The following is a 72,089-nucleotide window of genomic DNA, read 5'->3' as shown; positions in this document are numbered from 1 at the left end:
GATATCGTTCAATTCCACCACTGACTGTATAACATCACGGATTGTTGAAGCTGTCTTTATATGCAGCGATGTAATAGTACGGTAGTTCCTATCCATGCACTTGTCAATGAGAAATCAGTAGCGTTATACAGTATATCAGCTTGGGGAAGAAACAAATGATATCCACCCAGCCCCATTTTTTTTTTTTCTCAGAAGTTTCCTTCCTGTTCTGTTTTAGTAGTAGAATTGGATGTGAGAAGCACTAGCTTTGCTTGTATAATGGTAGTAGTGATAATAATGTTAGCGTATAAAGAAGCATTACTTCAGCTGCTTTGAGAGTAGTAGCATTGGTCATTTTGGTTGCCGTATTAGCATCAAATATACAGTACTACAGCTGCACTTCCGATCATCCTTTTCAAAAACATACGAGATAGAGAAGTTTCAAATTTTCGTCATTTGAAATCGGAAACTCAGGGTTTCCGAAGCTAGGGTAATAATGCAAGCATATTCAGATTGTGAATAATTCTCATTGTTGCTATGAGGCAAAAACTTCAGTTTGGCAAGCAGGAAAGGAACGCATTAAAGGAAACCAAAAAAACCCAAAGAGATATTGTGGTTCAGTGAGAGCAGAAACATTCGTAGAACGCTTCAGTGAAAGTTTGAAGAAAATTGGACAATTAATGCAAAAGTTATGATTTTTTTTTAAGTTTTGGTGTCGGGACCGCTGGATGAGGAGAATACTAGAGGTTATGACATCATGTGAGGACAAACAATATAACGAAAATATAAAGGGAATTCCACGAAAGAGTGTTTTTTTGCTTACGAAAATTATACATCCCATCAATTTGATACTGACACAATTATGTTAACGGTAGCAATTATTCCCCCCTGCTCTCTGAAAGCGGTTTTAATAGTCAAGTGCTCTTTCATTTCGCTTAAAAAAAGTGAATTTTTGAATACCAAAAACTTGAAAAATTCTCAACTTTTGTCCGATTTTTCCTCAAACAGTCACTGATGTGTTCTACTAATGTTGCTGCTTTCACTCAATTCACATTTCTCTTTGGGTATTCCCTTATGGAACAAAACACAGTGTTACCACAGTGTGTTCACATAGTTGACTATGTGTAAACAATGTGTTAACCATGTGGTCACAGTGTTGTCACAGTGTGGAATTTGAGATCACATAGTGTACCACATAATTGGCATACCGAACACAGAGTGGCACACATATACCACAGTGTGGTATAGTGTTACGACAGTGTGTTCACATAGTTGACTATGTGTAAACAATGTGCTAACCGTGTGGTCACAGTGTTGTCACGGTATGAGATTTGAGATCACATTGTGTACTACATTATTGGCATACTAAAACACAGAGTGACACACATATGCCACAGTGTGGTATATATCGAACTATGTGTAAACCCTGTGTTCATAATGCTACCACAGTCTGGTATTTCAGTTTAAGTGTTTTTACCACATAATCCCCACATAGATCACATACTGAACACATTGTGAATCATGTTTGACACAGTGTGGTATATTTTGAACTATGTGTAAACCCTGTGTTGATAGTGTTGTCACACTGTGGGATTTCAGATCCTTCATTTACCACATAATCCACACAGACTTGGCATACCGGACACTGTGACTTGTGCTTACCACAGTGTGGTATATATTGAACTATGTGTAAACCCTGTGCTCGGTGTTTGTCACTTTGTGGGTTTCAGATCATTCACCTGCATCATCTCCACGTACCTGGCATACTGAACACACAGTGTGGTTTATTTATGTGTACTCCTGTGTCCATAATGTTTGTTACACAGTTGGATTTCATATCATTGATTTAACACTATAATATCCACATACTAGATGTTAAGGAAAAAAAACCCTACATTTTTTTTTATTTTGAATAACTAAAAAAAATAATGAAAATTAACTTTCCTCAAATTTACACAGAAGGTAGCCGCTGAATAACGTACAATTTTGTTTGTGTAATGTTTTCGAAAATATTGCAGGGAAACAGCATACAAACAAAAATTGTATGCCTGTATTAGCTACCTAATGTGTAAAATTTGTGGAAAAGTTTATATTTTTCATGGGTTTTTCAGTTATTCACAATCAAAAAGCTCAAAACTATTTTTTTTTAAACATCTAGTACTTTGACACACAATGACTCATGTTTTACCGCATATTGGTGTATATTAAACTTTTGCTTTAGTATTGTCAGTAGGGGATTTTCAGATCTCGTACTACCACATCGCATGTTTAATCCTTGTAAATCCAGGCTATTTCTGGTTTTTGTTGGGGAGCATTTTTACCAGTCTGGTGAAAGGATTCAAGTATTGTAGTCCCATTAATACATGTACATGTATGTATCAAAATTAAAAAGAATATACCTCATCACTACATGTACTCCCCAGAGATTTTGATCAAGTTTTGTAAAGCCACTTAGCTGGTTTGATTATCCAATAAAGTAATAAAACCAATAACTTAAAAGCTGGACAATATACAAACACCATTTAAGTACACGGTAGTTTGCAAATTGTTATATACTTATTCATTTTCCTAATTTCAGTTGAAACCTTTCAAATTTTCAAATACTGGCATGGAAACAAACAGATTCATTTAATGTGAGAATATGACCTATACATATCATTTATCCAACCTTCAGATGAATAAAATCATGCACTTAGTGTTTGTGTTAATACTGTTTTACGGATGCATAACATCAAACACTAGAAAATGATATAACACTAGGAGTATCTGTAGTTGTGGAAAGAGAACAAAAAAGTGACATGTTTATAACTTCCCAGTTTTCTCTCATAAATCACATGCTTTTCTAAGATTTTCACCAGGGAGGTATTGCATACAATTTATTGGTCACATATTTCACTACTCTGATGTGTACAGCATCAGCATGGCTCTCCCTGTCTCTATTCTTTACAAATGTGCCATCATGCTCTACATACTTAATGAGAAACAAAGGCATCACTATCATCTTCCGAAAACCACAAATCATGTACAAATGCCACTTCATTGCCCGTTACTCATTAATAGGTGAGTTTATGCTGCGAATCATGACAATTGATTTAAGCAGTACTTAACCTGTCCTATACTCCTACAGTATTACTTATCAAGTGGGAGTGCTGAGGTACAGAATGTGATACTTTCATGTGGTATTTCTGTGGTATTCCTGTGGTATTCCTGTGGTATTCCTGTGGTGACACTGTGGTATTCCTGTGGTAAACACTGTGGTATTCCTGTGGTATTCCTGTGGTACAGACTTTGCATAGCTCATGAATATTTATAAAAAAGCAACCTAAATTTTGAGAAAATTCATAAAATACTTCTTAATTCGAAGTATTTGTGATGGGATTTTCCTTTGAAACTATTGTCCTAATAATGTTATGTTATGCCCACTGTCATAAAATTTTGTTATGAAAAAGGTAATTTCATATTCAATAACAGTGTTTATCTACTCAGTAAACCGTGCCTTCATGCATTACAAAATATTGATACACCTGATGACTATGTGGTATTTTGATATATTTGATGACTATGTGGTGACTACCACATTGTACTGTGGTGGGACTATGTGGTGGACTGCCACAGTGTGGTAGGACTATGTGGTGAATACCATAGTGGTGGAGGACTATGTGGTGACTACCACAGTGTGGTAGACTATGTGGAGAATACCATAGTGTGGTGGATTTATGTGGTGGACTACCGCAGTGTAATGGACTATGTGGTTATAACCCTGTGGTCATAGTGTGCGACACTGTGGTTTAATTCACAGTGTTTTTTTAATATGTGTTTTTGGACCATGTGGTAACACTATGTTTGCACAGTGTGGTGACGCTGTGTTTTCACAGTGTGGTAAAAAAACACAGTGTTTACCACACGTCCCCAAAAATCACATATTAAAAACACATATTTTTAAAACACATGTGTTCGACACTGTGTTACACATTTGTGTTTCCACACTGTGTTCGACCACTGTGTGCCACACTTAGTTGCACACTATGTTTACATAGTGTGGTAAAAACTGTGTTTCTTTCCATAAGGGTTTGGTTTTCCTTGAAAAAGACAATATCGGTCAAAATGGCAACTCCTCAAAGGGGAAAACGACCGCACCAGTATACTCCTTGAAACTCCGATCGGCCTTGCCACAGTTACTACTTCAAAAAATTACATTTTTTGTACTACTATGTCTCCTACTACCACTCAATCAATCACTCAGTTTGGAAGCTTAACAGGATGCAGACACTCGTGAAAGCGCTGTAAAACAAAACATTTTCTAGTCAGAATCCGTCTCTTGATGGAGACACTGGTACACTTCAAGGAGTATACTGGTGCGGTCGTTTTCCCCCTTTGAGGAGTTTGCCATTTGACCGATATTTTTCTTTTTCAAGGAAACCAAAAACCCAAAGAGATATTGTGGTTCAGTGAGAGCAGAAAACATTCGTAGAACGCTTCAGTGAAAGTTTGAAGAAAAATCGGACAATTAATGCAAAAAGTTATGATTTTTTTTTTTAAGTTTTTGGTGTCGGGGACCGCTGGATGAGGAAGAATACTAGAGGTTATGACATCATGTGAGGACAAACAATATAAACGAAAATAATAAAGGGAATTTCCACGAAAGAGTGTATTTTTTGCTTACGAAAAATTATACATCCCATCAATTTGATACTGACCACAATTATGTTAACGGTAGCAATTATTCCCCCTGCTCTCTGAAAAGCGGTTTTTAAATAGTCAAGTGCTCTTTCATTTCGCTAAAAAAAAAGTGAATTTTTTGAATACCAAAAAACTTGAAAAAATTCTCAACTTTTCGTCCGATTTTCCTCAAAACAGTCCACTGATGTGTTTCTACTAATGTTGCTGCTTTTCACTCAATTCACATTTTCTCTTTGGGTATTGGTTTCCTTGAAAAGACAATCTCGGTCAAAATGGCAACTCCCTCAAAGGGGAAAACGACCGCACCAGTAAAACTCCTTGAAACTCCGATCGGCCTTGCACCGTTTACTACTTCACAAATTACATTTTTTTGTACTACTATGTCTCCCTACTACCACTCAATCAATCACTCAGTTGGAAGCTTAACAGGATGCAGACACTCGTGAAGCGCTGTAAACAAACATTTCTAGTCAGAATCCGTATCTTGATGGAGACACTGGTACACTTCAATCAGCCATATATTTTTTTTTAATTCATCGATGGTCTATCATTCTCCGCTGAAGGTTTGTTATTGAGTCCTTCCGAAATTGATCACAAGGTCACTACACGTCGCGGGCTGAAGAATACATTAAAAACAGCAAAACACAAACCCATACGTATTAATATACTTTTTCAAAATATAGTAAAGGGTATACGCACAGTGAAAAGAAATATTGATAATAAAAATAAATATTCTGCCATTTTGTGGTTTTTGATTTCTATAGAAGTGTCAATATTTAAAGAGATGGTACAATATTGGTGGAGATGAGAATTAGGTTTTTAATTTTTTTTGCGAGATACCAAAAAAACACTTATGAAATAGTACAGCGCATACCATTTTAAGAGGAGTTCAAAGTTTATTTGATGAAAATCGTTTTTGGAATGACTGAAACATCCAAAAACAAAGTAAAACAAAGTGATCGTAATAAAAGGTGGGTCCCACACCTTATTACACCTCATTTGGGGATATCTCAGTGATTTCAAAACTAATTTTTATCTAATAAACGTTGGATTCCTCATGGATAAATATGTTATTTCATATTTCATAAGAGGTTTTCTCATTATCTCACCAAAAAAAAAAAATGTTACAAACTTGAAATTAGGTCTCAACCAAAACTATACGATCCCTTTAACCGAGATAAAACCAATCGGATCACAACAACGTTCAGGAGCATCAATATGTTATCATCATCATATAATAATAATAATTAGTAGTAGTAGTATTAGTATTATTTTTATTATTATTATTATCATCATCATCGTCAATATCATCATCATTTGTATTTCTGGTAATCTTAATTAACAATTGCAGACATGATCGGGCAATCTGTGTGTATGTATTGGTATATCTTTATCGAAATCACAAGTAACTTGCAACTAATATTCACTTATTTTCATTGTGAATTGATTTAAATTTGTATCTTAGTTTGTGACGTGTTGTTTAAGACAACGTTGATGTCGCGGATCATGGGTTCATCAGTATTAAAGCTTTTGGTCCTCGATGACGCAGAAGAAAATTTTTTATGTTAATCAGATAAGCAAATATAAAAAATATTAAAAACACATGGAAAACATTAAAAAATGCTATGAACACACTTAACAATTCATTCGATATTTCTGAAGTTCGATGGGGCAATGCCTCCAGCAACACTCCCGCTGGCATGGCTGAAATATTCAATGACTTCTTCTCCTCAATTGGAAAAAAATCTTTCTCAAAATATTCCTCCTTCTAGTAAATCTTTTAGTGATTTTTTAGATTCACCCAACTCCAAAACTATATTTTTCGACCCAACATATAGAGAAGAAGTAACAAAGATCGTGGCCAATTTGAAAGAAGGAAAAAGTCCTGGCCATGACGGAATTGACAACCATTTGATAAAAAAACATAATTCCCCAAATAGTGGATCCCTTAGTACACATTATCAACTCATCGCTTACAACCGGCCAAGTGCCAAATAGTATGAAAATTGCGAAAGTAATTCCTATTTATAAGAAAGGGGAGAAGGATGATGTCAATAATTATAGACCCATATCTTTATTATCTTCTATTTCTAAGATTCTAGAAAGAATAGTTTATATCAGGACAGCACGTTTTCTTAAAACCTGTGACATACATGTGTATTTTCAAATTTTCAATTTGGATTTAGAGAAAATCACAGCACAACACACGCACTACTCGCCCTCATCGACAAAGTCGAAACATTTTCACACACAATAGGTATCTTCTTGGACTTCTCCAAGGCCTTTGACACGATTAACCATGGAATACTTCTCGCCAAATTATCTCATTATGGCATACGTGGAAAGGCCTTGGAGTGGTTCACGAGTTACCTATCAAAAAGATCCCAATTTGTACATGTCAACGGCTTTGACTCTCAAAATAAAACAATTGCATGTGGAAGAAAGATTTGCGGTGACACCATGTGTACAATTGTATGTAGATGGAAGTGGTCGGTTGAGGCGGGCTCGTAGGCGAGCTGAGCGTCGGCTGTTGGTGGAGTGCTGCGGTCGTCAACCGACCACTTCCATCTAGGTCCGCATTCTCCATATATAGCCCGCCTCTTCTCAGATCACGCTTCACTTCTGACGAAGGACAGTCAACTTGCCCGAAACGTCAAGTTCCTCGGTTCTCCTAGTTATTCTTATAACTAGATTTTTTGCGCTACTTTCACTAGCACCTTTACTCAGTGTTTCATTTCTCTTTCCTCTCTCTGTCTCTCTCTTACACTTTTGTTTGTTTCTACACTACTTATCTTTTCTTTTCTTTTCTGTTCTCTTCTCTTCTTTCTTCTTTTTGTTTTATTTCTTCCTTCCATACATCCCAACGGTCCTTTTCAGGACCACTAGTATTAATTTACACATTTCTCCACAGGTTATTTCTCTTGTCTTCTCTCCTCAGGTCTACACTTTAACCTCATTTTGATTTCTTATTTTTGTTTTTCTCCCACAGGAACCTTTTCAGGACTTCACTGTCATCAATTTTCCTTTCCAATTTTTTTTTCCTTCTCAGCAGCATTCATTCTAGGATCCATACTAGCCCCCTCTGATTTACGTCTTGAATTTCAATTTGTTCTTTTCTACTTCTTTTCTTTGTCCCCCCCCCCCCGCCTCTCTCTCCCTCTCTCCCTTCTATCAACATATTCTCATCTCTCCTCTACTTACCCTTCCTTCGAGGGATTATTCGTCCTTTCTCCATTGATTCCGCATTCCATAGCCACACTGTTCGCCGACTTCGTTTTTCTTCTCTTGGTTTCATGAATCTTTACTGCTCTCCCCTATCTCCATGATTCTCCAACATTCAACTCCTTCCTCTTCCCTTCTATTTCATCTTTCCCCTTCTAACGATGTCCGAACATCCTACTTGATTCTCACACTATTCTTCCTTACCACTCTCTGTGTTCCTTTCTCTACCGTCTCCACTAGTGCAACTTCAACCTCTAGCCCATTACTGTCTCCCACTCTTCAATTTCTGCCCTCCTCACAACCCCCATATGTCGCTTCCCTCTTCGTTTCTCCTCTTTCTAGGCTCTTCTGCCAAACAGCGATCCGATTAAGGACTACATACACATGGTGTCACCGCAAATCTTTCTTCCTCATTTACTTCACCATGCAAACCTTCAAACAACACATAATTGCATGTGGTGTTCCACAAGGGAGTTTATTAGGCCCACAGTTATTCATTATTTATATCAATGATTTTCATATATCCTCGGAGAAACTATCTCTCATATTATTCGCGGATGACTCTAACCTTTTCTTTTCCCACCCAGACCCAAATATCTTAACAAGAACAGTAAATGATGAATTGAAAAAGGTTATACAATGGATATACGCAAATAAATTGTCACTAAATATTCAAAAAACAAAATTTATGCTTTTTAGCAACTCTTTAGACAGCCTCCCAGGCAATATAACATTTGATACTACTCCCCTAGAAAAAGTTTCTTCTTTTAAATTTCTTGGTGTTTGTGTTGATAACAAGCTTTCATGGAGGAATCATATCAATAACATATGTAAAATCATTTCACGTAATATTGGCGTCATGAACAGATTAAAATATTATCTTCCTTCTGCATTATTAACTCTTTATTCTAGTTTAATATTACCTTATTTAAATTATGGAATTCTTGCTTGGGGTAATACATATCAGATATTACTAGATAAACTTTTTTTTTTTATTACAAAAGAAAGCGCTCAGAATCGTTTTTAATCTACATACCCGAGAACATACAGATGCTTTGTTTTTTGACCATAAAATACTAAAAATAAAAGATTTGTATGTGTTTCAACTTGGTCAGTCTATGTTTGATTATAACAGTAATTTTTTACCTAAAATATTTCATGACTTATTTCATCCAAACAGTCATATACATAATTATCCCACGCGACGAACCGATGAATATCATCTTCCATTAATGAGAACCGCATATGCCCAAAGTACATTTCTTTATACCGGACCCAAACTTTGGAATAATCTAGACAATAGTTTAAAAGATTCCCCTAAATTCGTCACATTTAAATACAAATTCAGAAAATATCTACTCTCTACTTATAATTTTAGATAATTCAAATTGTTTTAATTCATGTTTGAGAGCTTTCACCTGTCCTGATGTCGCAGCACTTTGCGTGTTCTGTATGCGGACCTCTCTTCTTTCTTCTCTCCTCTTCCTTTCCTGTCTTTTGTTCTTCGTAGACTTGTATTGTTACCGTCTTCTCTCCTCTCGGTACTGTCTCGCGTCTTATATGTGTGTGGGTAATGTGCGTACTAGTGTGTTGTCCTTGTCATATTTTCTCGGTACACGTGGTTCAGTGAACAGTGTCCAGGCATTAACATTGATATTTCATATTTTTTTCCCGACCTGCGTATCTCAATATAACTACACATATATTTTTTACAAATGATTTAAATAATCTATATCAAATATAATAGCTATAAAAAACCCTCGAATAATATATTACATTGTATTTACTCATTATTTATCTAGCGATCCACGTCCCACAAGCTTTGCTTTTTAGTGGATCACTATTTTCCATAATCGAATCTATTTTTCGCACGTCCACGAAGTATATATGTATTATTGTATATAAATATATATATATATATATATATATATATATATATAAACATATGTTGTTATATACATGTAATTTATCTCGGATATTACATGAATCTTTTGCAAATGTTTGAACAATATCATTTCATGACATGTATACTTTGTACTATGTTTTGATTTTTGTTGATTGGAAATTGTACTATGTTTTTTTGATTTTCGTTGAATGGAAATAAACTATGATTGAATTGAATTGAATTGAATTGAATTGAATTGACTATTAATGTTTTGATTTCTAAATATTTCCTGGATCTCATAGCGTCATGTGCAGTTAGTTGTTTGAATATGCGTATACTTGCGTCGCTGAAATCTTCGTGTGAAGACTCCCTGAAGTCGTTTGAGACCAGTTGCCATTACCATGACGACGGAAAATAGCTGTGATAACATTAGTAACAGTTTAAAACTTTTGGTTAGAAGAAGAGGTGGAAGAAGACCCTCTCCAACCCCAGGCTTCGTCTTTGAGCTGCTGCACTTGACGTGTCGGACTTGGTTCCAAATTTGAAACTGGAAGTGGAACATGTAATTGCCGATTTTTTTTTTTCACAACGAACGCGCGATTAGCACTGCAGCAAGAGATGTATGCCCTTATATTTCCTACAGACTGTCTTATCAAGATGCTGATCGCTTAGTTATTGCATTTCTTATAAAAGTCGAAACGATTACCATGCAATTTATCTTCCTATTTTGACGCTAAAGAAAGTTTTATATGACAGAGAGATGCTCCTTCACAAGGAATATTTTTGTATCGAGTTTTCTATTCACGTGATGCGTAACATAGATAATCTAAACACTGCATCTTTCCTACTGGACGTCAACAATGAGCGAAAACACCCGAACCCTACTAGACATGAATAAGTTTTGTGTGTAATCTCTGTAGAAACACAAACCTTAAACAAAACTCAAAACCATGCAAAACACACACACTCACAAACGCAGAGACGGATGATTTGTTTGATTGAATTGAATGTTATAAAGTAAAAAATATTAATCATACATGTAATTCTGAATGATTTTATGAAACGTATAAAGAAAAGCATTAACCCGTTCCGTACGGACGTTGAAAACGCGGACGTTGAAGACGACGATTGCACTGGCCGTTCTCCTCTCTCCCTGCGTTGCACACTCTTATTTCTGCGGCGTCAAAAATAACTAGGAAAGTGTGAAATGTGACTCGGAAATGGCGCCAGCTTGGAGGCAACTCCTTCCAAGTGAAAGCTACTCGGACTTCCGAGTCACTTTCCACGTCATTTCTGTGGCGTCAAATTAACTCGGAAAGTGTCAAATTTGACTCGGAAATGGGGTCAGTTAGGTGCAATCTATTCCAGCAAAATGACACGGATTTCCGAATCAAAAGATCACAATTTCACTCTGATACGGTGTCGTTTCCCGCATTGTAAGTAACCCATTTTGGTGTAGTAATGACTCGGATTTGGTGTGCACTTTTCTAGAGGAATGCGGAATGGAGGAATACATAGGAGTTTTCATCGATGAGTACGTACCTCATTCACAACACTCGTATAAATAATTGCCTGAAACATGGTCTAAACAGTCAGTTTTATTTAGGACAAAATGAACTTTCGACACGGACACATTGACTGGTAATGGCGTAGCCGTAGGCGGCCGTACGGTAGTTCGAATTAGCAATCAAGATCGTATGTGTATTTTATGCATGTACAGTGGAGGTGTAGCTAGGTACATGTAGGTTTACATCTATTGTAGATTGGTTCTAACGTACAGCATATAGCCCAGGGCTACCTACAAATGGTACGAGCTACGCAGCCTATACAAAGTAGAAGAATCGTTGCATCAAGTAGTAGCTCTCTGCGGTGTAAATTTGAGAGCACGCAAAAATGGCTCAGAACCGACAGTGCACACTCACACGACGCGAGGTTGATTTTTAAAAGTAAAAGTGGGGGTTCGCGGAACATTTTTTTTTTCCCTCTGAATGTCCGCGTCGAGAAAATCTAAAGCTCTCAATTGACAGCCATATAAATTGTTTTGTCAGTGCACAGGATACCTGTCTCTCTTCCGTGGTGGCGTCTTGACAATAAGTTTATGATATTGAACTGCATACTAATCATTAATCACAGGCCCTCACGATATTCGGATACTCGGTGCTTTTGTTAATATTCATGATACATGCATAGAAAAACACTTCATATCAATCGTTCAGGCACTCAAACAAAAAGTCAAGCAAGATGAATGATGTGGGTGCTTCGCTATTAACGCAACACAGAATAGTTCAAATTTCAAACTGAAACAATTCCGATAGATTTCGGATTTAAAGGAGCAGGTGTTAGCGAAGTTACCAACTTTGGATTCTCGTAGAGATTCACTCTTGTTTTCTTTCTTTTTTAAGACAATTGAAAAAAATAAATAAATGGTAGAATAAGATGTCAGAATGGTTACTCCTCCAACATTTTTGTACATGTTTAATCTGACATCATAATGCTTGATTTAACATTTCTGAAACGATAGCTTAACAGTTTGAGCGCTAGAAGTTACGCTTTTAGTGTTAAGTTTGACATTTTACAAAAGGGTATAGAGTGACAACATTTTAATGTGAGCCTCTAGACACTTTTTTTATTTTAACGTCTGCAATGTAATCTATTTAGCATAATCATGTCGATTAGTTGCAACAAATTTTGTTGCAACTAATAAAGGATAAGTAGACATGACATATATAGATGAATAAATAGATTATCAAAAATGCTGAAGGAGACGCAATATTCATAGATTATGATATGCTTTTATTTGATATATTGCTTCAAAATACTAGTTGATACAAAAGAGAATGATCACAAGATACATGAAATGTCTAATCCTACAGGCTTCATTGAAAGACCGTTAATATGTGAGGTGAACTATATTCGGCTCTTGCAGACACCCACAGACTACTTTCAACCCACTACTAAGATTTTTTTCATACATCTTGATTTTATAATTATAATGTAGTACACAATGGCTATAAAAACATGATTATTTCTTAATACATTATCATCAATTCTTTCATGAAGCCTTGAAAGTACAAAATGTTTTATATTACGCATTCCACGTAGAATATATACTTGTAATCTTTCTTTTGTTACGAGTAAAGTCCATCAAACAATAATCACCAAAGATTATCAACTTAAGGCAAAAACCGTAAAGACAAGTGTTGATAAGCATGTATAAAGATATCGAAAATGAAACACTTGACAATTCCATAAGCTGGTTACCAAGGTACATCTTTTCGAATATTTGATTTTTATTTTCATCTTCTTTGATCATCTTTATAACGACCAACCTTGCATTATATCAACACCATTAAGAACATCCACCAAAGTTGTACCTGAAGTGAAATGATCATGAATACACATTATCGAAAATTACAATAATCCCTCTCGACACTGGAACCACAACGTGATTGCGTGTGCAGACGACTAAAGCGTACGGCACAATAATAAAAGATAAGATAACAACCATATCATAAAAGACTCAAGAAACAGCGAAGTGCAAGTGTAGATATCAAGTCTTGCATAGATTTGATTATAGGTTCAAAAGAAAAGAGAGAGGGAGGAAAAAAGCATGTGACATTAGACTAGATATAGCAGCATAGCTGTAAGATGGTTTCAGATACTTTTATGCAGCGACGTATTAATTTTTCGTTAGGGATTTCACACACATAGTCAGTCACATGATTTCAATTGAAAAGAATAACATTTCGGTGAACTTAGGATGTTAACCTCGACATTTGAGCGATTTTCAAGGCAAGGAAGGAAATTGATAATATATCTCGTTCCTTTTTTTTGGGGGGGGGGTCCAGCTAATGATCACAAACGGGAAAATAAGGTGACTTGTGGATTTTTCAACAATTTGAAAAGAGAATATCTGACCTTTTAAAAAAGAAATAATCTGGTATTTTTAAAGGATGGAACTGTAAACCATCAGATATATTTGCGAAATCTTGCCCTTTTTTTTACTTCCTTCAGTCTTCTAGTGCTAAAATTTTCCGCAATTTTTCCCTGTGATTTCTTTTGCTTCATTTACTGAAACGACGATGTTTTCTGTATTCTACACTTGACGAGAGAAGCTATTCATTCTAAATATATTGATGAAGTCATCTGACGTCATCAGGTGGTAGCTGTGTGATCCTGAGCACCATATCATTGCATTGTTTTCTTGCCTAGAATGCCTAGAATACACGTCAAACTCGACAGAGAAAAAAAAAAGCAAGGGATTTTGTACGCCAGTCAATAACCGAAATTACAATCTGAGTGACAAAACAATTTTGTGTGTGTGTGTGTGTGTATGTGATCACAGATTCTCCCATAGGAAGTGTTAACTGCGGCCCTCTTAAAAAACTTTCTAAAGCATAACTGTATAAGAAATATAAGACCCCATCCCCTGTCTTTTATCGCGCAAAAAAAAGTGTAAATTTTTTCTCTGATATGCGAACAGTGCTATCCCGAGAGAAATCTGCCTTGAAGACTTAAAGGCAATTACAATCAAAAGTGGCCCTTGTAGCTTCTTTTTGTTCCGTACATTATTAATATTAATAATGATAACGATAATATCATTCGTAACATACTTCGCATCCTCGGGGGTAGTCTCTTCAGTGTAAGCATTCCTAATATTGCCACCAACATTCCCAAGTAGCCTACTCATTTGTACACCTGTTTTGCGAGACACTTCGTGTGTAATCACATATCCCTCACGAGTGACGAGCTCAAGCATTTGGCAGGATTCGAACTTGGAACCTCCGTTTTGGAGTCAAGAGTCTTATCCACGTTACCACAGTTCCCCCATTTTGTAATGATTTTGATGATTCAGTAACCACAGGTAAAGTAGAGTGATGATAGGTCCATAGAAAAAAGCCCGAAAACAAAAATGTATTGAATTTTATGATATATAGATTCTAAGCCATCAAGAAACGTTTGGCTCTTAAGATAGGGTAAGCGTTACCTCTGTCATAATTACATAATTGAACCGCATCTCCACCCTATTATAATCTGAATGAAAGCGTAGCTGTCACGGAATTAAGCAAACAAACAATAATGAAACAATCAGAACAGAAATGGAAGAACAAAATCAGCTACATGATCTGACGACGTAGGGTAAACTGAACTATTGATGCGACAATCCATGTCAAGGTGAGGAATGAGTGGGCGTGGTTTGCGCTCGAACCGGAGGTGGGCGTGGTCATCGTGCTATCTGGAATCCAATCACAGTGAAGCATTTTTAATAGTGTGCCAATATACAATTTGATAACTCACATGTCTGAGTGGGTTGATAGGAATTGTGAACACAAAGTACTTTTGAATTGCTGGAACCGACACGTCGGTTCAACGAAAAGAAACCAAGAAAGTTCGGATAGCTTGAGGTACTGTGCGTACACACCGACTCACGGAAAAATAGATTGTGAATCATCTGTTTTATAAGACGGAAAACCATGCGTCCTGTAGCTAGGACGGAATGATTACGGAAAATAGTATGGCTTAAAGGAAACTATGCATGCTGTCAGTGAGAAATTATTTCATGGTAATTGACCTGCAAGATTGTAAAAATTTCGTAAATCATTTCATAATCATTGTATGGAAACTTATTCAAAGCGTATGTTTATTGCAGAATAGCATAACTATGTTGAGACAGTGTGCGAGCAATTCAGGTGTGTGAATGAATGGGATATATCTTTCACTGACGCAACATCATAGAATCCTCACTTTGATACGCAAAGTGACGTATACTAGTAACAAGTACTTTATGGACATAATTACCACAAAACCGGTATGAAAGACGGATTCGAAGCTACAGTTTCGAGAAACTGGTCTATAAAATCACGACGCATCAAATATGGTGGTCCTGAAGTACGCTCGACAACAGGTCATGTGCGCCGTGAATTTTGCGACCATGTCGCGAAATTCGCGATTTGGGACGTCAAGTTCGTGACTCGGGACGCGAATTTCATGACCTGGGACACGAACTTGGCGACCGGGGACGCAAAATTCGCGTCCTGTGGTCGCAAACTCCGAGACCCGAGGTCGCGAATTTTGCGTCCCCGGTCGCCAAATTCGTGTACCCGGTCGCCAAGTTCGTGTCCTCGGTCGCCAAGTTTGTGTCCCGGGTCACGAACTTGGGGTACCAAATCGTGAATTTCGCGACCTGGTCGCAAAATTCACGGCACACATGACCTGCCGTCGAGCGTACTTCAGGGCCACCATAATCAGATCATTGAAAAAATCAATCATTCGGGAAATCCGAAATATTTAGAAATTCAAAGACTCTTTGAATATGATTTTTTTTTTCCCATTTCATTTCAATTTATCGTCGTATTTCTCACATATATCACAATAAAGTATGTAAATACGAAAATCATAAAGAACATCATTTAAAATGGAACTTCACCAGAATGTTCAAAAGTTTGTCTAGGTATAAACATTAACATAATGTCTATACATGCGAGTTAAACTAAGGTCATAATGCGAAAAATATGATGGGGCCTGCGTAAAAGCAAGCTTGTATAGAGCCGCAGGTCCCGTTTTGTGGAAGAAATGACAGATAGGCCAACTTATTTTACTTTTTTTCAAAATCACGAAATGCAGATCTCAAAACATACATTTTCATGATATGTAAGATGATAAAAAGATTTAATACAGGGTATAAAGAGGAAATCCAGACCAAATATAAGTTAGTCTGATAAAGAATAACGAAGTAACGGCATCTTGAAGTTTTGCTTATTCACTGCAAAAAGTCCGGTGTTAAATATAAAACCCCGAGCTGGTGTTAGATTAACACCTCCGGGTGTCAATTCAAAATTTGAAATTGTTTTTTGAATAGTTTCTTAGTTACTGAACTTCTTGTTAATTTTGAACTTCAACAAGACGATAAAGAATTTTTCGATAAAGACACGTACTTGATTTTTGAAAAAACGTGTAAACACATTTACACCACTGTAACACCAGTTGGTGTGGTCCCCTATTGAAGCTGGACGGGTGTCATACCATTGAAATTAACACCACCAATATCAAATCAACACCATGCGGTGTCATTATTGAATTAACTCTAGCGCAGTGTCAAAAATATCACCAGCCACAGTGTCAAATTAACACCACGAAGTGCCAGGTGAACACTTTTTAACACCGTCACAATACATTTTCTACACCTGTGGGTGTGGTCCTCTATTGAAGTTTGATCGGTGTTAGATTTAACACCAATGGTGTTAAATCTATCAATCTATCAATGGTGTTAGATTTAACAACAATGGTGTTAAATCTAACACCGATGTTTTTACAGTGTTTCTGCAAAACGGTTCTTGTACAGTGGATATGAATATCAAATGACTAAGGTAACCATGACATACCCTCACAATTTCCTATTGATCGTGTAAAAAAAAATATATAAAAAATTCAATGTTTCTGTCACTGAAGTCTGAAACATGACGTTATTCCTGGTTGAATAACTTCAGAATAGTATTATCAGTTAGATATACGAGAATTTGAGCCTCAGGAATAATTGCATGTGAATGAAAAACTGGAAATCTCAAAATTTTATGTACAAACTATAATTATGATAAATCGTAAGGGAATGACACGCTCACTATGCCATTTGCATATTCATATTGACTGTTCAAGAACTGTTTCCCCCAAAAATAGCGAAACTTCAAAATGTCATAACTTCATTATTTTTCATCCGATTTCGATCCAATTTATACTGTTAAACTCGTAATAATTTACTCTTTCTTATCTGACTAACATATTTGGACTGGATTTTCCCTTTAAGGATTACAGATATTCAGCCAAACAGAAATGAAAACACAATCAAATCATTGTTGCATCTCAGTATCTCATGATCATGTGTTGGGAAGTGATGAGTCTTAAGTGATGAGTCTTTTGAATTTTTTTAAAGGGGCATTCCAGACGAATCGCGATAAATTATGAAACTCTGTACTCAGTATAACTAAAGATTTACTCTTGTTCAAATGTAAAAGTCTGAAAAAAAAAATTACCTGGGACATCTGTGACGTCATAAAATGCGATAGATCCAGCTATGTTATTGGTTACAACCAGCATCGGGGAATTAGTCGGACTTTTCTCGCTTGATAGGAACCTGCGAAAGAAACGCAAATGAGAACGTTAACCGAAACGAAGAATCAATCTTCTGAGTATTTTTTTTTTCCCTTCTTCTTCTTATTTTTCTTCCACTTAGCACAGTCTGCCAGGCTGGATGTGCCAACTGTGTCTATCCTATTATTAAGAAATAATGATACTAATAGTAATAGTAGCAGTAGCAGTAGTAGTAGTAGTAATAATAATAATAATAACAACAACAATAATAGTAATGATAATAATAATGATAATAATAATAACAATAACAGTAATAATGATAATAATAATAATAATAATAATAATAATAATAATAATGATAAACTAGCACTTATTTAGCCCATAATCTGATCCCTGCGCTTTACACACAACTTTCCAATACTGCATCGTTACATGTAGGTCTACATTACAATGAAAATACAATTGTAAGTATATCTTTAAGTTTCTCTTAAAGAAAATTTTATTTTCATGTACAAAGTCGCAAATGTGCCGGCAAACTATTCCACATTTTGGGAAAACAAAAACCAAATCTAGTCTCTGCTCTTTTTTAAAATAACTCTTGAAAATCATGTGTAAAGTTGAAGTGTTTTTTTACCAATGCGCATTCTGTAACTTGGCCTGTTTGGATGGGACAGTAAACTAAACAAATATTCAGCTGGCAGTAAATATATACACTACACACCTGCATGTAGACAAGCCTATTGAACTACATAACTTCTGCACTCCAAAACGTACTTTATATCTTCGGGATCTAAATCTCCCAAGTTTCTGTCGGCCAGTAGCTGCTCGTAAGTTCTGTCAATACCGCCCGCCCGGTGGAATCCGTCAAAAACCGGAACCGCTGACCCGGGAGCGAAGGTGTAGATGGCAATGGCGGATAACCGCTCGATACCAACGAAGAGTATTCTCCTTCCGTCCAGCTCGCCGAATGCAAGCGACTCACATTCCGCACCCTGCAAATCGTAGAAAATGAGACATAAAAACGGGACACCATTCAGGTTAGGATACGAAATTAATTATGTCTTCGTATGATAACATTATTATGTATTTTCTGCAAAAAGATAAAGTAATAACTGTGTAATACATATTTTGTATTTTGTAACAGTTTTTGTGGAAGAATGGAAATACATCTGTAAATGTCAATGGAACTGAACTGAAGCGTAATACATTGGTACTAGTAAAGGCCCATTAGCTTTTATTAGGGCCGCAGTACATTTCTACTAGTTTTTTCTTCAATATAAAAAAAATGAGATTAAAAACAAAATGAAGGACAGGTGAATACAATGAGCAGAAACACATGCTTACTATTAATATTGAACTTTCATGTAATGAAACAGTTCTTGGTGACTGATATTATTTGATTTAAATAAACCTGTACGGTATTCTTTTTTTTTTCTTGAGTATTCAATGAAATAAAAACAACCAAAAAAAAACCCTTGTCAAAGTCCACGGTGGCAGAAGTCCCTGCATCGTGAAAACATGATAAAATGTGCAAGTCTCCCTCTCTTTCTTCAGTTTGATAACCTCAATTTCCTCTTATTTATTGTTTTTTGCCATGATCAACTTGGACCTGGTGAAGAGGGGCAATTTGGTGACATACATTGTGAATGGCATTTGGTTTGCTATTATAGTCTCGAGAAGGGTTAGCTACCCACAGAATCATCCGATCTTCGATCCGACGCCTCGCTGGGTGACACGTCGATCGGTTTGGTGTCGGCGTTGAACACCTCACTGAGGAGCACCGACGACTGCCTCTCGATCTCGTCGCCAGTGTCGTGCACCAGCGCCATGTCGCTTGCCCGCCAGATGGATATGCTCCGTCCGCCGAAGAAGTAGAAACGATCGAGCTTGTTGAATCTGGACGAGTTGACGCCCTCGTACTGGCTAAACTTCAACCGCCCTGCCCATGTGAGTGCGAGAGAAACCGAAAGGCCCTTACACGCTACATTTACTGAGTGATGACTGCGAACTTTCTCATTAAAAAACAAAACAAAACAAAACAAAACAAAAAAACGTTGGGAACCTCAATCCCATACTCAACCGAAACTATCCCATCCCTCTAAAAGCAAACAATAATAAAGCACACACACACACACACACACACACACACACACACACACATTTGTAGGCTCGATTTAAGTTACATCAACAGCTTTTTAGATCGAAAAGTGATAGATAAGTGACTGATGATAGCAGTATTCACACAGACTTTTTAGGACTGATAGAACCTTTCATGGAAGCACTGTGGTATACTGAAAAAGATTCTTGTCTTTAAAATGAAGGTCCCGAGTTCGATTCCTCGCGACCAAGGTGTATGAGTGGGTATCTATCAATGCCAGTGCAATGATAATGGCCGGGCCCTCAGGCTACGACGGATGAATAAGGCGATGAATTGTCATCGTTATTGCTATTGATAGTGGCCAGTGGGTTCGGGGTCATCCTACGAGACCGACATCCACGAGTCATACAGTAGAAAAGTTCGACATTAAAGAAGGACCATGAGTTCGACAATAGGTAAAAACAGCCCACGAGTTCGACATTACGTCTCGTGGCCTTGTTTGCTTAGTATCGAACTCATGTGCTGTATGACTCGTGGGGTGAATATTAAAGTCGTGGGTGGCGGTCGCGTGACTTGCACCCGTGTGATAAACCTTGGACAAGATGTTTTGAACGCAATGTCCCTCTTGACCAAAGTGTAAATATAGGTATACACGTACCTGGCAATGCTGAGGTAGCAATAATGGCTGGACCTTCTTGGAGCATAAATCTAACACTGTAGATACTACCCTGGCTATTACTAAGACCATGGAACTACTAGGATCATCATGATCATATCATCATTATTATCAATAAGCACTGTAAATAGGTCAAACATAGTACACTGTACTTGATATTTGGAGCTGTTGCCGCAGGAGATGCAAACTAATGCTGCAACTTAACATTATTGCAAACATCTTTATAGAAGGTGTCCGGGTACACTAGTAGCAGCGAAAATTCTCTACTTTTGTTTGTCACGATACTGTAAATTTCGTGCTTGCTAATACAACTTGCATAATGAAAACTTTAATACATTATGATTCTGACAGAAATAATCAATATGAAGCGATGGAGGTAGTTACATGTTCATACCAAGTTGAGCCGTGTCATTCAGCGCTGAGAGTAGATCCGATTCACCCCAAACTAGACCATCTGCAAACATTAAGAAAAATGATATAAAAAAAATGATATAACGAACTATTTGCCTAAATCCGCAGATTGCCCATCTGCGACAAATTGTTGCATTCTTTATGGTTTTGAATCATTATGTGCTGTTGTGTTTTTTTTTCAGCTTTCAGTTCGATATTACAGTATAATTATGAACACTATCTCATATCAATTTGTCATTCCAAAGACACATTTTCCTCCATGATCAACCTCCCTCTGTTCTCCAAAATTTCGACACTTCCTATACAACATGACTATACGTTCAAGACAAGGGTATGATCCCATCTTATATCATAATTGTGATTCTTATCAAGAACATCAATTCCATTACACAACCTTTCTTTCGTGTCATCTAAAAAGACCAGGATGCTCTATCTATCTATCTATCTATCTATCTATCTATCTATCTATCTATCTATCTATCTATCTATCGATAGTGTTGGCTCAGTGAGTAGAACGGCTGCCCTCACAATCGGGAGGTCGTGGGTTCAAACCCCGGCCGCGTCATACAAAAAGACGTTAAAAGATGGGAGTTGCTGCTACCTTGTTTGCCGTTCAACAGTTGAAAAGGTTAGAGCAACGTCGATCTGGCGCTGCTCAGTGGCTGCCGGGCCCACGATCAATTGGGCAAAAAGAATTTCCATTCTCGGACAATAAAATTTGGAGTTTATATCCAAACAATTATTATCTATCTATCTTTTGCAACTGATTCACAAATTGCCCTACATCGACGTAAATAAGCACTGAATTGATCAGTGTTTTAATAGTAGCCATGATAAAAAAAATCATGGGTGTACATACTCGAGCAGAATTCGAACCTATGACCTCCTGATCACCGGACAGGCGTCATCTCCACTAGACCAACGAGCTTTTGCCCGACAGCAATAACGCTATAAGGATTAGAACCAACACATGACGCCTGTCCGGTGATCATTAGGTCGTAGGTTTGAATCCTGCTCGAGTATGTACGCCCATGATATTTTATCATGGCTACTACTAAAACACTGATCAATTCAGTGCTTATTTACGTCGATGTAGGGCAATTTTTGTCAGTCAGTTGCAATGAAAACATCTCGACGGAAGAATTTCATGAATTTGAATAATTACGCAATACCCGCTGCACGCTTTACAGAACCAACACTTGCTGTGGGCCGAAAGCTCGGTGGTCTAGTGGAGATGACGCCTGTCCGGTGATCAGATGGTAGGTTCGAATCCTGCTCGAGTATGTACGCCCATGATATTTTATCATGGCTACTACTGAAACACTGATCAATTCAGTGCTTATTTACGTCGGTGTAGGGCAATTTGTCAATCAGTTGCAATGAAAACATCTCGACGGAAGAATTTCGTGAATTTGAATATCTATCTATTTATTCATCTATCTATCTATCTATCTATCTATCTATCTATCCATCTATCTATCTATCTATCTATTAAGCTTGACCAACCTCTTTAGTAATTTGACAATATTCTCATAGGATAGTTGCTCCGTTGTGCTTTGTTATAAAGAGGTTTAGTGACATACCTTCGACAAGAGCCTTCCCACGTTTTTCCTCTGCCCAGTCTGCGTATTCTACACCAGCGCCCTCATTGGCAGTTACGATATAGCCGGTGCCGTCGACTTCGAAATATTTAATAGCATCTGGTTGGTAGAAGCTGTAGATATCATACTGCCGAAGATGTATGCCTGTGGTGGTGACAAATATAATGTGTGTAATATGTCAAAAGAACGTCACTTCGGTAAGGCGGTTCAAGACCACGGTCGACTTCCACGCATGAGGTCTCTGGTTCGAATCCCAGCCCACTATACAACCTTTATCATCACTGCCAAGTCTTTCGGAGGAGACCGAAAGCTAATGGGCCCGTGTGTAAGAGAGTCGTACCATATCTAAGTAGAAAAGAAGCCACTGCACTTTACGTAAGGAGTATAAGATAGAAGTCCCGGTGAAGTGATTTAACACACGAAGTGCGGCTAATAATACTCGGATGGTGAGAACTACCGGTCACAGCAATTAAATTGACTTTTTTTTCCCCTGTCCTGGCAGACCAACAGATTGCCAAAGAATAATAGCAATAAACATAAAATTCCAAAATAGAAATACTGTCTTCTACCAATTATTGATTAATGATTCTTTGGAGCCTGATGAAAATAACTTTCTGTCATAGAGGAATGTTCTTTAAAAGAATGATTAAGGCATAAACTAATTCTTGATTATGTCTCAAAGCACCACTAATGGACAGTCCTGTATCAAAATGACGATGTCGAACAATTTCAGCATTTAGGATCCATTCGCTTGAAACAATTGCTCTGATTTGCTCAGTGTAAAATATCTTCTTGCAACTCGTATTCTACATCTTTTTTTCATGCCTCGATCCTGAATACACTGAAAACGTGTATATCTTTGTATTACATCTTCTACGTTTAGGCTCTCTGGAGGAAGAAGGGAGAGGTTAGTTATCAAAATCTTAATGAAACGTAGAGATCTAAATATTATTACGACACACATAGCATGACGTACTTTGCACGATTACTCGTACAATATTTTCCACTTTGTTTTCTCCTGTCACGTTTATTCAATACCCTATTCCCAGGCCACAATCATTTCAAATATAGGCTTATTGACAATGTGCGGTTTGCTGCATTTTGCCCTTCGTGAATATTCCTTTTATTTGACATTGTCTTCGTTGATAACAAATTTGCGAATTCTGTTGCAGCCAGTAGGCCTAATGTTGAAAAAAAAGAATGTTTTTGTACATAAATGTTGAAAAATGGAGAAATAAAAGAGAACAATCAAACAGACAACCAACCAACAAAATAAACAATCAACACCGTCATCCTTTGCCTTCACCATTGCCATCATTATATTGATTACATTGTCACCGTCCTTATTTCTTCATCGTGCCATCGTCACACCACTACCACAACTATAACTTTATCAGCACTGTCGGCATCATCGCTTCTTCATCGCACTGTCGGCATCATGAGCTTCTTTATCCTTAGCACATCTCCTCCATTGTCCTAACCTCAACACCATAATTGTCAGTACTATCGGCGTCATCCCATCAGTTCGGCAGCCACGAGTCATACTGCCAACGAGCTCGACATTGAGAAAAAAAAGTCCGTGAGTTATACACCCACGAGACATACAGCCCACGAGTTACACAGTAAGTAAAGCAGGTCCAAGAGGTAGACACGATGTAAAACAGGCCCATCAGCTTGGCACTGGGCAAATAAAGCCCATGAGCTCCATGCTAGGCAAATAAGGCCCATAACAGAGGCTCGACACTAGGCAAAAATGGTCCACGAACTCCACAATACTATGTGATGTACTGTCGGGCTCATGGGCATTTTTTGCCTAGTGTCAAGCTCGCGGGCCTTTTTTGCGTAGTGTCGGGCTCATGGGCCTTGTTCATTAAAAGTGTCTCGCTCGTGAACTGCATAACTCGAAGTCTACATGACTCGTGGGCAGTATGACTCGTGGGCTGTATAACTCCTGTCGAGCTCGTGGCGTGCGCCCGTACAATCGTAATCATCGTCACCATCATCACCACCTCCATCATCGTTAGCAGCGTCATCGTCATCATCCTAATGACATGTCATCGTCACCAACATCGCCATCATCATCATTATCTCTTACGTCGTCATCAGACTCAGAGCTAGCAGCAAAGATTTACCTCCATCCCTGTCACTGGCATCAATCCTCAAATCTTTCCATGATTTCTCGCCGAGAGGGTATATATCAACAATGTCCTCGTTTTCGAGATCGATGACAGCAATCGCGTTATTTTCCTGGAAAGGAAGAGAAAGAAAGAAAATAATATGACGAGAGGAGTATATTATGATATCGGAACACTTTGTTAAATTTAACAACAAAATTAAAAGAAAATGAAGAAATTAGTATGCTTATTAAATAGCAAACACTGACATGTTTTACGATTTAAAGTATTGTAAAATGGCCATGTTGTATAAGAAGATGCACAACACATACACACATACATAATTATGACATATAAATTACAAACACTCACTTCAAAATTCAGTCCTTTTAACCATTACAACTTCGCATGATTCCTTGCGAACATCCAACTTTCAACAGCCTTACAAGTACAGGAACCAAACTTCCCCTTAAAGTATTGTGAGTGTGTAGGCATGTATTCTGCTTTGCGCAGTATTTCAATGTAAACTAGCAAAGAAAACGAAGCCCATTTATTGAGTGGATACATTTACAGCGATCATGACCAGGCTGTATTATTGCAGCACCTGATTTTGGTTGACCGGGTACGTACGTGACACAACTTGTCACTGCTGCAAAGGAGAATAGGGTCAACTTTCACTCAGTAAATCGAAATTCCGATGCACTATTATTTCATAATCTTTCGTGACATACGTACTCGTATACAGCCGCGAATGCGTAATAGCACTGGACATCGTCTTGTGTTGATGTGGACAGTTTCGAATCGATTCTTTGTTAATGCAGATTGGTGTGGTTCACATTAACGTTATCCTTCGAAGGGTTGTCGTTTCATGTTCCTATTTTTATCCCCCCCCCCCCCGCCACTCACACTCACACACACACACACACACACACACACACACACACACACACACACACGCACACCTTCTCTCTCTCCCTCCTTCTCTTCCGGGTGTGTCGGTCAAGGTTGATGCGTCTTAGCATACGGTAAAAAGACATTATTAGCTTCCTATTATTAAACATGTTGACGGATTTTTCTCCCCGTGTCGTGACACGGCACACAATTGAGGTCTGTCTCGCTCGTAGCTCACACAAGGCCCCTGACTGTTATTTGTGAAGACAGGCTTGTCAGATTTGGCGGCGTGCTTGAATCAAGCCTAAATTGGCGGATTATTGAGATGGCATTAACATGGAAGGAGACCACCTCCCCGCTGATCGCCCGACTCGTGCGATCTTCCACGGAGCGCCATTTAGATTCCGTTTTCGATTGTCAGGACCAATGAATTCACATTTTTGCAAGGCGCGCCGTGAATTGGTGAATTGTAGGGTCGCGGTAAGTGCATGTTGGGACTCCTGTCTTTCATTGACGAAAGGGAAAGGGAATGGAGGTATGGAAATTGGAGGGACGGTTGGGGAGGGGGGAGGAGAAGAGAAGCGGGGAAGAAGTAATGTTTCCAATATCTGTGTCCATTTGTTCGTCTAAGACTTAATCACACCAACGTAATGATTATCATAACATGTGAATGAATATGTCGAATAATTGTATTGTCTTCGAGTTCGGATTAAACGTATTGTTTACCACTAAGAATTGTGATTTAAAGATGTTCGAATTATGCCATTTGATGCATAATGTGTAATGTATCACAAAAACAACAAAGCCTAACATATGAGGAAATATATTTTTTTTTCTCAATAACCATAACTGTAGACGGTTTATATCAGAAACACTGTTATTATGTGCATTGTTCACATTTTGTTTATTTAACAATACTTAACGTTGATTATACTGATTTTCATGTCTACATCGGTTGTTTCTATCCCTAACTCACATTTTAGAACTATGTTGAAGCACTAAAGCTGGGTTTTTGTTCATCTTCACATGGAAATTAATGCCTTTAAAGTCATCATCCCCTCCCCTCTCTTTTTTTTACAAAAATACATGACTGTATGGATGTATTTGTATTACAGACGCACACACACACACACACACACAAACACACGCACACGCACACACTCACACCCACACACAGATATAAAGGCCTATATTTTTCTGTACATGTGTTCATTCATATATTCGGAAATTTAACTCGTGAAGTCACAATAATGCTAAAAGACCTGGTAGCATCTCGCCAGTGAAGACACATTCCAGGAGAGGTAAGGGGTAAAATAATTATTATGTATTGGGGTGGATTCACAAAGAGGGACATGCATTGCAGACGTGGCAGACGATATATTTTCCTGTGTTTCTCGGACCTTTTCGCAAAGAAGATGGGATCCCACAACAAAACTTATTTGTTTTCTCAAACTCTCAGAGGCGAAATCTCACAACTCGCCATCTCGCCATCTCGCCATCTCGTCAATTCGTCATCTCGCTATCTCACCATCTCGCCATCTCGTACCATATGATCGAGATCTCGGATATCCCTTTTGTCAGACCAAGGAGGTAGGCCTACTAGGCGAGCGTCTCTTTGGTCAGACCCCGAAAAGGTCTCGAAGGCGAGGAAATACCTCTTCTTCTATGCCACACTCACAACGTCCGTAAGAAAGAGCAGAGCGGGAGATGAAAATAATGAATGAGGATAGGGAAGGGGGAGGGGGCGAAGAGTGGGGAAAGGGGCTTGGTTAGGATGGAAGAATGCTCACCTGTAAGGATATGTAAGCTGTCCTGTCGTCGCTACTGATCGCAATGTACTCCGGTTCGAGGTTTTGAGAAAACGTGGTGTTTTTGTAGAGGTACCTCACACCCCTCGCTTCATAGGATGCTGCACTGTGAGGGAAAAGCACAAAAATGATCACTGGTAGTTCTTCCACCAGAATAGTAATCCATTTGACTGGTATCTTTTGTGTATCTTGACCTGTATAACGATTAGTTTTACCACTGTGAATATCTTTGCCTTCTTAATTCCATTATATCAAATTGTTATCAGTGATTATTATGCACTCCACTCCTTTTCTCCTTTTTTTTAATCTCACATCGCGTAAAAACCAACGAAGGAGAATAGAGGAAGTTCCACTTCAAGAAGAGAGTTATGAAGCCATTTGTTTGTTTGTTTGTTTGTTTGTTTGTTTGTTTCATAGCCCATTGTTCCACACGGAACATGGGTGTGACAACCACATAAGCAACTAGAGATGCAACTGGTCAATAGTAGTTGACATGTATAGGAATTGTCAGTATAATTACGTAAAAGACACCTTCAACTGTATCATTCTATAGGTCTCATATCTGTAAGATAATTTCAGTGATTTTTATACACACAGGTTAAAAATTAATATGAATAAAATGCATTAGATATTTAATATCTATCGTGTTTCATATCTAAGCAGGCTAACTCATTTTTCTCTGGTTCTGCAATTTGGAAGAGGAGCATAAGAAAATACTACGATTATGCCCAGTCGAAAATCTCATGTAAATTCGGAGTCTAAGCAGAAATGGAAAATGTAACCTCTCTTAATCAAAAAGAAAGCATGTGCAGCCTCCGAATAAGGTGTATTTTCTATACCAGTGGAATATACCTTCATCAGCAAAGCATAATGAGTTTTTAGCATGTCTGTTAATATATCTTTATCTCTCTATTTTTTTTTTCGAGATTTATTTCAGTGTCTATATAATATGGCAGGAAAAAGTGATGGCGCTCTATCGGCCTGGTCCAGATTACTAAAAGACAAGAGACCTATTTTGTCTTGTCAGTTCTAGAGCGCTGTTTTACGTACTCTTCATTGAACCTCGTAAAGTTGAGGTTGGTGATGCGGTAGCCGTTGGCTATGTCTTGGTCGAGCCGGATGATGGATACCAAACCCTCAGGATCCACGTACACGTCAGGGTCCGCCGTGACCCCGTATTCGCCCTCGTTGACCACGACTATCGTTTGGCAGTCCTTCGTAAAATACAGCATGTCGGGGATACTGCCCACTGGATGAACAAGGGAGAAAGACGGGGGATTGCTGAAGTGTTTTTATCTACACTCTAAGGAAAATAGGTTCAACTTTGCACCTTTACCAATGTCACACTGCGAGCACCATAAAAGGTGCTTACTTAAAGGTGCAAAGTTACACCAGTAAATGTGTGCCCAGTGTGACACTGGTATACATGTGAAAAGTTGAGCCTATTTTTACTTAAAGTGTAGTCATCATTACATTTGGGTGATACTCGCATTATTCCGTGGGCTTTCTCCCACATTGAAATTAGGTTCGTTATTCCGAAGGATCTTTAACCCGCTCCGTACTAAATTCTGAAATCCCCATAGACTTAATACACAGGTCACCGGGTTCCCGTATGGAACGGGTTAATCTGAAAATGTAATAAGCTTCGCTAATCCGAAAATAAAAAGAAGGTACGTATACTAAGGAACCTTTGTAATTGCGATCAGCATATTTCGTTTTCGGACTGACGAACCTCGGGATCATCGAACATCATTTTTCGGATTAACGAACTTTCCGAATTGAACAAACCATACATATTTTCATTTTTGGATTGCCGAACCTTCGGAATAACCAATCTTATTGCATTTTTGGATGAGAGAACCTCCGGAATAATGAACTGTAACCATTAGATCAGCATCTTTGGTTTTCTTTTCGTATCTCAAATCTGACAAGGATAAGATGGGACTGTATGATATTATATCTGCATAAAATCATTTAATACATAACAACAAAATCAGTTTTTTAGGGGGCACTGATACCAATGGTTGCACTGCCAATTCCAACATTGCTTGACGGATTTAGAAACTCTGATAGGGCTAAAATGAAAGGGAATTTCCTGTTTGGTTTTGGAAACTGGGTATGCCATATACTAATCCTTTGGGCACTACTATAGCTATCTAAGTAAAAAGTGGGATTAATCCTTCAAGTTACAACACAAAAACTCTAACTGTTGTTTTTCTTTTTTGTGACGCAGTGTCACGTCTAATGACTTATCTATTGGGTAGATTGTTGAATGTCAAACTCTTTGAATATGGGAATCGGGTAGGCCATATCCTTTGGAAATCGTGATTTTTAGTAGTTGACAGATAAACTCTCACCTGGAATTTCAAAGAGCCGACTCCAGTTGCCATTTTCGACGTCGTAAAGGTTGTAGAGACTGAGTGTGCCGGTGTCGACCCGGTACGTGGCACCGTTCTGGACGTAGCCTACGATGTCGCCGCAGACCTCGATGTCGTTCGATGGGCTGTCGAGGGCGTGGCGGTGAATGATGTTCGGCTCACTTGGGTTCGAGACATCCACGATCTGAACGAAATAATCACCTTGAGAACGAGAACCACGGGTATGTAAATTGAAGATGTTGTCTCGATTATACAGCATGATTGAAACACATTTTCATTTTTCATTGTAGCAAATTCATTGAAAATAGCACAGTTCAACAATAAAAAAAGGTTGAAGCATGTCATATCTGAAAGTAGCAACCCGTCCCCAAGCGACTCCTCCTAACCTGCCTTTCCTATATAACTATTAGCAGTACCTATATAACTGTCCAAAACAAAAAGAAAGCCCATTCACCCGAGTGAAATTATTAAAACACACACAGGCAGACACACACACACACACACGCACACACACACTGAATAAGAATGCTATGAGAAGATTGAGGCGATTTTGATAACTTCATATGTAATCTGTTGAAACTTATGTTTATGCATCAAAAGAATTCCATGAGTTGATTCTTTTTTTTTTCCTTTTTTTTCGCTTACAATTAATATGTCAGAGAAGCTTTCAAGATACAGTGCATTTTCGAAGAAGGGATATACGGTAGAGTTACAATGTGTCAATTCTGTGTTGTGTCTCAGGTCTTCATTCTTTTGAGCCATCACTTTGATGTGTATCTACCATGTTCTCAACGGGCGATATTAAAGGGTCATTGTTTTACTCATTTGTATAGTATTTGTTTATGCAGGAATAATGTACATTCTTTATGATTTACAGTCTGTAACTTCCCTTTTGATTGAAAAACACATGCCTTAATGTCTGTGTTATATTGGGTCAATTCTTTATAATGCCAGTCTGAAATTTCTTCTTGAATTGTATCACCCATGACCGCGTTTTACTGTACACAAAGCTGTTTACGCTTCTATAGTGACACCAAAGTGTAATTCACAGGTGATGACTGTAAATGTCATACATACCAGTGCATTTCTTTAACTCAGTATGAAATTTCACAGACGCTCATGGTAAATTGGACATTGTCTGTCCTTATCACTAGAGGTAAGCGGGAGTCAAAATTTCGTAACATGACGTTTTATAACAGGATAGTAGGATGATTTAAAACATACGTGTTTATACGGTGTACACAGAGCTGCATATTATGGTACTTGTGACACCTAGGTGTAATGCATAGGTAATGATTGTGTTCTATTGTTTCATTAATGCAGTCCGAAGCGTGGCGCCTCCCTGTCACGTGGTTGTTTGTTGGCGCCTTTATTGAGGTACTGCTTGGCGGTCTCCTGCCTCATCGGCGGGGCGTGGCAGAGGGCACCATGCTGGTGGTTACTGACCTACGTTTCCCTATACAATTAACTCACTTTTTCTCATTCCTTCATCTGCGCGTTTATACTGTGTACACAAAGCTGAATATGCTATATTTGTGACACCCAAGTGTAATACACAGGTGATGATTGCGTTCTATTGTTTCATTGTATATTGCAGTCCGAAGCATGGCGCCTCCCCGTCACGTGGTTGTTTGTTGGCGCCTTCATTGAGGTACTGCTTGGCGATCCCTTACCTCATCGGCGGGGCGTGGCAGGGGGCGCCATGCTGGTGGTTATTGACCGTTCGCGCTGTGACCATACAATGGTGGGCATTCACCCATTCGCATTCAACCAGTGTTGTATCTATGTCATCCCATGTACATAAATTTGTGAATGTAAATTATTCAATTCAAGATGTCTGCATCTGGTATAGGAGAGGTGTTTTATTTTTTCCTCTTTTTTTTCTATCACTCTCTGAAAATGGTTAATGTAATATATACTCATAAATGTCAAGGGACATTTTACCTAGTTTATTTTTTCTTTTTCCTTCTGTAACCTGATTTCTTAACTGGTGTATTCTATTTCCTATTATATAGTAGAGCAAGGCTGAAGACGCTCTTAGATAATTGTTAATACGTTATTCTGTAATATATGTGGTACCTCGTGTATGGGATTAATGTTACATTGACTCTGTTTCCAACTAAGATGTAGCATTTTCTTTCTTTTTAGTCTCGTACATCACAGACATTCAATATGTCAAAATCCCCTATGCTGCACTCGACAGGTGCCCTCGTGGACACAAGCAATGGCAATCACGCTCACCCTGTACTACACAATCCAATAGACACTGCATTCAATTCAATTACTGATGATGATTTTTTCGATACGGTAGGACCTTCTTTGGCAGAAAGAGAAGTAAATATTGATCAAAATAATATGTTTTTCGATAATTGTGTTTCAGATAGTTTTAATACATCGTCGAAAGAATTTCATTATGACTGTGATATAGAAAACCAATTGCAAAGCCCATCTTCTGAATATCTTACTCTAAACCAGTTTAATAATGTTGTCAAGGAATATGATCACACCCTTTTTTCACTCATACATCTTAATATTAGGAGTATTAATAAACATTTTGAAGAACTGGGGTTACTTTTAGATGATCCCATCAGGAAAAAATTTTCGATAATAGGTTTAACCGAAACCTGGCTTTCCAATGATTTAAGTCTTCCTTTCGCCCTCGACGGATATGATTTTGTAGTTAATAACAGGCAAATTAGGGCGGGTGGGGCGTTGCTTTATATGTTTCACAAAAGTATGATTATATAGTTCGTTAAGAGCTCAACTGTATGACTGAAGTTATTGAATCTCTTTTCATTGAAATTACAGTCCCTGGCAGTAGAAATATAATCATAGGTGTAATGTATAGACCACCCAGTGCGAATATGAAATCATTTTTGGAATATTTTGCGAATTTAATGAAGGATCCAGTTTTTATTTATAAAAAATGTTTCATAATGGGAGATTTTAATATAGATTTATTGAAACAAAATACAATCTCACAAGATTTTATGAAAATATTTCTATCTGCTTCTTTCTTACCTTTGATATCTAAGCCCACGCGTATAGTTAATGAATCCGCCTCCCTTATTGATAATATTTTTTCTAATATTCTGCCTTCTCCTGATTCTCTTATATTACTTTCAGATATTACAGATCACTTCCCCATTTCGACTAGTTTCTTTTTAAATGATATTATTGATAATAAATCTAGTTCTTTATTTAGACGAAGAATTACACATGAAAATGTAGCCAGTCTGGGTGCCAGTTTTAATAGACAGGACAGACTGGTCGTCTATTTTTGACTCAAATGATGTGAATTTGTCATTTGAATATTTTATGCATATTTTTACTCAACTCTTGGACATTCATATTCCAAAACGAAGAGAAAAGTCATCCAACTATAAAAAGGTACCCAGGTTACCTTGGATTTCTAAGTCACTTTTGCGTTCAATAAATAGAAAGAATAATTCATATTACAAATTTAAAATGAAACCTACTGAGCAATCAAAACTGAAATATACTAGTTATAAAAATACTTTGACGAAAATTATACGTATTGAAAAGAAAAAATATTATACTAAGCAGTTACAATTTTATAAGCATGATATGCAAAATACATGGAAAGTTTTAAAGCAAGCAATGAATATATCAAATAACAAGTCGAATATTACTAAAATTAGATCTGATGATAAAATTCATGAAGATCCTCATTATATTTGTAATATTCTAAATAATCATTTTTCTTCCATTGGGGAAAATCTTGCAAGCAAAATTCCATCTTCAAATAAACATTTTTCTGAATTTTTAGGTCCACCAAATTTAAACTCAATGTTTTTTAGTCCAACATATAGTCAGGAGATAATCAATATTGTTTCTGATTTTCGTTCCAAAAAAAGTGCTGGACACGATGACATCAGTAATTTTCTGCTGAAGGGGGTAATATCTTCAATTGCGGATCCTTTATCTCATATATTCAATTTATCTCTTTTTTATGGTATTGTTCCTGAAAGTATGAAAATAGCAAAAGTCATCCCTTTGTTTTAAAAAGGTGACAAATTAGATGTTAATAATTATAGACCAATTTCTTTGTTATGTACATTGTCCAAAATTCTTGAAAAAATTGTTTACAAAAGAACTCTTACTTTTTTGAAATTCAATAATATACTCTCAAATACTCAGTTTGGTTTTAGAGAAAAACATAGCACCTCACATGCATTATTGAGTTTTGTTGAAAAAGTAGCACATGCTATCGACAAATCTCCACATCTCATAGGTTTGTTCCTGGACTTCTCCAAGGCCTTTGACCCCATTAATCATGATATTTTACTTAATAAACTGCAACATTACGTAGTCCGTGGGAAGGCCTTGGAGTGGTTCAGGAGCTACCTCTTGAACAGGAAGCAATATGTCTCTTTAAATGGTTGCAATTCACAAATGTTAAATGTTAAATGTGGGGTCCCACAGGGAAGTTTATTAGGTCCGCTTCTGTTTCTTATTTATATGAATGAATTCTGTAAATCATCAGATATTCTTTCTTTCATTCTCTTTGCGGATGATTCAAATTTGTTTTTTTTTTTCGCATAATAATCCTTTTACCCTAGTAAAGACATTAAATTTTGAATTAGAAAAAGTTGCTCAATGGATAAAAGCTAATAAATTATCTCTCAATCTTCAAAAAACAAAATATATGCTTTTCAGCAACTCCATTGAGGCACTACCTCCTGATATTATTTCTGATGGCACACCACTGGAAAATGTTTCTTATATCAAATTTCTGGGAATAACAGTTGATAATAAGCTTTCATGGAAATTTCATATTGATAGTATATGTAAGATTATTTCTCGAAACATCGGTATAATCAACAAGATTAAATTTTGTCTTCCTTTGTCGTCCCTGCTTACATTATATTCATCCCTCATATTGCCTTATTTAAATTACGGTATTCTTGTATGGGGAAATACATATCAAACTCTTTTGGATAAATTACTTCTGCTACAAAAGAAGTCACTGCGTATTATATGTCACACTGCATATTTGTCTCATACTGATCCGTTATTTTTTGAAAACAAAATATTTAAAATTAAAGATTTGTATTTGTTTAATTTAGGACAATTTATGTATAATTACAATAAGAATAATCTTCCATATATATTTGAATCAATGTTTTCAAAAAATCAATCTGTTCATAATTATCCTACAAGGCAATCCAACGAATTTCATTTACCATTTTTTAGGACTTTGCTGGCTCAGCAAACCTTCATCTACGAGGGGCCTAAGTATTGGAACTCACTTCCCAACGACATAATAGCAGCACAAACTTTGAATTCTTTTAAGAACAAATTAAAATTCTTTCTGTTGAAATCTTATGATATACAACCAAATTAGATTCGGTTTCATTCTCTCAATCAAGTCGTTTGTTTGTTTGTTTGTTTGTTTGTTTTTTTTACAAGTATTAAGATATCACACAGAAATCATCTTTTAAGGAAAACAATCCGTCTAACATAAGTTTACCTCAGATATTTATTTTATTGTACCAGTAACAGTGAGTCTATTCTCTTTCTCTTTTTTTATATCCGTTCCTATGCATTCATACGCCGGCATATGCACCCAATCAATCGCAATTTCAAACCAGGGAGCGTTGTATTGTTTTGTTATTGCATTTAATCATGAAGTACAGTATGCTTGTGTCCACGATGGCGCGTGTTGTACCATAGTCTCATTTCCCCCTTTTTTGTTCTTTTTTTTCTTCTTCTTTTTTTCCCCTTCCTAAGTTAATTTCATGTCAGTTGACCTATTGGAAGTTTGCAACTGCGATACCACCGAACAGACAATATCGAATACTCAACGCTACGTAGTAATTCCTTTACCCTTTACTAGGCATTGTCTGGATCTGAGGATTCTTTGTGATCTCAGTTAGGGCATTCTGTTACTTTCACACGTAATATTATGGTTTAACTTTTTCTTGATTATTTAACCTCTCTAGAGAGATTTATGTGTGATTTTTGAAAATAATAAATAATACCAAAAAAAAATTCTTTTCAGTTTGTATGTATGTGTGTGTGTGTGTGTGTGTGTGTGTATGTGCGTGTGTGTCTGTCTGTGAGTTGGGGGGGGAGAAGTTATTCCCTGACTGCTCTCATGGCGAGCTCTACTTGTTTACACAATGGGAGTATTATGATTTTTTTGTTTCATTTGTTTGTTTCTTTGTTTGTTTTTTATCATTATTGTTGTTGTTGTTGTTTTTGTGAAGGGGAGGGGAGGTTTCCGTAATCATCTTTCTTGCACACAACGGTTTCTTCTTTGTTATTCTTCTGCGTTGTTGTTGTTTTTTTCAGCACTGCAGTTTCTAATGGTGAGCGGTGCTTTCTGTTTTCCCGGGGGAGGAGTGCTTTTGACTGTTATAATGTTGAGATTTTATTGTTATCGCAGCGGGAATATTTTGACTTTTTTTGTTTGTTTGTTTGTTTGTTTGTTTGTTTGTTTGTTTGGTTAACATTGAGGGGATGGTTCCGGAATCATCTTTATTTGTTCTTTTGTTCTGTTTTGGGGTGTTTTTTTTTTGGGGGGGGGGCGGGGGGAGGGGAGGTTGATAATTATTTCAGTTTCTGACAGAGAGCACTGCCTATTGTTTTCTTATCATTTTGACGGAATTATGATTTCTATAGGCACCATACTGATAAATTCTACAACGGAAATATTTCAAGGCTTACGATCATGGAGTCCCTTCATGCATTGACAAATTCCATTGAATTTATTTGCGTAACAGTCAGTTGCCATGATAGACTGACGACTTGCTATACTTTGTCATCGTTCAGACGTGGAAACAATTGATCAAGAGATGATTTTGATTTGATTTTGATTTTGATTTTATATCTGAATTTCTTTTCATAAATAAATGAAATACAAAGTCAATTGAACGAACTAATTGAGCATAGTATAATTTGAATCTGACAGCTAAAACAATTTAATGATTAATTCAAATATCCAACATTTTTTTTCTGACACAATGCGAAAATGAAAATAAAGAAATTACTTTATGCATACATCTATGCAAACATAAGTTCCCGTATATCTATTGTTCAAAGACAAATCGGGCAACTCTTGATGTACAGAAATTCAGGAGACCATCATCATAAGCAAACGCTTGAAGAGGACAATGGCCCCAGAAATGATTGTCTAAATAATACGACATTGTAGGAATATAACATACAAGTCACCACTCTCCACAGGTCTCAACAAGTCACCACTCTCTCCTTTCCAATTTAATTCATCATTCTGTATCGGTGCATCCAGGGGATTTTCCCTGCTGTAATTCTGACCTCAATCGATAAAGTCAAAGACAGTCAATTTATATGATAATATGTAGAAGCATATTATAAGCATATGATAAGTGTAATAGCAGAAGCCCTGAAGTCCTGTATTAATACAAAAGCTTTTTGCCTACAGTTTCATATTTCGAAAATAAAGACAATTTTACCTTCCATTTGTCATGGTTGAACGATTTCTAGCGCAAGGTAAAAAATGTACTTTGAGCATAGAACAAGTCTTCCGCTCTGCTGTTTGTCAAAAATGCACAGTGGGCACCATTGTCATGATTGTACTTATAGAATACAAAAACAGGTCTTGCGCTGATGAAATACAATGGAATGATGTCTCGGCAATCTCAAAACGAATCACTCAAGCGTGAAAACAAAAACAAAAAAACACGAAGAATGTGTGAATGTAGTTGAATTGTCTCTTTGGAAATGCGGAAAACGAATGTTCACCGTTTGTTTAATTTAAATGACACCATTATATGAAATACCCTTTGTTTAAAAAAGAAATGCAATTATTTTCTTGATGGCCATTCATAACTATGACACATCTTATTCAATGTCACTGTTAAGGCATATGGTCTAAGTGTATGGTCTAAATGTATTTGCCAATTACCGTCGTGATAAGTTCCACCTATATCAATTCTGTTCAGGCGTTGATCGGCATTTATCTGTCAAAATGTGTTGTTTTTCCAGAGTGTCTCAATGGCACTATTAAACCACTGTCAATATTGTTATCATAACAACCGCTGATTTTACTGCAGCATGTGGTCTGTTTGTTCTCTTGTATTTTTTAAAAGAGTTGTCTACACCCCACCCCCCCCCCCCATATTTTGCCATTTTGTCCTGAATTCGGTCGTAAGCTGTACCTATGCTCCTTAATTTTGCTCTTTACACTATAGATTTCCGATGGGACCTACATCGTATTTCTGTAGCATATTTACTTTGATTTAAATTTGATATGATATAATTGACCACCAAATCTTACTGCGCATCCAAGCTAGATATCATGTATCATCTTCTTTTGTTACATTCCATGTCTTTTTTTTTCTATTAAAAAAACGAAAGTAAATTGAACTTAAAAATGACATCCGTCACATTGTTGGGAGACCTTATACGAGGCACAATAGGTATTAACGGTCCCACCCTTAAATGGTTTGAAAATTATTTATCTGAGAGAAAAATAGTAACTAATATAGGTAATTGTACCTCCGAAGAACTGGATATTAAGCTCGGTGTGCCACAGGGATCGATATTGGGTCCATTGTTGTTTATTATATTTATCAACGACCTACCTTCCATATTTAATTCATGTAATGTGCATTTATATGCGGATGATACCGTTATTCATTTTTCTCATAAAGACCCACAAAAAGTACAAACAATTTTGAATAAGGAATTATTTGTTTTAGATAATTGGATATGTAAGAACAAATTGAAAATTAATTATGATAAAACTGTGAGTATGTTAATTGGTAATAGATGTATGTTGAAAAGATATAACAGTTTGGATTTGAGTATAAAAAGATATGAAATTAATCAGGTTAAAAGTTTGAAATACCTAGGATTGTATTGATGAAGAACTCAGATGGGACGTTCATGTATATTATCTGTGTGAAAAAGTAGGCCGTATGATTTCTTTCCTTCGTCGTTTGACATATTTCATAAACAGAAATTCTTTGAATATGATGCAATGTTACGCAATGTTATTTGGGGAATCCTATTGTGAAAAAATATAAATCAACTGCAAGAACTACAAAATTGAGCAGGAAGAATTATTCTGAAGATTAATCCTAAATCACATTTTTCTGTCAGGTCAATGCATGATATATTACAGTGGGAAACGTCAAAATCCCATCAAAATTTTCACATCGGAGTAATGATTTTCAAGATTTTGAATAATTTAACACCTACCAATTTACACGAAAATATATTCTATTCCCCTAAACCCTACCAATTTCGGCACAGTAACCTCAGCCTTCCAAAACCTCGGACAAACTTTTGCAAACGTGCATTTTTCTACAGGGGAGCCAAACTATATAAAAGCTTTCCGCATGCTGTACGTGACTGTAAGTCATTGAAGGATTTTAAACGGTCCCTTTTTGAATTGGTTTAATCCCATCTGTGTCAACTTATTTATATATATATATATATATATTTCTGATACACAAGAAATGTATCTACACTTTTCAAGAAAGTGTATTTTGCCTTGAGATTTTGTACAATATTGCATTATAAATTAATATTTCATGAGATTATTATACTTTTGTATTTATTTAATATGTAATATCTTCTACTCTTTTTTCTTTCTTTCTCATACCCCTTTATAACTGGTCCCCATGGAATACCAGCGGCACCAGAAAAGTGCAGCTGATTATGGGCTATCCAGCCGTTATCTTTATATAATCCTACATTCTATTCTTTTTGTATATCGATGATGTGTCACACTATTCATTTGCCATGTATGTATGTTTCATTTTATGCATGATGTATCATTTTCCTTGTACCTTATATGTTGTCTTTTATATCTGTATGTATGTTATGACGGAAATAAAACAAACAAACAAAGGGTAATTCAAGGCCAATTCCATGTTTGTCTGAGAAGAACGAGTAAAAATTTACAAGCACAATAGTAGAAAGTTGATCAACATCAGATTTAAAGTAGCAAAGTTATGAAATGTTGAAAATTTGCTATTCTTTGCAAAACTCTACCAAATAGTTCATGCGAATATGCAAATGTCACCTTGTGATGTCATAAGCCATAAGTCAATTACAGTAGGATTATATATTATGGCCTACTCGTGTTTTAACCAAAAACTTAAGATTTTAGGATGCTGTGTAAAAACTATACGGCAAGTTATGAGACGATTACATTGTCAACTCACTATTTGCATATTCATATTGATTGTTCGAGATCAATTTTCGCGAAAAAACACAAATATTCATACTTTTATAGCTTCTCTAATTTTCAGCCAATTAGGATCAAATTTTCATTTTTGTGGTTGTAAAATTGTACTCTTTCTTTCCAAACTAACTTTTAATTGGCATGGAGTTCCCCTTTAAAATACACGTCCCTGTCCGAGGGTGCGAAATACCCACACTAGTCACCTAAACAAAAAGTATTCTCTGGGATCATCCCAGAGAAGAAAGGTCTTATTGCCTCGGGAAAGAGGACTATTCAAAACACGTGCATCGAGCTGTATGGGAAACGACCTGTACCAACACGGTGTTGAGGAGGATCTCACGTACACATCAATTGACGATCCGGTACCCATTCAGTGAGAATATGCGTTAGAAAGCAATCATTCCCCAATAACAATCAGCAAATAAGTCAGTCAGTCAGTCAATCAATCAATTGATCAATCAATCAATCAATCAATCAATCAATCAATCAATCAATCAATCACTCATCTAGCCTATCAGTTCCGTAATATACCGTCTTATACACATAAAAAGCTCGCACACTCTTTAAGCCCTCAAGAAAGTTTGCTGCTGAAGCTGCCATCTTACCAGCATTGAATAGGCACCTCTGAAAGATTGTGACAACAAACACTACGTAGGAGAAATAGGGGAATTACGGCATGGAACTGGTTAAGGGTCATCAAAATGTGAAGAAAGTCTGAGAGACAGAAATGAATTGAATTGCATTGCATTGCATTGCATTGCATTGAATTGGATCAAATTGAACTGAATTGAGTTGAATCATATTGAATTGAATTGAATTGAATTGAATTGAATTGAATTGAATTGAATTGAATTGAATTGAATTGAATTAAACTGGAATTGAAATGACATCAAAAAAACCTCAGGCCCACCTGATATGTAAAGCAGATGATTATGGTGATCGTAGGTGCTCTGTTCTGACGCACCCCCGGCGATTTTATACAGGCCTGTTCCGTTGACGTCGTAATCATAGGGGACGTAAAGTACCGAGATCGGGTCGAGGACGATCCTCGCCTCGACAAAGCAGAAGAGCGACGCAGCGGCGACGGAAAGGACAAGAAGAGAGTTTCGCACTCGCGCCATCAGATTCGGATCCATGATTCAAAGTGTGTGTCGTCTGCTCAGGATATCTTTGAGTGGGTCGTTCACGTCATAGGCAGTAGACCAATGCCCTAGTGAGCAGTCTATGAGCGAGACAGGAATCAGCAAATAATTATCCTCTCTGCGTTGGATTGGTTCCTGTTTGTGCAAAGACAGAAAAGAGATCACAATGTAATCTTAGTCATTATGCCAGATCTGCTCTTCACCTGAATCAGAGCGCCCTCTATATTGTCGCCTTATCTCTCTCTCTCTCTCTCTCTCTCTCTCTCTTTCTCCCCGCATTTCCCCCAATCACACTTTGATTGACATTAATGACAATCAGACATTAATGATCCAAAACTTATGGCCGTCAATGCATTTTCTTATTCTGATATTTAAAGGGAACGCAAACCCAAAGTGAAATGTGGATTGAGTGAAAGCATTAACGTTTAATAGTAGAACATATCAGTGAAAGTTAGAGCAAAATCGGACAATCGATGCAAAAGTTATGAATTCTTAAAGTTTTGGTGTTAGAACCGCTGGATGAGGAGACTACTAGAGGTTATGACGTATGAGTGGACAACACTATAAAGAAAATATAAAAGGAATTCCACAAAAATTTACTTTTCTAGCAAAATGAAAGCGTACTGGACTAACCGCAGTCAGAAAGCAGGGGGAATAATTGCTACCCCTAACATATTCCAGTATCAAGTTGATGGAATGTGTAATTTTCATGAGAAATGAATTTTTACTGAATTCCCTTTTCATTCTCTTTATATTGTAGTCCACTCATACGTCATAACCTCTAGTAGTCTCCTTACCCAGCAGTTCCAACACCAAAACTTTAAAAATTCATAACTTTTGCATCGATTGCCAGATTTTTCTCAAACTTTCACTGATGTGTTCTACTAATGTTACTGCTTTCACTCAATCCACATTGCTCTTTGGGTTTAAGTTCCCTTTAACACAAGAAACCCACATCAAAAGCTGCGGGAAGATATCAGCCGCCATACTCGTCTGTTCGTCAAACACAACATAAGATGATCAATTGCATTGGGAAAAACATATTTACGCCTAGTAGTGGAAGAAAGAAAAAAACGTCCTTGGCGAGTGTACCTGCATAAGCAGGGTAAAGAACCGAGAAAACCACCTGAGACCTTTGATTAAACCAATGTAATGATCTGTAGTTGATATAGCAGTACCCCCCCCCCCCAAAAAAAAAAAAAAAATCTAAAAAGAATTCATGCGAAAAGAATCTTTTTGATGGTCACACATGCTATTTTTGTATTAATAAAAACATTGGATCAGAAGTCTGTATTTCTGCTGTTGTCAAGAAGATTTTATTTCCTCCTACATTCTAACTTATGAAAATACATTTTCTCCCCCCCCCCCCCCGTCACTTTATTATGTATGGCCACTCGTATTATAATAGTCGTAGCCTTGATATGATATTATTGCATCCATGTGATTTTGTGTACATCGGATGTGTTCAGTATCGCGCCATTGAGCCAAGTACTGGAGATCGAGTCCATATCGGCCGATAATCTATTGGATATTTATCATTGAGTTTTAATGTGACAATTTTGAACGACAATATCTTGAAAAAAAAATTCAAAATGCACGCGTGATGGGGCTTGCTATTATAGCCAAATGCAAAACTCACGACACTCCATGTACTATACCTGCTTCTCAGATTGCTTAAATTCTTAATTCTCGTATTGTTCCACAGCCGAATCAGCTGCGAATCCACCCGACTACACGCACTCGGGTGGATTCAGGAGCATTCTGTTTTCCTTCCCGAATGGGCGAAAATTCGGGAGGGATTCGGCTCGTTTTGGAATTTTCAAAATCATCCGAATACCCTTCAAAATACTCCCGAATGTGGCCGCGACAATTTTCATTTGGGCCACATTCGGGATATATTTGGATGGAATTCGGTTGGATTCGGGGAGGCAGTCGGGGCATTCTTGGGAGATTCGGGCCTATAGGACAGTTATCATCTAGCCAAATAGACCCGAATATCACGAATAGAGACGAATCTGCCCAGAATGCCCCGAATACCTCCCCGAATCTATCTGAATCGTCAATTCGAATATAGAGCAGAAAATAGGCAAGTGAGCCGAATAGGAGCCGAATAGGTCGATTGAGTATCCATAAATGACTCAAATAGCCTTGCGAATATAGCCAGATTGGCGATTCTGCCCTAATTTTGGACCTATTCGGAATCTATTCGTCTCTGATTCGGGGAGCTCCCCGAATCAGAGACGAAAGGGTTCAGAATCCACCGAATCCATCCGATTCAGGTTATATTCGGGCAGAAATCAGTCCAAATTTATTCGGAAGAATTCGGCTTTGGTGTATTCTTTCAGCTTTAACACAAGTTTTTCTCTGCTGTCTCCTTCGTGTGTTGTTTTTCATTAATGCAATTAGAATGATGCATAAAGAAATAAGGCAGTTTAGAGGGCGTCTTCTCTGATTATGGCATTTAAAGTGATTTACCCCTTCCATCCAGTTCATTGATGATCGGAAGGATTTTGTCAGGGTGGTTCTCCGGTTCGAGTTCACGAAAAGCGGTCATAGCGTCCGTATAAAGCAAGACACTTTGTCATCACCTCCTATAGTATAACTGTGGAGTGGATTTGAAGCCCACTGTCCACGGCTTATATGCATTAAATCACACCTACATAATAAGTGAACACGTAAACTATAGATGTGAATTTAAAACCTCAATGAAACTTATCCCATCGAACGAGCAACACCGAAACAGCAAGTAAACGGAGTTGAGAAGTTAGGCATGTCTATATTGGGATTGTACATCTATTCGAAAGGATTGTATTGCATGCGAATCACTATAAAGTCTCTGATAGTGACAGAGAGTGAACGTCATGGGTTGGAGATTCAATAGCGCTCACGGACTCCAAACGAATCAATATTTGATATTGTAGCATACACGCAATATGTTGGAACGAGGCATCAATGACAAGGCAAAGTACGGGTAAAGAAAACAAAGACGTAAAAACAAATGCAGTCTGTATCGACAAAAAAAAAAAATCGTAAGTTGACAGTGAAAACAAGTGAACGTTCATGCCAAACATTGCTCATGAAAATGCTGCAAATTGTGATATCATTTTGAGAAGCACATGATACTAAGAGTATATCACCGCTAGGGCGAGTTGGTTCTGGTTGCACAATGACATCAAACAATTTTTTGTAAGACGCTGATTTTTTATGTGCCTCACCAGGGGCGGATCCAGGAATTCCGTAAAGAGGGGGCGCGTTTACAAAGTTAAAGGGGGGCGCACGCACCCCTCCCCCATTTTTTCTTTTTATTTCTTTTGTTTCAACAAAAAAATAAAGGGGGGCGTGCGCCGGTTGCAGTCCTCCCTGGATCCGCCCTTGCTCACTGAATTAATCGGTAGCGTGCGATTTTCCCGGATTCAAGGCGCCCCCTACGATTTCCGTGCATAGTACAGCTGTATGACAAGCGCAATCACTGCATGACTTATAACAGACTTTGATATGCGCCGCGATTGCTCTTCACATGGGCGGAACGAACATGCCTCTACTAGTCCATGGGCCAGGCCAGATATTGGTACCATCTGAGGTGGCAATACCTTTTTGGTGTCATTTTGTTTGTCGGGCATAGATATGATTATCAAGCTATGATAGCATTTCCAAATGAGTAGCTTAGTCATAGTAAATGAATTTTAAACCAATTTGGTCTCGTTGTTATATCCCTGTACTTCTGAATCGAGACCAACCGCTATACAAAGAAGAACACTGTCTTCTGTATGTTCACAGGTATTCTGTTGTAAACGCGGTGCGCTTAGTCTTTATTCAAGGCAGCAAAGGGAATATCCAAGGGTTATGATGTCCACAGCGCTTAGTCTAATATTCAAGACTGCGAAGGGAATATCCAAAGCTTATAAATACAGTGTATATCCCTTTATCTAAAAACAACAACAACAAAAAAGCAATTTCTAGTGAATTCTAGCGTATTTTTCAATTAGTTATCATTTTCCGCTGAAAACGCTACGGTGAAAACGCTAATACCACGCCAATGTCGCTTTATTTCCATCCAACAATGAAAGATTATGCAAAAACAATGTACCGGTACACTACAATACATTATAATTAATAATGTTGTCAATGAACAGAGTGATTTTTGTTTAAAACTGATGTATTTGTTGAGAGGGTGGTATAAAAACAGTATAGATAATCCCTTTTATTAGGAACTTTAGATATGATTAACGGTACATTGTTCCAGATAAAGACTAAGCGCACCGCGTGGCAGCTGTGGACATCATAACCCTTTGGATATTCCCTTCGCTGCCTTGAATAAAGACTAAGCGCACCGCGTTTACAACAGAACACCTGTGGACATGCAGAAGGCAGTGCTCGTATTTGTATAGCGGTTAGTTTCGATTCGGAAGTATAGGGATATAAAAACGAGCCCAAATTGGTTAAAAATTCATTTATTATGACTAAGCTACTCATTTGGAAATGCTATCATAGCTTGATAAGCATATCTATGTCCGACAAACAAAATGACACCAAAAAGGTTTTGCCACCTCGGATGGTACCAACAACCCATTTTTCGGCTCTTGGCCCATGGACTATACGTACCGACATCATACCGCGCTGATTTATTCTCATGATTGACGTTCACTAAGTGGGAGGTACAAGCCCAACGTACATGTATTTACAAATGTAAAAGGGCTGTATATATGTTGATGGTGATGATGGTGTGGGTGTGGTCCACTAATAGATCAATGGTAAAGGCAGAAGGGCGTATACATTGCACAACCTGTCCGTGACAATACGGTCAACCTCACTTAAGTCGAACCTAGGGGCACCGAAGACGAAAAAAAAAAAATCAACTTACGTGAATTTCGACTTACACAATACAGTTAATTACAGTTTTATACATGATAATTATCATCGTGTTTGGCCCGGCAGATTTTGTTTTCTTCATCTTTGCCAATAAATATATTACTATACTTGTGCGAGATCGACTTAGGTGAGGTTGACTTTGCGTGAGACTGATATTGAATTAAATTAAATTGAAATGAATTTATTTTCCATTTCCATGACAACATGAACAAAAGACATGATACATAACATTGACACACAAGTAAAAATACAAATTACATATAAAGGGTTGCAAAAAAAAAGACAATATGAATGGCAAATGGATGGATCTCCAGAAAGTAATAAGATAACATAACTTGAAGATCCAACAACAATCATAAAGTATAAGTTTTTGTTTTCTTTAAAGGGCGCAACAAACATTGACATTGCACATCAAGAACATTGAGACATTTGTACATACACAAATACACACACACACACACACACACACACACAATAACTCTGGCCATCACTTTCAGCCTACGTCAAAGCATTTAAAATCACAGGTGTAGTTGCAAAATGTGAGAATCAAACTAGGACTGTTGTGCTTATAAGTATTGTTCTAACATGATGGCACATACATTTCTCGCGCTCGACGTCATGCAGTTGCCAGAGAGAGAGAGAGTATCATGTACTTTTAATGATAGACTGTGGTGTGGTAGTCACATTATGTTTTCTTTAATAGAAGTCCAATTCCCGATCACATCCTTTGACAGGATACGGAAATTTCATCTCTTTGAGGTATCATCTGTTTGTTCGGAAGGGAATGTATGTGTCATAGTTGCGTGTGACGTGAGTAAACTTTCGAATCATGATAGGTAGGAAAACAATAACATCGGAATGTGATGACTTACTAGCGCGTCACAATGTAATTAAAAAAAGTTATACATTTACTTCATCAGTTTCCAAATGCAAAAAGCTCATTATTATACATACACATACAATAATTCAAGACAACATGATGCGTAAAGCAACACGTGTACTCTAGATACATATTAAAGACATCATTTACCATTTGCAGACGAAACATAAATCCAGTTCTCAATGGTTTTAGAGCTTCAAAATAGTTCTAAAATGTGAGCGAGGAATAGAAACTAGTGTAGAAAAGTTAATCAGTATAATCAATGTTAAGTATTGTTAAATAAAAAAAAAGTGAACAAATTGTTTAGACTAAACCGTCTGCAGTTGGTTTAGAGAGAAAAATAGTGGTATCACCTTATTTTCGGCTTTATTGCAAAATCCTTATATTATGGTACGATGTTATGTGACACAACTGACCTACACATATATGCATCAAAAGTTATAACTGCTCCCTATGGTATACAGTACCTTTAATACTATACACTCGCTAAATCAAATTGTTTCCCTATCTCCCTGCCCGCGAGATGGAAGCTAAACGGCACACAACGTATTGTGCTGTAAACATTAAATCATCTGAACATGAAGAAACAGACATGAGGATAATAGATTACTGTCAATATTCTAGCGTTTTAACCGTGTGAACGGTATAGCCTAACGGTGAACACAGTGTGACGCATCGTGTTTTACAGTGTGAACGCAATGTACTACACAGTGTAAACACAATGTGAAATAGTGCATTCACACCGTTTACACTGTTTATACTCTCAAATTAAACACTGCGATCCACAGTGTGATCCACAGCGTGGTTCCAAAGAGCTACTTAGTACTACCGGGTCTAGGGCAATTACCCCGGACCCTTCCCCTGGCCCTAATCCTAATCCTAATCTTGAACCTAACCCTAACCCTTACCCAAATTCCTAACACTAAACCTAACCCTAACCCTAATCTTAACTCTAACCTTACCACTAACCAGTATTTAGTCGGGGGTAATTGCCCTCTGGGGGTAATTGCCCGGATACGAGTACTACCCACAGCACTTTGGTGGTTCACAGTGTGGTACACAGTGGTACACACTTTAATTCCCACTTGATTCACGCTGTGGCAGGGTTGGCTTGTCATGAAGAGACATACATGACAATGACAGATTACTGTCAATATGGTGTTTTGAAAAAAAAAATGACATTATCTTATTTTGGCGCAGAATGTCGCACCATAGAGCAAACTAATTTAATGCAACAGAGATAGAGTGAGAGAGGGTGAAGAAGAAGGTGAAGAAGAAGAAGAAGAAGAAGAAGAAGAAGAAGAAGATGAAAAAGAATAAGATGAAAAAGATGATGAAGAAAAAGATGATGAAGAAGAAGGGAAAGAAAAATAGAGAGAGGGAGAGAGAAAGGAATGAAATCACCTACCTTCAGTAATTGCGACGCAGGCATCGAAAGAAGGCGTGAGTGTGTTAGAACCATGTACAGCAGAAAAGTATATACCCACTGCCATTGCATATCGGGTAAAGTGTCCTCGTTGAACATTACCTAGATGGCAAATGAGTTGTCGTTGCGAGGTGCGCCTGCTATGACAAAAACTCCGTAGCGTGAATGACAGCGTATACATCTACAGAAATGCCAGGATATTGTTTCAGGTGGATCGTTCATGTCGACCTCTTTTGAACTCTGAGGTTGGAAACATTTTTCACAGTGTCTTGCGTCGAGTGTTGCTCATCATATGTAATACCCGGGCGTACTGCCAAATCTTATGGGGGGGGGGGGGGGAGAGAGAGAGAGAAGAGTGGGGAGGGGGGCTTGGAGAGAGGAAAAGGGAGAAGCTTTTGTGCAGCGGTACCCAAGACAAACAGATAACAATCGGCAGCGGTTTACCTGAAGAGATCTCTAGCCGCTTTACGCTCCGGGAATGTAATGTTATCCGGGGAGAGAAACGTTCAGTTCGGTTCCACAAGAAATATCCGGGCCAGCTAGTCCCCAGTTTCCGCAGCCCTAATCACTCGCAAAGTTTCGACCTTCCGTCGGTTCTTAACCCACATGAGAGTAATCGAACAACAGCGAACTTTGGGTTCGGCTCCATGCAATAAAGACAGCACAGACGGAATAGAAGCGGCCGTGTTTTTATGCTTCCCTGCCACCAAACTAGTTGTAAAAGACGGAGGTATATTTGCTCGCGCAACGAATTTGATTTTAAATCATTGCATAAATTCATTGCCGGTAAGAAATAATCTATTTCAATGGGGATTAACTGTTAATGATTTGCCCGAATTGCAACTCTAAAGAGGACACTGTTCATGCCTTCATTGAATGCAAATTCTACACAAAATTTTCTTACACATGCCTAGGTACAAAGGAGTTAGTTACAAGATATAGTACCAGGCACTATCAACAAAACTTATATCAAAAACGTTATATTAATTGTTGAAAATAGAGTGGAGAAGCCAGTATAGTATTTTTTTTTTTTATACAATAGTACTTCGGAGTATTGACATATTAAGCTTATTTCAGATCAAAACAAAGGCCTATCTATAGTCACGATAGAAGAAGCCGATCTTTTATAAAAACATGTATCGATGACAGAAATAAGAACGAGAATAGAAGCACAATCTCATATGAAACATATAGAAAAACGTTGAAAAAATGAACACATACGACGATAAGGGTTATTGAACCTCTAAAGCACGATTCTGTTTGTTTTACTCTCAATGTGATATCAGTATGATCATGTTATTTTGATTGTGCATTTTGAATGGTAAAGTAAATCTTCAGAAGAGGAGAAAAAATCAATCCTTCAATTAGAAAAAAAAAAAATAAGATGTACATTAAAGGTTGGCGCTGAATAGTTCAGCAGACCTCTACCAACATCAAACTATCGATGAATGATTCTCTCAAAAAGAAGAAAGAGCTTGAGACATAACATGAATTTCATCATACCAGTGGCGGATCCAGAGGGGGGGGGGGGTGCACCGGGCGCGCGCCCCCTCTTTATTTTATTTTTGTTGTTGTTGTTGTTGTTAAAACAAAAGAAATAAAACGAAAAAACGGGGTGCTTGCGCCCCCTTTAATTTTGCAAAGGAATTACGGAATTTCTGGATCTTGGATTTTGCATGCTCTTACATTTCATCAAGTATTATGTTTGATAATAAGTGGAATGGAATGTTGAACTATTGAGACTAGTTCAATGAGGAAGCGGATACAATATGCAGGGCGAGCAGGAGGATAAAATATCACTTACTGTTAGACTTTCAGAATTACTTCTGACTCGTTTGCTGTGTAGAAAATTATTCGTAGTGTAACTGAATCCGCCCGGAAGCTTTCTTGTAGCACTGACACGCGTAATCAGTGACAATTACGGAACCAGCAACTTCCGCTCAGCGTGTGAAGAAGATTACGTGAATTGCATAGAAGCCCAATTAGAAGCGAAACCGTAATTCGTTACCGATGTCGTCGATAGCATGATACATGTAGCGTGATTCTGGAAGCGCCCATATCTTATGGAATGGTAAGGTATAGTGCTGGATGGAATGGCATTGAAAGGAGTATTGTGTTATTTCAATGTAAATAATATATATTGTGTAAAATTCAAAGACAAACGAACAAAACGAACGTATCGGATAATCACGGCGAATTATATTCAGCAATACAAATAGGGTACTTCATAGCTTTACAGGGGACTTCACATTTAAACTAAACCGTTAAAATGCCATGGTATGGAAAATCTAGGAGCTCTAATCCTCACCATCATTCACTTGGCACAAAGTACTAACGTCAAACCAGTGGGCTCACGGAAAATGTTCCATATTAGTTGCAAGATGGGTTGCATTTGAGAAACTAGGTCCTTTAAGTTTTGTGGGTCTTTTTTTTTTAAGTTTCCTGCTCAAGTTGTGATTGGTACTCCCTCGCCTGCTATTGCATTCCACTTTCCCTTGACGCTGAAATGAAATGGCAGTATTGAATCTCGCGGAATGCATTCACAACAATATTGATTATTCCCTCCTTCTTGGCATACGAAGTAGCTTTTGATAATCGGCAAGATATTGCATACTCAGGCTCTTCCCAAAAGAAATAGACCGTCGTGGCTCAATTTCGGCTCATTAGAGTATTCAGTTCATGTACAAAATGTGTCCCATAATCGCTCTTTTCCACCTTATACTTTCATGGCATTCACGTAAGGTGTCTTGGAGATCCCTAAAGCAACAAAAACAAGCAAATAAACAAACGCTAAAGGAAACTAAAAGCATGCTAAGGGTATACTTTGTACTACGTGTATAGGCTATAATAATCGTGACTTCTCCTCAAAAATTATATCATATTATATCTTATTATATATATATATATATATACACACATATATATATATTTTATATATCTCTCTCTTATTTGATTGCAACGTACAAGATTTCAAATAAAATTTGGTACGAATTTTCAAAGGTGTTCGAAAGATGGATTTCCGTCCACACACGTTGGCAATCATTGGTAATTATACACCTTAAAGAAGGGGTGCAATAGGGTGACCACCAATGTTACCAAGAATGGCTGTGTCTTTAGGCTGCTGACATGACGAACTGTTCTTGGTTGATACAAGTATAAAGATATCATACAATCACGATTACGTTCTATGACTTTAGCCTTGACACCGGTAATGGTAAGTCCATAGGGTCCACGGTAAGTCAATGATTATATCTCTCTCTTAAATGTGTTCGACTTCTTGCCTCCATTGGTGGAGTCAATTAAGAAACAAGCACATTATTTTACCCTCGTTTAAAGGGATGGCGAAGTTTTGGTTTAGATGAGGATTTAGATTTCAACTTTTTGCGAGATGATTAGAAACTACTTATGAAATATTAAAGAGCAAACAATTCTAAGAGGAAATCAATGTTTATTGGATGAAAATCGGTTTTGAATGACTGCGATATAAAAAAAAAATAGTAAAACAAAGTGGTCATACTAAAAGGTGGGTCCCACTTCTTATTAGAACCTCTTTGTTTCTGGATATCTAAGCTATTTCAAAAACCAATTTCATCATAGACGTTGAATTCCTCTTAGACTTGCATGCTCTGTTATACAGTGTATTTAATTAGAGGTATCTAATCATCTCACATAAAAGGTTAGAAACATGAAGCCAGGTCTCAACCGAAAACATAAAAATCCCTCTAAGTCCAAACTGTGCAACTCACGTCCTAAAAGACGCAGTGTGTAGGCCTACATCTTAGGTCTTGCGTGAGGACTCCAATTTCATTCCAAGGACTCAAACCCGTGACTAAGCCCGTCAGACGTTCAGTCACGCGTTGCCAATCACTGAACCCAAACTTATCGATACCAAAAGACTGTAATTCTTCGTTTCCATGTCAAGATTTCCATCCTATATTGGGCACGAAGTAAGAACGACATTGACTGTCACAATTTCGCAATTTATGAAGCACATCCATTTTCCATCCTCGGATAGAGAAAGTAGATGAATTGCCAATGAATTTAAAGCCCGAATAAGAGAGAAGATACATAATATTCAGTGATAGAGAGCGGTAAATGGTGATCCATTCAATGGATTATATCTCAAGGTGTGTTGACCAGGTAAACTAGTCTCGTTAATGAAATAATTCCAGGATTTGCAGACCACTACGTAATGAAATGTTATTGAGGATCCCATTGAAACTTGTGTGTATTTTCTGGTCGAGGGAAATCTTTAGTATAAACGTAAGCATTGATAAGTCTACGTGATTACAAAAGTCAAATTCGTTTTGTTGTTAATTTAGTAAAAGAAAAAAAATGTTTTAGATTAACATATCAGAGCTGATGCCTGGTCATATAACTGCTACCAGAATCTCCGATATAATGTGAATCAGAGGCAATGAAATTATTAAGGCTTTGAAAGGGATTGCATAGCATTGTTTGAGATGAGAATATTCAGTTTTTATCTTTTGCGAGATACTTGATAGAAGCCACTTTATATAATGTTAAAGAGCATACTATTCTATGAGGAATTCAAATTTCATTTGATGAAAATCGGTTTTGAAATTACTGATAATATCATATCAAAAAACAAAATAAAACAAATCGATCCTTATGAAATATGGGCCCCAATTTTTATTAGGATCACTTCATTTTGGATACCTCAGCCATTTCAAAACCAATTTCTATCAAATAAACTTTGAATTCCCCTTGCTTAGTATGCTCTTTTATGTTTTATAAGATGTTTCTCATTATCTAAAAAAAGTATATCCAAAAAAAAAAGTTGAAGCCTCATACCATCCGAAACTATAGCATTCTAGATTATGAAATATTATGCAGTTTCAATAATTTTTTGCAAGTTTTTGCAATTTCGAATAGTCCATATGAATATGCTCATAGTGAGTGAGTGAATTTTCCATTGATGGCGTATAAAAAAAAAAGATAGAGGACAAAAATTAAGAGAACAGTTTTCCATTATAAAAGTGTGAAATATGATATTACTCCTGGCCGAAAAACTTCAATGATCAAGCACATAATTATCATCAAAATTTGAGACTGGGTCATAAATGTATTAATTTGAACATAAATCTGAAAATTCTAAGTTTTTGTGTACAAACTAATGACAAGTTGCGAGGCGATGACATCATCAACGCATTCATTTGCATATTCACAATTATTGACTGGTTGAGAAGTGTTCTGTGAAAGTTTGGGAACCTTCACGATTTCATGACTTCCTCAATTTTCATCCGATTTTGATCAAATTTTCACTGTTGCGCATATCGAATTATATTCCTTCTTTGCAGACTAATTTGTAGCAGGTTCTGTATTTTCCCTTGAACTCATGAGAATCCTACGAACGGTAAAAAATCCGCAAGTAAGCGAATTCATCACACTTGATTATGGAAGAGAGGGGGTCACCTTCCACACCCTGAACCTCTCTCCTAAGATTCAGTTTGTTCATCAGTTTGCATTTTCCGCAGATTGTCGTGTTAGGATATAAAACCATCCAGTAAACAACTAATAAGCACGGGAATATTTTGTTCACAGATCTTTTAATAGTGACAGCGGGGTGTTAAAGATTTTTGTACGCTGATGTTGCTTATGTTTTTTACATGCATTTGACCATCAATAACTTAGCACAGATAGAAAGCTTTATGCCATAGTGACCCCACAACATTAAACAGAGTCTTTTAAAGTGTTTGACAGTATCCCCTTTACTCATCATATTATGTTTTAGACACAATGACAAACTACATCAGATTATGTAGTGATTATAAGAAAAAAGTTTGGGACAGGTGAAATCGCTATGAGTTCACTGCCCTTTTGGATTTGATTCGAATGAATACTTTCGAATCCCCCGCACGAACTTTTTTCAGAAGATATGGGTAGATGACATCAAACAATACTTCCGGTCAGACGAGAGTCTATACCCTGGATATCCGTACGTGCTTTTGTTGTTTTTTCTTTTCTAAAGTGAACTATATGAAGCAAGTCTCATTTCATACAGTCGCAAAGCTGCAGTCCGCCTTTAAGTCCTTTGTGCTCTTTTAGTGCCGATTGGCACAAAACAAAAGAACGAAAACCAACAGCGTTGAACACGCGTTGACATTCCTTGGTACGTAAAGTATCAGAGAATTCTTCACGCTCTGTGGAGTATGTCTTTTCCCCTTCGAAAGTGTGTCAGAAAGGAAGAGGGGAAGGAACTTCGTTTCCGTAGATATCGACGACACATGCACAGAATAATCATAATGGGCGTGCCTTTGAATTGCGTAACCACAAAGTGGACAATGTACTATAGTACTAGTAGTCCTTTGACAAAAGTGAACAAGATAATGCTATACAAGAGGTTAATATACGAGCAAAACCAACCAGTGAAAGACAATAAAGTAATGCCTATTTTCAATATTTCTGTATAGCTGTCTCGGTTAATAGGCCTTAAGCGATTCTGGCGTCATTTGTAAAGTTTGTGCATAACGGGCTCTCTCAATTTCGTTTTTTCTTTCACGCTTATTTTGTCCAGATTTCAAAAGTGATAATCCATCAAAGACATGCCATGCATGATTCAGAAAGTGAGAACGACAAATTGGGGACAGCATCATGTCATATGATCAAATCTACAAACAGAAACAAAAGCGAAAACAAAAAACAAACACAGATTTGAACATTTTTGCCAGGAGTATCAGGGGCGGCATTAGCCTTTTTCAAGGAGAGGGGGTGCGTTTATTTCGATTATTTTCTGGTTGCACTTCCGGGTTTCATCAGCTAACATGAAAAAAAAAAGGCCTCTCACCTACACGCATGCGAGTAAAACTTTTTTAAGGGTCTGCGTATGCCGCGTATTGGAGCAACAGGCTCACAACAGAGATAAAACTGTCTCAGAATACCACCCCTGGTCTGGTCTGTGGTAAAGTGTAATGTTAAAAGATTGTGGACTCCCCGGCCAGCAAATATTATATAACAAGATGTATCATCCAAAACGTCCCTCTTGAACCACGGATAAAACGACAGCAACAAAAGCATTTTAGCTATACTTGTGCTCGTAATCAATGCCTGACATCAAACCTATATGATATATGACAGATGAAGGAATCTTTACAAGTTCCCTCTTACTTCCACATACACCATATAGATTATGTAGTTCCCTGCCATAAAATAACGGATAGGAGACAATGCTTGTTTACTTTGGTTTTGTTCTACTCTGTGGTCGTTTATAATTATATTATTTGGTTCTTATTCTGCCTTCTTTTTTGAGGGGGTTCTTTTCTTGAGGGATCAAAAACAATCACAAGAATGGAGTCGTTTTGACCGTGTCCACGACCTCATTTTCGTATGCCAGTTCGGGTTCTAGTCGAAACGAACTATCAAGGATACGGTAATAACAAGGGGAACGCAGGCGGGAAAATACCCAATAATCCGCCACACAATGAGATAATGAAGGAAGCAGAATCGCCTAGCGGACGACGATTTATGGTGGCAATAAAGCGAAGAGAAGAGAACTTGTTCGATTGGATGATTACGGTGCTCTAGATATGCCTGATTTGATCGGTCATGGACGGACGCAGGTAAAGTCTATCTTTGGACGTAAACAACAGACGGACAACAGTCAAGACAGTCCGAGTCGAGAAATCAATCGTAGACATCGCATACTGTAATACCGCAGAACAGAGAAAGAGGATTTCCTCACAATTTCTATACAGCGGATAGTTATACGGAGTAAATTCAAACGAGTCAACGTATTAGTGCGTGCAGAAGAGAAAGGAAGAACTTATGTCGTTTGTAAGTGTATTATAGACAGGATTTAGTTTCAGTTTCAGCAAAACCACACGTCGGCATTTTTTTTTTCTGTGAGTTTATTTTGTTATATAGTTTTATAGCTGTTCTTATCAACTCTGTTTTCTTGAATATGCCTACGTACAAAACTGAAAATAGATTTCAACTCGACGAAATATTTCCAGCTCTTCCGTGATTTGAGTCTAACTATACATTAAAAAAAATCAACACAAATCATAGAATAATCACTATTTAAATGTTAGTTGAGTCAACCTAACATGATGTTCAGAGGTCTTAAATATGACAAAGTATTGATCATATATCAATTCATATTTCATCTCATTCATTTCTCTCATATTCTCTCTTTCCACATCCGTCTATTTCTGCCTCTCTCTCCTTCTCTCTCATGGTCGACGCCCCGTTTTTAAAAGTGGGGAGGGTGGGGCAGTTTACATTTCTGGTGCCACTTCCGAGTTTCGTCAGCTAACCAGCAAAAAAAAAAAAAAAAAAAAAAAAGCTGAACCACGTTAGTGTGTGTGTGTGGGGGGGGGGGGCAAGTGGTTAGACCCTATGTATTCCTACGTATTATCAGAAAAAAAAGAGCGGGGGAAGACCTGAGCCCCCCCCCCCCGTTTCGTTTCATAGTCTATCTGTCACACCTTGTCACATCAAAGTTTGATTGACGTTAAACGATTCTCTATATCTGCTTCTTCTTTAATTGGTGATCTGCATGGATCTCGTCCTGCAAGCAACCCTAAACAGTGCGAAACACGCGAAAAGGGTCAAAAAAATGTGTTTTCTCCATCCCGAAACAACCTCTTTAACGGGTGACTTCTGCCAGTGTAAATCCCCATGTTTTCGCAGCCATCTCTGATTTGCCCTTGACCAATGTTTGCACGTCGCCCATGGCAACGATCGTCCCATTTTCTCAGCCAAGTGGCACACAAACATATCCGTTTCGTCGCTGAGGTTTACCCTAATTGGATGTCAGATCCGGCGTCATAACGCATTTTTTTTTCCGCTTGTTGTTGATGTCGTCGTTGTTGTACTTTTGAATCTCATCGATTTCTGGCTTCTCTGAACGGCCTACTTGGTGACTGATTTTTCTTTTTTTAACTCGCTCGAATTCCACAAATATTCAGGCGGGTAGACGTTGCGTTATTTACGGCGATACAATGTGACTACAATACTCTCTAAAAAAAATCGAGTGAAAATTTTCACTCTAAAAAGAGTGAATACAAAAAAGAGTGAATTTCGAGTGAAATTGGAGTGAATTTTGAGTGAAAATGCTCATTTTCACTCATTTTGGAGTGACGTCAGGGATCACTCGAAGATTTTGGAGTGATCCCTGACGTCACTCCAAAATGAGTGAAAATGTACATTTTCACTCAAAATTCACTCCAATTTCACTCGAAATTCACTCTTTTTTGTATTCACTCTTTTAAGAGTGAATATTTTCACTCGATTTTTTTTTTAGAGAGTATTCTCAAGTTTGGGATCATACCCAACGAATGGAAAATCTATCCTTTTTTTCAGTTTTACTTGAACTTATCTCTTTTCTTTTTAAATTTTCGTTCGTTCGTTCGCTCTGCGTGAATAGGTATGTGTCGGAGGTCCCCTTTTTATACATCAAATACGTTTTACACACTCTTCACTTTAACCATTCTGAGAAGATGGTGCTATCGCATTGAAAGCGATATAAATAGAATGTACTTAATCAACATAAGTGTGCAAGATTCATCAGTATATTGTGACAATCAGTCTATTATTGATTGCTATACGAAGTTTCATTTTCCCTGTTTTTGTTTTTGTTTTTGTTTTTGTTCACAGAGAACTGCTTTGTGAGGTTAAACACTTAAATAAAATAGTAAACCCTAAATTTCTATAAAACTTCATTTCTCAGGAAACGCTTTTCCAGAGGATGTGGGTTCATAGAGATTTTCTTCGCATTGAGTTGCACTGTAATTTTAAAGCTGTATTGTCTGGTCTTTGAGAATCTGGTTTTAAAGTAAAAATCCTTGTCTGCTTGCCCACTGGTGACTATTTTGGTGGTTTTGTGATGCAGTGTCACATTTCATGAATACTAGGCAGTTGAGATTGATACGGAAGTGGAGAGGTATTCATCTATAAAGCACTTAATTTCATTCAGTTTAATTCAATTCATTTCATTTTCTTCCGCCACAGAACATAATAGAAAAAAAAAACATGATCTTGAGTACATAACAGTTTACTTTACCATGAAAATTAGAGGTAGTTTTGAAATAAGAATCATAAGAGCATTTGTTTTCCATCTGTACGAGACAAGATGGCTGGAAAACCCATATTCAATTGCACTATCATAGTGTTGTTGGTCTTCCATAAGGACCATTTGTAAATGTGCTTTGGGTGAACCACTCCATCAGGTTATACACCATGCATGTTCTTTGCCATGAATGAATGGAGTGATATCTTTTAAGTGAGTGTCAGCTGTGACTTTCTCAGACCCGGGTCTTTAGGTGTATTGAATTTGTGGGTTTCGGAATAATGAACCTTTCTTTATTCATTTTCGGATTAACGAACTTTCGGAATAAAGAACATTATACATGGCGCCATTCTACATCATGCAAATGGCGGGACGTTCGTTGTTATCTGTTCAGCTTTACTTACGACCTTCTTGATTTTTGTTCCTTTGAAGGGGAAATCCAGTCCAAATATAAGTTAGTCTGATAAAGAAAGGAGTAAAATCTTACGAGTTCAACGGTAAAAAGTTGACTGAAGTTGGTTATAACATTTATGACATTTTGAAGTTTTGCTAATTTCTGAAAACAATTCTTATACAGTGTATAATATGAATATGCAAATGAGTGAGCTACCCATGTCATAACCTCACAATTTTCCATTGATCATGTACAACAAAAAATGACGAAAATTCGATGTTTCTGTCATTGAAGCCTGAAACATGATGTTATTCCTGGTTGAATAACTTCAGAATAGTGATCAGCTCGATAAACGAGGATTTGAGCCTCGGGCATACTTTACCATTTGCATATTCATATTGACCGTTTCCCGAAAAAATAGCGAACTTCAAATTGCCTTATTTTTCATCCGATTTCTATCAAAATTATACCGTTGAACTCGTAATACTTCACTCTTTCTTATCAGACTAACTTATATTTGGACTGGATTTCCCCTTTAACCCTTTCTGTGCCAGGATCTTTGGACAGCGTATGCAAGGCTATTATATAGGGGGTGTTCCGTACCAACCGGAACTCAAAGCACAAAGTGTCAACGCCACTCATTCATATATAAACGATAAAAGCAAACTTTCTTTATAGCATGCGCACTTCCTTGCACCTCGCTATCATTTGCGGCAAAATAAATGTATAAATAAATGAAAATAAAAATGCAGCTTGCAGCGCACATGGTTCCAATGTGAGAAAATATTGACTTTTAGAAAAAGGAAAATAATGAATACAAATGTGGGGTGAGCCGAACATTGAAACATTGACAGGTTTCACAAGTTCTGTCTTTTTATCCCTCTCCTCCGTCCATTCTGTTCATTGACACCGGGAAGATAAAAGTACTGACTAATGGTCAATTATCACGTAATATTCGATGATCAATGTTCGCAGCGATTGAAATATTTTGACGGATGTAGGGATGTAACGTTGTAGAATTAATCGTTTTCATTAAACTCCCAAATTATTTCGCGCACTGCTTTTATTATGTCATGATGATAACAGCAAAGAAAATGTAAACAAATGAACATTGTAGGCACATCGTTTCATAAGAGCAGTACATAATGTCCAGCTGAATTTTTGTAAGTCTTCGATTGGCATGATGACATTAAAGTCGTGAGCCAGAAACTAAAAGGCAATAATTAGCTATATGTGGGAAATAAAACAGGCATTGCAATTTTGAGGAATATGACCTTAAGCAGTGTCTCTGAATACATTGACAATTATCACACATCTACGTGCTATCTCACATCTAAGGCATAAGCACATCTTCACCAATGTCTTTACACCAGTGTCATGTCGTATCGTGAATATAAGAGAGAGGGGGGGGGGGCAGATAATGTAACGATACAAGTTCCTCCAAATGTTGTAAACGTAGCACACGAAAAAAAAAAAGAAAAGAAAACGTAATTGTGATACTAGTAGGGTGCAATTATTGAACCAGTAGTAAACATTCTGTTACATGATTCGTGCCATAATAAGACACTCCAGGGGTATATTTGTGTACATAAGAGTTCAGAAAAAAAAAAATATATATACTGTATATATATTTACCTATTAAAGCAAGTAGTCATGAGATTTCTTATTGACCTGAGGTAATCATAAGCGGGCGGATATGTTTGATTGCTTGACCGTTTTTCCATGATGAGACACTCCGGTTGCGCCTCCTGAGTTTGGCATCATAATATTATTATGTCATTTTGGTGGTTCTATGCGTGTGTGTGAGTGTGTGTGTGTGGGGGGGGGGGGGGTGGGTAACTACAGGTAGGCGAGTCTTACCAGCGGTCCATACACAAGGTGCGCAATCATTATCTCATAAATTCCGCTAAATGCCACTTAATCCCCGGGACCGGCCGCGCTTCCGCAAAGACGAATTCGTTGGTTCCTGTGCGCTGCATAATTAAGTAATGGATCGTGCATCCGGCGGGGGATGAGCGAAAAATGTCTTTGACATTTTCAAACAATTAGTGCGCCGTACATGCCGATGTACGGCCCAGAAATGATTAATATCATATATGGAGTGCTCTCGCCGAACCGCGCGTTTTAGAGAGTGCGGAAGAGTGATTTGTCGCGTGAAACCAATCTAGTAGCCCAATCCCCGCACGGCGTCGCAATACGTGCCTGACTTTGTCGCCTTTTACAAACTGTCCTTCCGTCTAAAAAATTACTTTCACTTCACGCCAGGTGTGTTTGAATGCCCGCCCCGAATCTCTATACTTTTTTTTTCTTCCATGTCGTTTTTTTTCTTTTCATTTTTTAAATCGAAATCTGCATTTGGTCAGTCAACGACAGACGATTTAATCCTGAATGTGGACATTTAGCGTTTGATATGATCCGCAATCGGCAAAGTCAATTCAAACGTTCAACAATAACAACAACAAAGATTTGAGGCCACGAAGTCTTTCGCAAAAGATTTTCGCTTTGTTTGCTTGTTGTTATTGTAATTGCGATTGTTGCAGTTTTCTTTAATGGCCGTGCAGCGTGAAATAGGGATTTTCACCTTAAAGGGGAAATCCAGTCCAAATATAAGTTGTCTCATAAGAAAGAGTAAAATATTACGAGTTCAACGGTATAAATTTGATCGAAATCGGATGAAAAATAAGGAAGTTATGACATTTTGAAGTTTCGCTATTTGGGGGGAAACGGTTTTTGAACAGTCAATATGAATATGCAAATGACAAAGTGGGCATGCCATTCCCTCACAACTTACTATATAGTTTGTACATAAAATATTGAAATTTCCAGTTTTTCATTCAAACGCAGTTATTCCCGAGGCTCAAATCCTCATATATCTAACTGATCACTATTCTGAAGGTATTCAACCAGGAATAACGTCATGTTTCAGACCTCTATGACAGAAACATTGAATTTTCGTCATTTTTTTTTTGTACACGATCAATGGAAAATTGTGAGGGTATGACATGGTTAGCTCACTCATTTGCATATTCATACCCACTGTACAAGAACTGTTTTGGAAAAATTATCAAAACTCCAAAATTTCGTAACTTCCTTATTTTTCATCCGATTTCAGTCAAATGTTTACCGCTGAACTCGTAAAATTTTACTCTTTTTTATCAGACTATCTTATATTTGGACCGGATTTCCTCTTTAAAGGAACGAGGTTAATAAGTATCTTTTTTTTTCTGGCAAAATATTATCAACGATGATCTAGGCCAGAATCAGCTATAATGTCACCCCATGATATCTTTAACCTCTTCTTATACATGGTTCATTGATGAGGTATATTATAAAATTACATTAAATAATAGAGTTTCCCATGTACTCGAAGGCAACGGGCAGAACATAAAGACAAAACAAAAAAAAAAAGACAAGCGAGCATCGTGTGTTTGCGCCAGTGTCTCTCATAATCCCTTATAAGGCTAATGCAATGTTCTTGTCTTTGCAATTCAAATTGCAATTTGAAAACCTATTCATTCGCAGGAGCGAAGCGCACACTTCATGAATTTATATGAGGATTTCTCCACACAAACATCCTTCAAAAACTCTTTTCAAAAATATATCAGAGTTAACTTAAGGAAAGACGTATCTTGTATTATCATAAACTTGCTTCTCCTTTGTGTTTTATTGAAGAATTCACTCGCAATCAAGGATCTCTATCAATGCTGGTATTTTTTTTAAATCTCATTTACTATGTACTAAAGATATGAACTGTTATACATTCTTTCCAAATCAATCCATAAAGAGTATGTTGACACATCATCACATGGACAAGGGCACTCTGTACATTAATGCGTATGTCGCGCTGCGTGCGCAAAACAAAACAAAACAAAACAAAAACCGATGCGGTTTCTTCTGCGCAAATGACGTCATGGCCACGTGATTAAGAAAGCATTTTCAAAATCTCCACCGCGGGACTCATCGATATCAAGTGGCTCCTTCATGTCACTGCAGCTTCAACAGGGCTCACTTTTGTTTGTTTTGTTTTTATTTGGTCCATTGAGGTCATTCAACAGATGATGTGCTGCTTTGTAATCAGCATCAATGTCAGTTAGGGCAACTACCTCTATATCTAGTATCAGTAGCGAAGGCCAATTTCTTCTTACTTAATGTCGTTTCCACTGGTACCTTGGGCTAAAGGATATGCACTGGGAAAAATTATTAAATAGAGGAGAATGCAATCAAAATATCTATTTACGATGATTTTGGGCCCCAATCTAGTCACTCCGCCTTGGTCAAGGATGAACGTTCACTCATTTCACCGGGGTATTACCGCGAAAGAGAGCGAGCACACGTGCGCCGGCGTTCGATCTCACCTCACCAGGTAATGGAACATAATGTGTCCAGCTAATGGCCGCTTTCCACACGAATCAAATCACTGCCAACCTTGACATTATACAATGGCTATACGAGTAGCTGTGGAAGCGCGTTTCCGTTTGCCACTAGATTTGGACATCAACGACTTTAATCCTCTCGTTAAGGAGCGTTTGCACCTGCCCTCACAGCTCTCAACGCGGCTATAATACATTTATAAATCTGGCTCGTTTAAGACTTTCGAAAATTGCCCGAATTGAGCTCTTCTCGCTTAAACAATTTACACGCATGTTTCCGTAATGTTCGTCATGGCTCTTAGTTATTGAAAATATCGTCAATTAATAGATGGAACTTTGGCGTTCTTTGCATGACCTTGCATTTTGTCGAATACAAACGAAGCCTTGTAATCATGGACAGCAATGACCTGAATGAGGAGTCTAAGTCAGTCGCTAATCATAATTATATTCACAGACAAAAGACAATAATGAAGTGCAATGCAGAAAAAAAAGGCCTATATCAAAATCATAATGTCCTTGATAATAATAGAAATATAATGATAAAATATTCGTACATATATAGACCTGTAAATAAGTAAATTGACATAATGTCATTTATTTATCTATATGTGTGTGCGAGTGTGTGTGTTCATAAATATCTTTATTGTTGTTCTTTTTTGCCACGTTTGCCTGCTCTATATTATCATGTATATAGAAAGGAAGGCATATTTCATGATACGTACAAACAAAGACATACTAAAATTAGATAAAGAGTTTGAAACTTAGAACATTCTTGCAAGACTGAAAACCTGAATAATCAACTCGTCTGTAAGATCACCAAAATCCCGTGTGAATTATCCAATCACATGGCATGTTGTACACACTTTGAATCAAGGCTTAGTGTTAGGCCCCTCTGTACCCTTCAAAGATTCTTCTTGTTTTTCTTTTTTATTTATTTCGTAGCTGCCTTTATGAAAAGAAAAAAGAAAAAAGGTGTCTGTATTGTAATCCAGCACATAGGAAATCTCAATATAGGTGGATTACTGCACTCTTACATTTTTGTTCTTCTGTGTGTGAGTGTGTGTGTGTGTGTGTGTGTGTGTGTGTGTGTGTGTGTGTGTGTGTGTATTTAAACTCGGAAGCCTCCCCGATCCTATGGTCGGGAGATGCTTAGGAGAGACATGCCAAGGATCCGTGGGTTTATTTTGCCCCGCTTTCAGAGGACCTCCGGACAATGTTTACATCTTCCGCCAACATGGGTAATTGATAAGCCATACCCGTTGACGCACGTTCGACCAAATATTGCAATAAACAAGAAATGACCTCTTTCACCCACTTGACACAAACTTCACTCATACATGATTTGGAGGGACACAGGGTCTCTTTTACGTGGAATAAAGCAAGGAAGTCACCCAGTCGTTGATAGGTATTTCAGGACATGCGAAATCAAAGGAAGAAGTGTGGTACAGAGCTGGTAAAGCAATGAACAGATCCTGGTTTTTACTTCTACCCAGCGCGTTCATCCTTGAACGAGATACTGTATCCTGCCATTATCGGAGTACTTGACTCTTTATAGTCTCCGACGTGTTTTGTCTGTTTGTTTGTTTGTTTGTTTGTTGGTGTGTTGTTGTTGTTGTTGTTGTTGTTGTTTTGGGGGGTGCTGAGCACACGTTGACGGAGGTTGTTAGTATACAAATGACGCACAGGTCTGAGTGCGTCAGTCGGAATTGTGTGCATAAGGTAACTATGGAATGCTTAACCCACGAGGAGAAGCCGAGTGGGTTTAGGCTAAATTCCATAGTTACCGCATGCACACTATATTCCGACTGACGCACGAAAAGACATGTGCGTCATTTGATTTATAGAATGGGTAATTTTCTTGTCAAAAACCCAGTTTTCTATCGTGTTACCCGATGACAAAATTACTGGATGCATTTCCTTTTGGCTTTCCGTAAAGGGCATGCATACCCGTACTTACGGTTTTTACTGGATGCATGGCCAGCCATGCATAAGTTTTTATTATAAGTCTTATTACAGAAAATAGGGAAACTGACCCCCCCCCCCCCCCCCAAAAAAAAAAAAAAAATAAAAAAAATAAAAAAATAAAAAAATAATGTGCAAAAAAGTAAAAAGAAAAATAAGAAAAGAAAACAGAAGAAAAACCGAGAAAGAAAATGGGATTCCACCGGGATTCGAACCCGAGACATCTGAATTGCTAGACCGGTGTTCTAACCAACTAAGCTATGTGATGTCCTTTGTTCATTGATGTTGTGTTTGTTTGTTTTTTTCACTGTTCGTGGGGTCAGAAGCAGCTGCACGTATCATGAACCTGACGCACACTCAAATGATGGCCATCAACTTGTGCATATTTGAATGTGAGGTATATACCAAAGTGACGCATACTTTCTATAGGCCTATGTATAAATTCAAACAAATAAGGAAACTATCCAGAAATATGTACTATGAATGAAAATGAGCAAAGAAAGCGGAATTTCAATTCCGAATTCATACTCGAGAACATTTACTCTACATTGCTCACACCGTCTGAGTTATGGAAAAACTGTTTGATTTCTTCTTTTTACTGAAAATACGGCATCTCATTAAATGCACTGAAGAACAACTATCTTAGGCCCAATGTTTACTACGTGATATGACTGCCTACATATTAAGAATGCTCCAATGGGGCTATCAATTTATCAAGCTCGTTTTTACTCTTGTCGATCATGTATCATCAAAAACATGAACAATTAAAGGATAGAAAATCGAATAGGTACCGACCAAGTGATGGCGTCAAACAGCACTTTGGATGTTTTAAATCAATCTGATGTTAAAAGGCTCAATTAGTTGACTTGCATCAGCCGCCATCTTTTATTAGGGGAGAAAGTCACATAATCTATTATAGCCATCTGGTGATGACGGTAATGGAATCATTACGGTACTTTTTTTTCTCTCTCTGCCTTTGTTTTTGTTTTTTGGTGTTTTTTTTGTTGTTGTTGTTGTTGGGTTTTTTGTGCGGGATGTGAATTATATCTTTCCAACTTTCTACAGGGTTGTGTTTCAGACACAAAGTCAGGTGAATAAAGTGATGATTAATCCGACAGACCTGACAGTATGTTAATTTGGAGGAGTAACAAAATCTGTTTTGTTTTGCATTGCATGTCATTATGTTCGAATAAATCACTCCCATGTACACATTGAGTTTTTTATGCTCTTTCCAGATTTTCCACCAAAAAACGACAGAAAATGGCTCAGTTTAACAAAAATGCAACTAAAAAATCTCACATGTGGCTGAAGGTGATATTTCAAATTAGTAAAACTGCATGATTCTTAACAAAAGGTCTATGTTTAATTGCAAATGCATCTTTACTCAATGCATAGCCTACAGACATCCTAAGCTGTCACCACTTTTAGAGTTACAGGCATTAAACCTGAAGAAAAAAAAATATATGTATATATATATATATATATATATATATATATATATATGTATACATCTATATGTGTATATATATATATATATATATATATATATATATATATATATACATACATATATATATATATATATATATATATATATATATATATATATATATATATAGATGCAAAGCACGGTGATTTGCCTGGAAAAAAAATGAGATGTGATGTTCAGGAACACTTTATCGCACTTTCAGACTGAATAGTCATATGCACTGAAATTCGGTTTTTTTTAATTTTAGGTGTTGTTTTTTTTTTCACGAGACAATTTGCAAAAGCATTGGAATCGACTTGTGTCTATGATGCTTTTACTCTCCAGCACGGATGATCGAATCAACTCAAAGTAAATTTTCATTCCGCTTTGAATCTTTATTTGGTTTTGTTTTGTTTTGTATTGAATACAATATACAAGGACAAGTGACGTAACAATTTTCTCAACTCTGGAGTCTGTACACTCCAATGATACCAAACTCAGCAGATAATAAAATATTGAATGTGCCACAACTTAAGTCTAAACATTATGTTCATCCTTACGAATATTTCACCATCAGTCAGCAGAAGATTCCCAGATCCTTGCAAGTGTACTAAACAGATAAAGAAGTAAAGAAATACACACATTTAACTATAAAAGTTAGTAATGTGGTTACTCAATGGGATAAAGACAGTGAAATAAAATTGAAGAATACTATGACAAAGAGGAACGGCTGAAATGAGGATAGTTGTCCTCGTCTCAATCCAGAATGTTGCGCCTTTCTTCAAATAACGCTAGAACATTATTACCGCCGTTCTGCCGCTGACGCGTCCCCTTCACGGACCATCAAGGCGGGAATCCGTCATCTCTCTTCAACTCGTCCATCCCCTAAAAGGCCCTGACTGTCTGTATTCTTCGCTCCGATGGTGACATCATTACGTTACGCCCCGTGATTGTCTCGTGTTTATCATTACAGGGGGGACTTGATTAATATGGATGATTGGGGGCAGAGGGCAACGGCAAAAAAAGAACGAGAAGGGAGCCGCATATATGGACTGACGATTTGGAATCGTGCGAGATTGACATGAATATTTAACGACGGACGTAGCCCAGAGCGATCCCCCACGTTACCAAAGTATGGTTTATTATGTGGCGGATATGAGAGACACGATTCTATTCAATTCAGAACGCAAGACTGATCCCTGCCCGTAAGTCATTTCAGTGATGATGATGATGATACTTATAAATATGAACTGAGCACTGTTAGGGTACAGCCAACGAAGTGAACGGCAAGAGCGCTGGATTTGAGATATAAGCAACGGTCTTCGCAAGCGTATATCGAGATTGACAATCTCTGACATAAAATAGTTTTCATTTGACACTAATGCATCCGTACACACATCCAACCCGCATGTTCCAATTCTTTGAATACGCTGGTCATTAATTTTTACCGCGGTGACAACGTGTCCGAGCGATGTAATCGATATTGACTTTTGTGGGGGGGTTTTTTCATTGTCGATACTCTCAATTCACCTCGAGTATCCGCACTTCTCCATTGTAGGTCAATTTAAAGCAAATATTGTTCAATTGTCCTTAGTCTCAGCCGTCTGCCCTCGTCAAACACACGTCACATCGGGAAAAGACCTTTGATCATCTTTTTTTTTCTTCGAAATGAAAATCTGAGTGCTTCCTACATCATTACGGTAATGATATAACGAGCAATATCCTGTGCAGTGGGGTCGATTTAATGTACTATTAAGGTACCAGTGCAGATGAAATCATAAATCGCTACGACATCATAATGAAATGAATCGGTTGTCAAAACCCGGAAGTACGAGCGATTTAACTAATATTCCTCTTACGAAGTAATGACCCGAAGATGAAATACATGACATTTATTGAAAACTGCACGTAGCAGGCTGTAGTCATTATTATGCAAAATAGCTCATTACAGCTTTCGAAATTGAAGTTTCATGTAAGGGTAGATATCTAGAGGAGAACACTTCACTGTTTTAATAAAGTGTTGGCAAAAAGAGTAATTTTAATGGAGGAAAACAACTGATGTACCATGTGCAAAAACATCTCATGTTCACATTGTTTCCCTCAAATGTCCGTATTATGCACAAACGTGGCTTATCTATACGCTTATATATCCGTACGAGATCTTCGCTTTTAAATGCCGGTTTTCTATACACTAATAGTATACATCATACACACACTATTAAATTCCTTCCACTGTCAATTAAGGATTGGCCCTTTGATAAATGCATATGTCAATATCCTTGGTTCCAACATGAACTTCGTTTTCTTCTCGAGTACTTCGCTTTATCGACGATGCCTCATTCCAACACACTGCGTGTATGTTGTAACATCGGGTGGAGTCTGTAATCGCACTTGAATCTTCGAACCGTAAAGTTGACGCTCTTTCTTTGTACAGCATGAAGTTCGTGACTCCGAGATGCAAACATGTCTTGCCAATAATATTTCATCAGAGTATATATATATAGGCCTGTCAAACTTCTCAACTCCGTTTACTTACTGTTTCGGTATGACTCACGCTCGTTGGATGGGAAAAGAGTTGCGCGACTTGTTGAGTTTCGATCTGCATTTTACATGATCATTGTAAAGACATCATTTAATCCTCGTAAGCCAGTGAGCTTCAAGTCCACTGCACAGAACTAGAAAATGGTTATGAAGTGCCTTGCTCACGAATCCCGCGTGCCACTGCTGGTTGTGAACTCGAATCAGGGCACCCACGATTAACAGTTCGTCATCTTATCCCCTGCGGCCAAAAACCCTTCGTTATAAATGTATGTAATGGACTACTATAGGTAAATCACTGTAAATGCCATAAGCCGAGGAAACTCCCTCTCATGTACATGTGTATAAGTCACTCTGATTCTATCACTGAAGAAAAAAAAACCAACAACAGCATGACGGACACAGCCTGTAGAATGTCATCTTTTAAAAACTGTTAAAGCTGAAAGGTACTGTGAGAGGGGTACTAGCCCAAAGTTGGCTCATCGTGAAAAGCATACCTCCCGTCCAAACAGTGGCGGATCCAGAGGGGGGCGCAACCGGCGCACCCCCCCCCCCCTTTATTTTTCGTTAAAAACAAAAGAAATAAAACAAAAAAGAATAAATGAAACCCGGAAGTGGCATCAGAAATATTAGTCACGCCCCCCCCCCCCCCCCCTTTACAGAAATCCTGGATCCGCCCCTGTTAAATACGCCCTTCTCTAAGTCATTAACTAAGTTTCTAACATAACCATAGACAATACCCAACAGCCCGAGAAAGTACTCCCTTCCTTCCTTCCACAAACTTTCACTGCTCCAAAGGCCATTCAAAGGTCGACAGAGCAAATCCAGGGTCCGCCTCAGCGCGACTTTGACCAAGGCGACAAACGCTCTGATAAATCCAGATTGTCCAGAGCAGTTTTAATGCAAACGCATTATCAGGTATTCACCTATTAAAGCCTTTGACAACGGAAATTGGATTGACCATATAGTAACTCTGTTGTAAGTTGCAGTATCTTGCAGAAAAAAGGTTAATTCTACTCACTTCCTAAACAGATACCTTTTGGTCGACTCATCTTATTTCTGTTCTTTCTTGCACATGACTGTTTTTTGTTTTGGGTTTTTTTTTTTTTTTGCAATTATACTGTATTTTCAGTATTATGATAGCAAAATATTGCCCCTTAAATAATTTCATGAAAGTGACATCTCACTGATTGTGTATGTTGTTTTCTTTTTTTCTAGATTTTCTCCAAAAGCACATTTTTGCAAGAAAAAAGCTCCAAATATTAGCACTAAATATTACCTCCTAATAAGCGTAGTCTATGAAAAAGTTGTTTCAAGATAAGAAAACTCGCATTCTCAAGGATGATTTTTGCCTCTTTTTTTTCACTGCAGTAAACTTTGCGGACGAATCAAAATAAAATTGTAACGCTGATATCATCACTCTTTTAGCCAATTTTGATGGAGCAAAAGATGATTTGTTGCCATTATGTCGCAGCGGAGAGGAGCAGAATTACCTGATTACGATAGTAGAAGTCTCAAAGTAATGAGGAAAAGCCTGCAGTCACCTTACAAGAATAATAATTGCACCAGTTCCGAAGGAATTCCCTGTTTTATGTTAAACATAATGTACTTTGATTCCCATACATGTAGGTAGTGAATTTGAAGTCAGTCCATGCTAATATTACCTTCGACAAATAAACTGAAATCAAGGAAAAAACAGGCAGTTTCCTTGATTTTTAAGACATTCTGGAATTGATGTTTCACTTGTTACCACAAAACAATTATATCGATTGCAGAAACATATTTATGATGATTATAATCATTTGGCGATTAGATTATTAACTCATTTTAAATGGACTCGATTAAGACTCAAACAGCATTGTTTCTTTGAAAAATGCGAAAGTTTCAAACCCCATGACTTTCTTGTCTTGGGTCCAATTGTAATGAAAGTTCTACACTGTTCTGCATCGTTTTTTCTACGCCACTTGATACGCTCAACTTGCCAGGGATTTGCAAATTCACTGAAAGTTATCAACTCGGTGTGTCAAACGTTTCACGTTGTTCGTGTCCCGTTAACGGACAAACAGACCAGCATTGATATGTTTCAGCAGCATTTATCACTCCACACCCCCCCCCCCCCACAACCCCCATCAACCAACACCACCACCGCCACCACTATCTCCACCAAAAATAGCCGCAATGAAAAGCTGTGCCCCTTTTTATTAACCCCATACATTTATGCCGTTTTGCGTATAGTTCGATTATGTCGAAGCCTTTCCTAAAATCGACGCTCAAACATCAAGGTAGAAGAGCAAAATATACATCATCATTCTAATGAGCTTACAACTGGAGAATGCTCAGAAAAAAAAAAGAGAGAGGGGAGAGAGACTCACCTGTTTCGGCCCGCAATCACAGCGACAATCACTGTCCAGCTCCAATACCATTAGACCCACACAAATAAAATCGCCGAGCGCGAGAAGGCTCGATTTCTGCTCTTACCTTCTCTGAACGACTCGGTGCGGTCGTATGTCCAGGGCGGAATGAAACGAATGTTCGACAATCAACCGTCACCACGCCAGAGTCAATCCGAACCGAACGCTCGAGCGATCTCTCATCTCCTCTAGATGTCATGCCTCTACTGATTTTGTCGTTGTTGTTGTGGTTATGAACTCCCGCTGTGCTAGTCTCAATTTCGAGTCGCTTGCAATTTCACTAGATTGACCGTTTGGTTTGGTTTTGCTCAGTTTTCGTGTTGGGTATAAAGATCATTTTTTTTTTTCTGTTTGGTGCTGTTTTGTCTTTCGGCATTGGAACAATAATTAGTACGTGTATTCTACGCACGTATTCAGCCTACGGCGTGTGACAGACGTGAGTTGAAAACCAGATGCAAAATACGAATGCACCGTCAATCTTGGCTTCAAGAGCTTTCCCGCCAAAAAAAAAAAAAAGACTTCAAGAAAATGTTGCCTTCCTTTCACGTGTTTTTTTTTTCTTCCTTGATT

At 37.6% G+C, this 72,089-nt stretch overlaps 1 protein-coding gene across 1 annotated transcript; it reads right to left on the bottom strand.

Moving 5' to 3' along the window:
* Positions 1-13,604: 13,604 nt before the first annotated feature.
* On the bottom strand, positions 13,605-71,634 carry LOC139727037 (mesenchyme-specific cell surface glycoprotein-like). The gene is made up of 12 exons (XM_071638017.1): positions 71,481-71,634; positions 40,940-41,306; positions 29,808-30,029; positions 28,501-28,699; positions 27,433-27,556; positions 24,770-24,884; positions 22,620-22,781; positions 21,020-21,079; positions 19,546-19,790; positions 18,626-18,843; positions 17,794-17,894; positions 13,605-15,002 (listed from the first exon to the last, which is right to left on the bottom strand). The coding sequence occupies exons 2-12, from the start codon at positions 41,163-41,165 to the stop codon at positions 14,884-14,886; spliced, it is 1,791 nt and encodes a 596-aa protein (XP_071494118.1). The 5' UTR covers positions 41,166-41,306; positions 71,481-71,634; the 3' UTR covers positions 13,605-14,883.
* Between the last annotated feature and the right edge of the window lie 455 nt (positions 71,635-72,089).

Source organism: Diadema antillarum, unplaced genomic scaffold, assembly GCF_040938485.1.
Source record: "Diadema antillarum isolate AM-2024a unplaced genomic scaffold, OU_Dant_1.0 seq00000112_RagTag, whole genome shotgun sequence".
Taxonomy (NCBI): domain Eukaryota; kingdom Metazoa; phylum Echinodermata; class Echinoidea; order Diadematoida; family Diadematidae; genus Diadema; species Diadema antillarum.
This window is presented reverse-complemented; position numbering and strand designations above follow the sequence as displayed.

Coding starts and splice junctions, on each gene's coding strand:
- LOC139727037 (XM_071638017.1), bottom strand. CDS start 41,165: ATGGATCCGAATCTGATGGCGCGAGTGCGAAACTCTCTTCTTGTCCTT. Junction 22,782..24,769: donor TGCCAGTGACAGGGATGGAG/GTAAATCTTTGC, acceptor TCACCACCACAG/GCATACATCTTCGGCAGTAT. Junction 18,844..19,545: donor ATCGAAGATCGGATGATTCT/GTGGGTAGCTAA, acceptor TACGATTTGCAG/GGTGCGGAATGTGAGTCGCT.